This window comes from Eucalyptus grandis, chromosome 3, assembly GCF_016545825.1.
Source record: "Eucalyptus grandis isolate ANBG69807.140 chromosome 3, ASM1654582v1, whole genome shotgun sequence".
NCBI classification, from domain to species: Eukaryota; Viridiplantae; Streptophyta; class Magnoliopsida; order Myrtales; family Myrtaceae; genus Eucalyptus; species Eucalyptus grandis.
The window spans coordinates 53,764,626-53,835,058 of NC_052614.1; the positions used below are offsets into that span (position 1 = coordinate 53,764,626).

The following is a 70,433-nucleotide window of genomic DNA, read 5'->3' on the forward strand; positions in this document are numbered from 1 at the left end:
AAGGGTTCTCCTACACCCTCTTCAACCCCTCTTTACCATTTAAAGCTAGGGCTTTTGCGGTCCACCAACCCCGACTCGCCTCGGGACGCCGGGAGCGGCACGCGCCAATCGCGTCCCGCCTTCATGCGAAGGCATCTTCGGACCGGCCCTCCGAGGCCCCGCCGCGGCGCGTGGGGGCGACGCGCGCGGACAGGGAAACATGGGGAGAGAGAGACAGAAACAGAACCGAGGGGACTCTCTCGACGCACCAGCGCTGTCGCTCCCTCCGCCTAGGGTTTTTTTTTTCCGTCCTCCCCCTTAGGCAAGGGAGGGGTAATGGAAAGTGATAAGATCCGCACAAACCCGCCACGTGTCGCCACCCCAGTGGCCCTCCCGCCTCGAATCAGTCCCTCCCCACTTCGCAAAACCCTCGCACACCAACACTAAAGGAATTTCTTCTTCTTTCCTCTTTTTTTCTTTCAGTTTTTCCGCATTTTTTTTATCCTACCGATGTGAGTGGGTTTGTGTGTTTGTGTAGGTAGAGAGAGAAAGGTGTCAAAGAAGTAGAGAGAGAGAGAGAGGTGTCATGTGGCAAGAAACAAGAAACGTCTCATGACTTTAGGACGAAAAAAAAAGAACTCATTTCTCTCTCTCTCTCTCTCTTTCTCAGAGTAAAGAATCGAAAGCCCCGCGCGCACACGCCCGACATCGAAGGCGCTAGGGTTTCTCTCGATCCGCGCGCCCAAATTCCGCGCGGCCTGAGCTCGATCCCTTCTTGAATCCGCCACCGTCCGCTCCGACGCGGGCCACTCCACTCGGGGGAGGTCTTCATCCGAAGAGGCCGGGGGCGGGGGATTCCAAGTCGAGTGCGGATAGGGCACAGTTTGACTCGGGCCTCTGAGAGATCGAGGTTCGTTCTTTGAGCTCGAATCGGTGCCTTCTCTTCTGGGTCGGGCGGTTCTTGAGTTGGGTCTTTCCTTGATGGGGGATCTGTTTCTATAAATAAAGCTGGCCGCGAGCTGGGTTTTGAATCTTGATTTGCGGGGGGTGCTTGAAATTCGTCTTTTGCTCGTGGAGTGGGGTTTCAACAGTTTTTCTCGATCTGAATCTTTCTCGACTTCAGGAATATTAACTCTTGGTGGTTTTCTTGATTCAGTTTGATGATTTTTCTTGCTCTTCTAGAGTGGGGGTTCGATTATTGCTGTCACAGTAGCGATTTAGTGAGTAAAATAAACCCTAGGAATCATTTTATTTTTCCGGGTTAATGGGTATAATATAATGGCGTGAATGGTGTCTTTGAGGTGATATCTTAGTGGGTTTATGCTCATAATCAATAACCCAAGGCTTGAATACAACCTTTTCCTTCTTGGTGGGGCCTATGTCCAGTTCATGGGCAAAACCCTAATCTGGCCTTTGTCTTGTAGCTGATATTTCATCGTCACTTCCTCACATCTTAACTTGGTTGGTTCTTTCTGCCTGAGAGATTTTGTTCGTTCATGGGGTAGAATGTTGCAAGATACAACTTCCTGCGCATTTGCTAGGGTTTCTACTATCATTTCATGAGTATACCCGAGAAAAAAGTTGTTATTTTATGTGCACTTTCCATGTAAGTCGATTTCTTATGGTTTATACAATGGCATGTTAGCAATAAACTTATAGCATTTTTCTTCTGTTTTGTAATCGCCTGATGTTGCATATGAGGTTACTGTGTTAATCTGTTCTCTTGAATACTATAATTTACATTGATCCTCTAAAAATTTTTCTAGGATTAGTTGTTTAGTGAGTTTTTGTACGATCATCTGGTTCCTATTGCAATTTAGTTCTATGTATGACATTCAAAATTCTTAAGAATGCACATGGCTTGTCCTAGGCAGCTTGCTTTGAAGTGAAATGATCGCATGACTGCACAAACAGCCAACGTGGCCGCGTTGTCAATCGCATCTCAACATCAATGGAATCATTCACCCAAATCGACTCAATATCAATAGATCTTCTCGGGGTTGCTGGAAAAAGTAATACCAAGTGTGAGCACTTCTCAATCCGGTAAGGTTTAAATTTTCTACATATATTTAACATTGCTGTTCCTCATGTATGCTGCAATTGCTGTGTATATATATATATATATATATATATATAAATATAAATATAAATATAAGTATGTATGTATGTATGTATGTATGTATGTATTCCTGCATTATAATCTCTGGTACCAGAATAATTAGTTGCTGGAGGCCTGTGTGTGATGCTCCTCGAGCTTCTTCTTTGCTGGATCTAGTCCGTATCTACTAGGCTTCACTCTTTTTGCATCATTCATCCATATTTTATTTGTTCAAATGTTTGAACCAAATGAAAAATTCAGCTTTGTCCTCATGTTAATGAGTAGCAAAAATACTGCTGGAAGAATTTGCTTTGTTGGAAATGGTGATCCATTTTCTAGAATTTCCTAGAGTTGCTAAACTACAATCTAGAATTCTCTAGATGAAGTTCTGAATGGTTAAAAAATTGTGGTTGAAAATTTCCAGCATGTAAGAGAAGTCTAGAGAAGTCTAGCATTCAAGAGAAATCTAGAATCTTATAAGGCGGTGACTTACGCCTTCATCATTTGAGGTGTGAGGTTTAGACCTCCACCGTGTGTGGAGGAGTAGAGTTAAGATGGTTTCTATGTTATGAAATACTCCTCCATTATATCAAAATATCTTGTACTATCCATTTTCATCAATTAGATAAATTATATCCCATGTTCTTTGTCCTTCAATTATCCTATCTTGTCCCTTTTCCATCCTCTACAAACTATATCATACACTTGCACAGATCACTAACCAAAAACTATAACTAATACCAAAACCATGCTTCCGCACGCACACATCCAAAATTTTTTAACATGCTTATATATATTCGATACATTTGGTGTGGAGACCAATTGTTCTCTCTCCAATCTTTCAAAGAATTAGTTTCATTAATTCTTATTATGACTCTTTACTGGTATTGCTGGAAATGAAGTGGCCAATGGTAATAAAGATGAACTGTGTTGGACTTTACACATGTCTAGTGTAGTTTCCTTGCTACTTCTTGTAATACCTCGCACTAGTGTTCCTTAAACATAATCTGACTCATCCTTCCATCAGTAAATATGTTTCTGGGATGCGGCAAAAAGAAAGCAAGCTATGTTGGCCGTTCAAATTGGAGAAAGACACCTCAGAAGTGCCAAAAGACATGCTTCCACCACTAGATGTTCCAAAGTTCAGATGGTGGAGATGCCAAACTTGCGTTCCAGATTTGTGCATTGAATCTACCCCTGCTGAAAAAGTCATTGATAATTCTGTTTTTAAATGCAAATGTGAGAGCACCAGTATCAATCTGTTGAACCAAAGTCAAACTGCAACTGTTGCCTCTGATCTTCGGCAGATAAGGAGTGTAGGCATTGCTAGCACAGGAAAGTCTGATGCTACTATATTACCTCAAGTTAATGGCAGTGATGTTCGAGCTTCATTATATTCTAATGAGAAAAAAGACAAAGAGGATCAAACTTGCATTCTGATCTCCAAAGGTGAATTTTCATGTATTTGCGATTCATTTATATCTGAAAGCTTTGATATTTCTTGATGATAAGTATGGGACCATAATCCAAGTTAGGAACTCTCAATACTTTTGTTTTTCTTTCTACAGAAGTTGGCGTCAGCCAGGGAAAGGGAAAGGATGCTGATGACACAGGTATGCTCATTTCCAATATGGCTACTAACTACAAGTTTAATTACCTACATAAAGTTGACGTTAGATTGGTGCAACATGACACTCTTTTTACATACGGATGCTGAATCAGTACTTAACCAGCCAAATGGCTATGGGTCTCTTCATTTGTCTATGCTAGACTGTGGAGTTCAAGAAGTTTTTGGCCGTGGAAGTTCTTCCGAAATCATTCAATTGGGGAAACAACCATCTAATCCCGATTCTGTGAAGGCAGGCAATGGCTCTGAGTGCGTTGGGGTTGTTTTGATTGATGGGGTGGATGATGCAATGACGGTTCAAGAGAAGAAACATCCTTCAGAAGAACTGGATAAACATGACTGCCCATCGTCTGACAGTGGCGACCTCTCTGAGGATAATTTACATGCTAAAAACGTTAATTTACGCCGTAGAAGAAATCGGAAGGTACGTCTGCTAACTGACTTGTTGGGTAAGGATGAAAGTACGCATCCAGATCAAACCCAGAAAGCAAATGCTCCTTGTCTTGCTACATGCGATGAGTCTGCGAAGATAGGCATAGCATCTGTGACAGATCGCCCTATTGTGGTCCCTGACAATGTTAAAAAGGTTTTAAAGAAAAGGAAGAGAAGTTCGCCTTTTGATCAGGACAGCAAGCAGAAGGATTCTATGACTCCTAGACAGGAAAGCGGGAAAGAAATTGTTTTCAAAGATGGTGCTGGGAATTCCAGTGCTGTTATTGAGTCTCAAATTGAAGACGATGAACTTGCTAGAATGGATTCACAAACTGTCAGAAAGAATCATTGGGCTAAACACGAGGATGCAGTAATATGTGCAACCGTTAAGAAGAAAAAGAAGAACCATGTTAATGAAGATATTTTCCACTATAAATCTGGACAGATTGGTACCAAACCAGCTGATCTCATGTTTTCATTTAGACATGAGATATCTGCAAGTGCAGCCAGAGAAACGAATTCTTTTCTTATCCCTGCATCGAAGAATGACAGAAGTTTGCTTTGCAATGACAAGACAGCAATGCCTCAAGAAAATTGTGGCCAGGTTTCAGTTACTCATCCAATCAGTAACCCCAATCCTTCAGGAGGGATGTTTATGAGGACAGACTCCAGAGTCATGCACTCCAGTCCTCCACCTTTCTGGTTCATACCCACCAGTGATGCTTCTGTAGAAAATAGATCCCATGTTTCTTCCAAAAGCTGTTTGCTTCCTCCCAAAGTCGACAAAGCATATGCCACTCCCACTCAATTCGGTTTGGCTTCTTCTTTCAATTGGCCGGAAGGTGCTCGAGAAGATTCACTTATTCTCAGAAAGCGGGAAGCCAGACCCGTAGAGCCAAAGCGTCCTTCTAGTTGTGGATCTGATGCTTTTCCGGGTAAAGGGGATCGTGATGTCATTAGCAAGGGATCCACCCGTAAGATTGCTAAAGTTCAGACTGAGAAGCAAAGTCACGCCTTGAATTTAGAGAATGCATTTTCTTATATGAAGCCACAAATGGTATGCAATCTTGTCATTAGTTCATAGAGTTACTTGATTTGGATTTTCTAAATGTGCGCAGTCGTGTGCTTGGTCAATTGTAGTACTATGCTACCCTCCTCGCCCCTTTGCTGAGATGACTAATTAGAATACTACATCATACCCATCATAAGTTGTGGTGTAGTAGAAAATCTAGGGTTGGGAGTATGATGTCATACCCAAGCTATTACCTTGGATGGCACTCTGTATTCTCTCTATGCTGGTGTATGTAGCAAGATTCACATCAATTTCAGAGAAATGCAATGCTTTTCTCATGTATCCTAGCGTGAAGATTTGATTTTTCTTTAATGAATTTGATATGAATGTTAGGCTTGGTCTTACAGTGTTGCATTTCCTCATGTTGGTTGTTCATATATTATGTTTGGATTCTTCTCTTCATCTTGTTACAACTATAGGCTTTTGCAAAGTCATTAGATGTTATGAAACACTCTCGGTATAATTTACATTTGAGCTCTTGTAATATTAGGTGATTTCCTCAGTGATTTTCAGAATTCAACAATTGCTTTTTTGCTTTTACAGCAAGATATTTCTGGGATAAGTAGCAGAGAGAAAGCCACTAAATCTCAGGAGTCCTCTGCAATTATGAAGCAATATCATGACGAAAAATCTGGTAAAGCTTCTGAGCAGACAACTGTAGATGACATACCAATGGAAATTGTTGAACTCATGGCAAAAAATCAATATGAAAGATCTTTAGATGGTGCAGGAAGAACTAAACTCCTGCCAAGAACAAGTAAGTCAATGGATTCTGGCAGTTCAAGGATTGTCAAAGAATGCAGAAACAGGGAGCTGAACTTATCGCAAAAGGAAAGCATTCCAAAGAGGCAAATTCACTCTGGAAATCCTCGAAGTGTTGTGGTTGGAAAAGATTTCAGATCGCCCATGCAAAAGATTGTTCAGAACTCTTCTTGCCCAATCACAAATTATACTAGTGTTGGCCAAGTAGAAGGTACTCCTAATACTGCAAGGCATGTTATGTTTTCCCAGGACCAAGAAAAGTCAGTTAAGGTCCGAGTATGTGTTACGGATCCTTCGAGGCAGGGTACTATTTTGAATGGCACAATGAATGAAGATATGTGTAGAAACAAGCCCTCTGATACTAATTCCGAGCGTTTACAAGCACGTAGCAGAATCCATATTCCCCGACAAGGTGACGAACCGGTTCGTTTGTCGTCATCCATGATACCAACCCACATGCCCTTTGTGTACAGTCTCCCTCCTAACGGGGGACTTCACTCTAACCATATGGATGTTCAATCATATCGCCCCAAAACACCACCCAAGGTGGATATGAACTGGAGTCGGGATCCCAGATTATTTAGCTTCAGTGCTACAAACCTTGAGAAGCCAAGTAAGGATTTCCATTTTGATACTTTCAGCAGAACATGTGTGGAGAACCCATATGCATCGAGGCATAAGGGAATCGAGGTTGAAAATGGATATGACACTTTTGATTTTCGTTCTAACGAAACTATACCTGCTATGCATTTACTCAGTCTCATGCATGCGGGACCTAGTTCTGGTCAAAACATTGATGTAGGTGGAGATGATAGGTTCTCGAAATATCCTTCCTTTCCATGTGGGTATCATTCAAAGGAAATTCCTGGCCGAGCATTGAGTCTACACAAGCCATCTGATCCATTGAAATGCACATCTTCAGGTTACTGTCCTACAAATTTCCTTCCAGGAAGATACCATGAACATTCTACTGTCCCAATCGTGAGTGCATCTGCTTCCTTTGTTCAACCTGATAAATTTTTTGGGGGGGATAATGAAGGTAATTTGCGTCTCCCTCTCAAGGTCCGTGATAAAGGGAAGAGAAAATGTTCTGATCTAGCTGGACCAACTGGAGGCTCTACATTCTCTAACCCTCTAGCAAGAAGTGCCTATTCAGGAATGAGTAATGGAGGCAATCTCTATCATAAATCAGGGAATTTCTTTGGCATGCCAAATCCTAGGAATTTCTCACTGCACGAGGAAACCTCTGGAAAGGCTGAAATGGACATCCATAATAGAAGTGAAAGCATTTGGCCTCTGAGATGCAGTTCTGAGCCCGGAATTTGCACAACTAATCGGAACCCTGCGGACTTTAGCGTGCCAGAAGCAGGAAATATCTACACAATTGGACGTAATGACCTAAAATTTGAAAAGAAAGTCCGATTTCCGAAGAAGTCTGGCCTAGCTAATCTGGATGGTTTGAAAGAAAAGAGTAGCATGAAGCTCACTGCTGGATTTAGAATTCCCCAGCACCAACTTGGTTGAATCCCTCCCAATATTCACAAGGTAGTTCTTCCAAAGTTCAGTATGTTCTTTAGGTTCAGGCATCCTTATGTTCTCTTCAACCAGCTAGATTTTAAGGCTGCCTTGCCTGCAGTTTCTTGCCATGTTCATGATACTTTTATTAAGTCAAGGTTTTATTTTTCTAGTTCCGACAGGTGAGCATCTTGGTTTTCTTGCTTAGTTGCCGCAAAAAAGAGCATCTTGGACAGGGGTTTTTGGGGCTCTAGTGTACAGAATGTGCAAGCTGATTTGTGGTCCAGAAATTTGCTGTTAGTCCTGACTCCGGATCCATCTCTAAGCTGACTTCATGAAAATACAACCAGGTAAGGCCTGTAAATTTGTGGGAAGTTTGACCCTCTCAGAGTTCTCAAGCACAAGACTTCAGAGGTTATGCAGTTATAGATGCTTGACTCTATGAGAGTACCTCCATGTTTTGTTTTGTGATTTACCCTGGTAATGAATTTGTTTAGGAACAATAGCAGGGCATCGACACAACTATTTGGCCGAGTGGGACACATTACAAGTTTGTGCTTTTCTTTTGTTTTTTTTCTTGTTTATCTTTCATTTCAGCAGTTGTAATAAGGGTGTTTGGCTACGGTGAAAGTGAGGACCTGGAAATGTGGTTCGGTTGAAATAAAGCAAAAGGAAAAAAGCAAAAGGAAAAGCAAACTGAAAACATTATATTTTGGATATGGAATTCCTCAGAATTGCTTGATGTACAAGAAAAACTTAATCGACATGCTTACCATCTTAAGATCAACTTTAGACAGTCAATCAGCTATTTGAGTAGGGATACTATATTTCCAGCTCTATACTCCATTCCACCCGGATACGTGATACTTGTACATTCTCTATAGTGTCCTATTTCCAGTTTAAGCATTGTTCTGATGCAACGAGCTTGTCTAGATTTGGTTGGCTTGCTTTTTCCATGTAGAGCGGTGTTGGTTGAAGCTTAAAGCATAAATGATATTTAGCTTTCAAGACAATAAGTCTTAGCTATCTTCTCGGTTGAAGATATTGGCTAACAGGATCCATAACCTGTTTGTTGCTTTGCTTGTAGGACAATAGGAATAAACACGTCTCGAGTGCGGAACCTATTGAGATTTGCCCATTGTGCTAATGTTGTCCTCTGTCTGAATGACAAAAGGATTGCATAAGCTTGATAATTTGCGTGCAAGAACTCAAATGTAGCAATGGAAACCTCAATAAAGATTATGAGAGTTACATGATTCGAACAAATATGGCCAATCTACAGGTTTTGAACGAGACAAACAAAGCGATATGACGTCTTATGCCATTGAAGACTGTGTATACCTACAAACTCTAGCTTCCTGATAAACAAGCCCTGCTTTGCAAAGATAACCTTTTGCTGGACTACAATGCCTGTCTTCTGTGCATATGCACTGTCCTTCTAGGGCACACCCATCACCTTTTGCTGCTTCATTCCGGAACAATATGTCATCTGACCATTCACTTGAGAACAGGTTTTGTGGGTCCAATAGCTTCTTAGCTGCCATGAATTTGCCAAAGTTGGGATACTTGTTTCGGACATTCAAGAATGCCAAGTTCCTGTTTTTAGCCCAATGCGGCTTGGCCCCATGCTTGAAGAACGCCATTTGCTCCACTTCCTCCCACACGTCTTGATTCAGTCTCGGGGTCGAGGGGTCGTCGGCTCGGTAATAGTTGAAATCTACCACGACCGAGTCCTCGGATTGGCCCAAGTACGCCTTGGAGGCCTTGATGAAACGTACCAGGAACCCATTATAGATATCCACTCCACAGAAGTTTTTCGGATTCATGTCCCTGAGCTTCTTCACATCTCGAACGAAATCTGCAAATCTTTGGGCAGGGAATATCGCGGTCGACTCGTAAAAAAAGAGCCCGTCGATTCTTGGATCCCAAGCACAAGTAAGGTCAGTTCTCGAGGGAGCTGAGTATAAACACGAACCCGAAGTCTGCATTTTCCCCTGGCGACCGATGACCGGATAGCCGGTGAAGATCAGGCCATTCCTCAAACCGTTGGCGATCAGCTTCTTGTATTCCACCGTGGTAGACGCCAATGCACACTTCCCATCCACGTTCCTCGCATTCTCCAGTAACTTCTCTGCAGACATCAGTTTTCTTCAGTCATTCTGTTTTTGACGAGGATGATATGCCAATGACATGATTTGAAAAACAGCATAAAAGTTAGAGAGAAGAAGGGATGCATTACCGGTCGCTCGTACGGATTTAGAGACGACGACCGAGTTGGATTGAAATCCTAGGAAGTCATAAAGACCGTCGCCCGATGTGTTCAGAGGAACTCGATTATCGTTTCGGTAGACGGCAGTGTGTTTAGATGGGTACCAAGTGATGTCGGCGAATTCGTACTTCATGGCGTGATCTGTGTATATCTCTTCGATCCGAGCATCGTCCGTGAAATCATAAGTTATGCTTCTCTTGAACTCTTTCTCGAGAGAAAACTTCACCTGAGATAGATTTTATTCTACAACGATTCAATAACAAGCTAATGATATCCTCAGCCACCTTTCACTTCTCCTTCATTGTTTCCTTCATAAAGACATTTTTTCTAGGGACAAAGGTGAAGAAATTTATGAGGGGACGGAAGTTCAATGTAGTCATTTTGGTCTAAAGCGCGATAAAGGCAATGTTACAGATCGAAAAATTCAAATTTCAAAAACTCAAGATGTATCGAGTGTAACCATTAAATCGACATACCTTGGAGATCACACCCAACATGCCCAAAGAGACTCCAGCAGCATTAAGAAGCTGATCCTGTGCCTCAATCCTGATGACTTTGGCGAAACCTTCTGATTCCTTGGCCGGGACCACGAGACTAATCCCGACCACGTGGTCGTGCACCGCCCCGCCCTTCCCCCACCACGAGCTACCGTGTGCCCCCGTGCTTATCAACCCGGCCACGCTCACGCCCTCCCAGTACGGCACGGCCACCAGGCTCAGCCCTTGTCCCTCGACTCTGTCGATCAGCTCCCGCAGTGGAACCCCCGCATCCGCCGTGACCACCAGACTGGTCACGTCAATGTCGATACCAGAGGCACAGTTCGCCGTGCTTATCAAGAAGGAGCCGGCGGATCCAGCCCTCCCGGGGCAGGCCAGCTTCGGGATGGTGTGGGAGAACTTGCTCACGACCTTGACGTTCAGCCTGTGGCGGGCCGCGTAGGCCACGGCCGAGCGGAGCTCTTCCTCGGTCGAAGGGTACGTGACATTCTGGACACGGCAGTCCAACCTGTCGTTCCACGTGCCGTACGAGTTGCGGAGGATGCAGCCATCGCCGCCATCAGGACCGCTGCACACGACAGGGGAAGGCGGCGGCATGGAAGCAGTTTTGAGTAACATGGAGTCCATGTGAAGGATGAGAACGAGGAGGAGGGCATGGAGGAGCCATCGAGAGCTGGCCATTGGAGAAAGATGTGAGAGCGTCCTGTTCTCGGAACGCTAGTGATGAGAGGGTCGATCTCGTCTGAATTGAGAAGGCAATGCTTCGAAGACAGACCAAGACAAAAGGGACAGGTTTTCTTGCATTGCATCCGAAGAGACCATGTTTTTTTAATACGTGGGACACCTTTTGAAGGGCTTTCCAGCAGAAAGGAAACGAACAGAAGAGAAACAACGACAACAACCAAAAAACACTAAAAAAATCGAAACTAAATCATGAAATTACATAAACAAAAGGAAGATGGTAATTTTTTTCCTGCTTTCAGACCGTCAACTTGATTTTTCTTATGAAGGTAGGGGACAAAATCATCTTCTAAACAACGCCACGTCTAGGGATGACTCCAAATGCATCATTAGTCGGCCGTGGAAATTCGTCGGCTGGACAAAATCCAAAACGACATGAGAAAGCTGCCGCCCCCACGACGCAAGGACAACGGCATTCCTTTCTCAAATATTCTCGCCTAATGGGGGGATCTCGGGTGACCGATTCTTGGATGATTTCTTAGGCTTAAAATAAATAAAAGTATGAGAACAATATCTTCAAGAACCGTTGATTATAATGCCTGATAATCATCGAACCTATGCTCTCTGGTCAACGGAAGCTCTAAAACGACGAGCTTTCCTAAATGCGGCTGATAATTCTCAAGGTACAGCGGTAAGTTATGGAATATATTAGTTACATTGATGCTGCTCTCTTATTGTCGTAATTCAGTTTCTTAAGGTCGCACACGTGAAACAAACTACAATAGAGCCTGACTTTGATGTGATGTAAGAATGTCCGATTAATGATGAGAGTTTAAATTGATAAGTGAAGGGAGATCACATGTATATAAAAAGTATATAAATTTGAAAACAAACGATGCGGCATACTCTTAACACTTTGTGTTAATAACTTTCTAAGTGTGGTAATGAATCATGCATTTCGTAGAGTCATCCACTTGGTGAAGTCAAATTGACAAAAATGCAAGATCGTGAAAGAATCAATATTTATGGAGAAAATTGTCTAAAAGTTTTAAATCTATTGGATCAATGCCATTTTAATCCTAAACTTTTTAAATTCACCAATAAAGTATATAATTCAAATGTAATTCTTCTACCAAATTGTTATCAGAAATAGCTGATGTGACTTTAGCCGTCTTACATGGCATGTTGACATGGATGACATGTGGATTGTTACGTCAACAATTTCCGATAGTAATTAATCAAAAGAATTGCATTAGAATTTTGTGCAAAGATATAATATCATATTTGAAAAATTAGAAAGTTTAGGCCAAAAATTGAGTAGTGATCACAAGAATTTTTTTTTTGGTAAAAATCACAAGAAAAATTGTTGGTTTGAAATTCGAAAATTCCCTTATTTAAATGTTGGACGGGTATCTTAAAGGCATTGTTAATGAAATCCTATCAAAATAGAAGGATGTAATTCGTTTTCCGGTAAATTCAGCTGTAAATCTTTGGATGTGAGTTTTTCCTTAATTTAATCAGCTTGAATGGCTTGAATGTCCGAGACATATTTCATCAGTTCGTGGTTAGCATGCCTGAGCGACGCAAATGTTTAAGAATATTGGATTTATTATTAGTAGTAGTTTTAACAATTATGTTGATCTAATTCTGAATTGATGATTCTAGAAGATATGAAGATTTTGTTAGCAAGTGTCCCATGCACGAGCACTTGTAAAAGCAACTAATTGAGAAAATTCTGTAAATTTCCAAAATACCAACCATTCTCGTGACGTGTAATTACTGTTTTGGTTAAGGACTAACTTGAGATGCCCGTTACGAGGACACGCGTAATATTATATATTGTGCTAAAAGTCACTTTGCATGTTGCATGTATTAAATTTTAATGAAGGGGGTCCTTTATACTTCAAATGAAAGCTTTAAATGTTTTCTAAGAAATTGTAAGAGTTTAGAGAAAGATATATTGAGAATGAGCAGTGAATTTGACCTTTGAGAATTAAAAAAAAATAAAATTAGGATGTTTCTTTTTTTAAAGTATTCTCATAGCTATGATAATAAGTAGTAAAATTAACTTTACGAGAATGAAAAAGTAATTGCGTTAATAGTTTTATGTAAAATTGACTATATTATGCATGATATGTAATATGATGTATTTACAGAAAAAATCTGCTTACATGTCTATATAATAATATGAAGAGGTAAAATCGATTTTCACACTTGCAATTTAGTGCACCATAAATGAAATGTTAGAATTAAAATTAATTAACAATTAATGATTACTGTTAAAGAAATGATAAAACGATTGAGTTGAGTTAAATAGAAATAATTCTTCATAAATTTAATATTTATGAAATATGACGTAGAAGATGTTTGGGAAATTTAATGTGAATTTATGTGTGAGGCAAATGAGCCTATAATATTAAATTATCTTCCAAATAAAATATATATTTTCAAGTGATTTTCTTTTCAGTGATTTCTGGTCAAAATTAATCAAAGAGACTATTCAAGCAAATTGTAAAAATATTTATGATTAAATTGACATAATTTAAATGTTTAAAATTAAATTAGTCATGACACAATAAGCTCAAGACATTTTCTACAATTTCCCCGTAATAAGTGTGGGGATTAGGTTTTATACAAGAAATCTTGCTCTTTCTGGAGCCATGACAGCTGAGGTTTTGACTTTTCTTTAGTTGACATATATTTTGGGCTCACATGTTACCCGAAGATCACTAAGCTAACCTAATATATAATGGGCGTGGACCCAGAGAGCTTATTTATGTAAGAAAGATGGCCTACTTCAATAGGAAAATAATGAATGGCAATACCTTTAATGCTCCACCTTATCCACCAGCAGGAATTCATTGTCTTCTGTCCTCTCTACTTAGTCACAACATCCACCCATCTAACTCCCAGCTCTTGGTTTTTGAGCAAATCCCAAAGATAATTTAATGCCCAAATAATTGTGTAAGTTGGAGATTTTTGGTGAAATAGACGAAAATGTAATAATACCTACACCCATATGAAGCGTACAAGCCCCTTATATATGGGGTGAGAAGACAATTAGAATTAATTAGAATTAATTTAATTATATATATGTGTAGATTCTCATGTAAAATCACAATGTCACCCACTGAGAATTGCCATGAGGTCATGTTTGTCACCGCGTCGGTCTACTTGATACATGTGGAGAGGTTAATTTGTGTACATTTTCAGTCATTAATCGAATTAAATAATTGGAGTACCTAGTATCATTAAAAAGTATAATACACTTTGCAAATTCTTTACAATTCACCAGCTCTGCTCATCTTTCACAAATTCTAGGAAACTAGTTAATGAAGAAAGAAGGTGCCGTTTGAGTCTTTTCGGAAACTGGTTTGACTGATTGGAGCGTGGGAAAAATGCACCCTTATTTTAGAATTTAGAGTTTAGGAGATAAGATGTGAGTTGTTCTGATACTTTTGAGTCACCAATTTGTCTATTGTTTGTCAATATACATTATTAATTTATCTTGCACCAAACATGGGTTTCCTGGGAACTTTGGGTTCACTAAAGAAATTAACAAAGTGGAAGAAAAAGAATTTGTTGCTTTAACCTGAAAGTCTGAAAGTCCAACAAGCCCAATTTGTTTTAATCTTTTCCTTGCTTCCCAATCGAATATAGCAATATTTAAATGTCAATTTTATGACAAAAAAATTGTCAATTTTGCCACCCAATGCTGATTCCTTTGTTTTTTCACTCCATATACCATCCAAATTTCGAATCAACTGCATAGTTGGGGTTCAAATCAAACATGCCACAACACCAGTCCAAAAGTGAGAATGTAAAATCTCACCATGACTTTCAATAGCCGAGCACCTGAAAACGCACGACATTTCATTTATAGAGACCGCCATGATGTGTTTCTTCTTTCGAAGTCTTACCATTGAGTAATTATAAGCAGGGGGATTATCAGATTCAAGTAACAGAAGGCGGGTATCATGCGATTCTCGTCAACTATTCTACTCCATAAGTTTTTATCTTTTTTATGTATATCAAAAGTCGATTTGCAGTTAGTGTTGAACCAACAAAAAAATATTCAAAATACATAGCTCTCGAAATGCAAATTTTATCCATCATAATATATAAAACCTCGATGGCAAAAATGCTGGGAATCAAAAGTAAAAATTTCTTTGACCAAAAGACATGACATGACTCTTGGACCCCCACCACTCCATGTGAATCTGACACCCAAACTCGCAGGGCAAGGCTCGTTCCTTCCCATCGATTGACTGGTCTGCCGCAACATGGCCCTCCCCGTACAGCATATCCAGCGGTCGGTACAGAAACCACGTGTGCACGCGACAATCTTCGATGTCGTAACGTCACGCTACCTGTCGTCAATTCACGTATCGTGGCGGACTCAATTTCAAACTCGAAAAAATTTGAGGTATAAAGTGGGAAATGGGTAATGTTGGATGCATTTCCCTCCTTATTTATATTTTCATTTTAACCATCATACGTTAGAAATAACCACCCTTTCTTAGTATACGAATCATTATACGAAATGACAAATTTCTACGCAAGACGGCTGTAATTCGAACCGTTTCTATTGATAAAAAGAGGGAAAAAAGGCTTTTGCTACATTTCCTACGCTACGCTACATTACCACTTTAGCACTTAGCAATAGCAGCTCGCATTATATTTCCTCCCCGCCTAGACTCCCACGGCGGCCAGATCGCAGCCGTTCATCCTCCCGCCCGAGTCGTATCCGACGGTCTCCTGGAGCGCCTTCAGCAGCTGGGCCCCCTTCCTCCTCCCCCGGGCGCTGCAGTCCCCCTGCAGCGCCAGCATCACCGCGCGCGCCACCTCCTCCGGCGGCGCCACCCCCGCCGCCTCCCCTTCTCCCCCGCCTGCGCCTGCGCCGACGCCGGCGCCGGCGCAGAATATCACGGCGAGCACGCCGATCGCGTGCTCCCGCCCGCGGCCCTCCATCCTCCCCATCATCTCCACCATCACGGGGACCGCCAGGGCGTGGGCCCGCACCTCCGCCGCCCCCTCGGCGACCGTGCACATCAGCTCCAGCGCCGCCAGCGCCCTCTCCGCGGCGGTCACCTCCATCTCCATCAGGGACTCCACGACCGCCGCGGCGGCCCGGCCTCCACCGCCACGCGGCGGTTGCCCTCCGCCAGGCAGAGGGCGAAGAGGATCTTGGTGGCCGACTTGGGCCCACGTGGGCCTGCATGCAGCTCACGACGGCGCGCATGAGCCCGGGCGGGCAGGCGGGCTCGAGCGGCGGGTTCGGCACCAGGGAGCGCTCCAGGAGCTGGAGGGCGGAGAGCTGGTCCGGGCCAGAGCCGGTGGTCAGCCGGAGCTCGGCCGAGTGGAAGAGGTCCTGGAGGACGGCGGGCGAAACGGGGGCGGAGGCGGCGGCGGCGGCGGAGAGGGGGCGGAGGGGGCGGGGTGGTGGTGGTGGTGGATGGGTGAATTCAGTGGGAACTTCCAGAGGGTGAAGCTCTGGGAAGTGGAGGAGGAGGAGGAAGAGGAGGAGGTCTCGGCTTTCTTGGGAGGGTGGGTGGTGGGGGTGGCGGAGGAGGAGGCGGAGGAGGAGGGGGAGGAGGGGAAGGAGGAGGGGGCGGAGGAGGGGGAGGGGGAGGAGGGGGAGGAGGAGGGGGTCGGAAGGGGAGAGAGGGAGGGGGAGGGGTGGGGGCGGTGGGGCTGAGGGAGGTTTGGGTGCAGTGGCGGAAGAAGGAGCAAGAGAAGATGGGGCGGGGGGAGGGTTGGGTTTTGAGCTTCTGGGGTGAGTCTTCATGCTCTTGCTCTGTTCTTTAGTGGCTGAACATGAAATTCCGACAGAATGAAGAAGTTGGAGAGAGAGATAGAGAGAGAGAGAGAGAGTTGATGTCGGTAGAGGGGGAGAGTGAGGAAGGAAGTGAGAGTTCTCCAATTAGAGGGAGAGGGAGCATTGGCTAGCAAGACTTCATAGAGAGAGAGACCGTTGCCGTTCCAAGAAATAGAAACCGTAAACGACGTAAATTATACTTGAATTTTGATTTGACTTGTGATATAATCTTTGGATATTAAATTTATTTAATATAATCTTTGAATTTATTTAACATAATTGGCCTGTTGGTATATATTTAATTTTAATTTAAAAATTATATGAAAATATTCAATATTATTCTTGAGTATAAATTAACATAAGAATAACATTCGGTAGTTTCATATAATTCATAGATTAAATTAAATATATATTACAAGTTCAAGTATCACATTGAATAGATTAAACGTTTATTAACATCTCAAAATAATATTAAACGTTTTTATATAGTTCATGATTAAATTGAACATACATAAAAAAAAATTCAGGTTTCAAAAATTAAATAGATTAAAAATTTAAAAATGAGTCACTATTCATAAATTATATTAAATAAAATAAAAATTCAGAGAGAGTGCATTATATTTTGGATCAAAATTTAGATATTATTTACGTGATTATCCCAAAAATATCTAAACGAAAGGACTGTAGAAGAAAAGAACATGAGCGGGAAGAGAGAGAGGGAGGAGCGTATACAGGGTCGAGTTAGGCTGAAGAGAGTCAAAGGGTCAGAAGAGGAGGTCCCCACTAGTCTACTCTCTGCACGCTGGTGGACTCTCTGCACGCTGGAACACCCGCGAAAAAGACGACCGTGCACGTACGTTTTTGGTGTTTTTGGCAGCAGCTCCAGCTACGTTAGCAGAGTTCATTCATTCGTACCAAAAAAAAAAAAAAAAAGAATTGTTGAAAAGGGCACAGAGGAAGAAACAGTAAGCCCAGCTCCACGGTCACATGACGAGGTATCGCGCTCCTGACCGGGTCGATGTTGCGTAAGAAAACATCATGTTCTTTCCTCGTTCAAAAAAAGAAAAAAAAGAAAACATAATGTTCTTTCAAGAAAAAGATGCAATTTGGAGACTTGCCTTTGATAAACTCGGCCAAGTTTTATATGCCATTAGCTCGCACCTCTCTCTCTCTCTCGGAAAACCAACCGATTACCCTTTCCCACCGTCACCAGTTTTCTTCAAATGAACCCCCCTCACCACAATTCAGTAACAAATAATGTGCACCGGAGAGTTCCGAATCGAAGGGACGCGTTAGCAAACATTTGGATACCGTTCCAATTACCAATCGCCTTACCGACTGATATCATCTGCAAATTCAGGATTCCATCTTTAGGTTTCGATTTCAACAGTGCTCTTTACTCCATCCACACGAGATGACTATGGTCTGAGATGAAATAGGATGGCGTGATCATTGCGGCTGCGCCCCAAAAGGAAAAAAGCTCTGGTACAACTGTCTAACGTAAATTTCGTGTCGGTGACACTAGTATGTCCGTCCAATCAGATGATTTTGGCAAGGGAAAAAAACTTACTGAATCAAGTAGCAAAGTACTCAAACTGATCGTAGTGGAAATTCACAATTTATATCTATTTTCGGCCAATAGGGAAAAATTCACTAAGACCATGCTACAAAACTGATAAATGTAAATTACAAATTAGCAGCAGAGTCTCCTAATGAGATCGGGGAAGAAATTGGAAAATCCCTAGTACAAGTGAAAGGAGAGAATAAATAAGATGGAGACTCCCCTCACCTCCATTTCTCTTGCAAATCTTTCCTCTCGGACCAGATCCATGTTACGAAGATCGCCACAATGAGTGCGGCTATTGTAATGAGAAGTAAAGCATAGCTGAAGTCCTCAGTGAGTGAATCATAGGTCCTTGATGGTGCAAGCCGGGTGAAAAAGAGATCAACGCCGTATGTAAAGACAAGGGTCGTTGACTCCAGCTTTGCAGGAACTGTTACTATGCCTCGAAGACCTTCAACTTTAAGGGCATGTGTCACATAAGACTGCAGAAAGAGTACTCAGTTAGTCCTCAGGCTCACAGAAATTGTGTAAGAGCGAGGGAAGATATATAAGGGTTCGAAGGACCACAACTTAGCATCAAGTATTTACTAAACAACAATGAGGATACTAATACTTCCAGTGCCTAGAATGCTGTCAATATCTAAGTTGTAACCCTCCCATTCCTCTCTGCCATGTTGACCTCTCTCGAGAATTATACCCTATGCGAAGAAGCTCAAAATTGACACCAAATAACATGCATGGAAATAAGCAAAGAAGAAAGCCAAAATGATTTAGATGTTAGTCTGTCAGTACATAAGAACATAGCTACACAAACTATTTGATGTTGTCTTCTGTTCATCAAACAAAAAATTGATTTAAACTTTCCCTGAGCTTCATCACTCAGCCCGGTTGCCCTGTGTGAAATTCAAGATCATCACTTTGAGTAGCATGTATCTAGTACCGTACTTTACCACAAGCTGAAGATCGCTGTACACTATATGACTATTTAATATTTGCTGTTAATTATGTGAAAGTGCATTCTTCTCAACAAATAAGATGAGATATTCAACCTCCAGACGTATTATTCTCTACTTATGCTAATGGTTATGCTCATAATTAATGCTATACATACACAAGAAGAAAGTTTGCTCATTCACGCATCAGAAATAATCAGCTATAGTTCAAGACAATAACAGCTAACACACAGCACCTGAGGAATAATTGGCAGAGAATCCGTGAGGGGTATCATTCCTTCTTCTTTCTCAGCTTGTGTAGGATTAACAGTACGGCGAGGATCTAGATATCGCTTATCCAAAGCCAATACCTGAACAGGTACAACAAGCATTTGATACAAAGCCATATTAGCATATTCACCTTCAGATGTGTACATGTGTGAAGACCTTTTAGTGTGTGAAAAGAAAAAAAGAAAGAAAGAAAAAAAGTTTTTCAGGAACTCTTTTAGCCCACCTGATCGCCAATTGTACCGATTAGAAGCTGCTTCGAAGTAATGCCTTTGGCAGTTGATGTCACAGTTATAGCTTTCACTGAGTGAGTAAAAAAGTACGACTGTGATTTTGCTGTAACCTCTGGCCGAGAATACAAAGATACAGGTGAAGTAAGATTATGTTTCCCCACAACTAGCTTCAAAACATCTTTGTTATCCTGTAGCATATATCAGTAAAATATAAAGTTAAGTTCGCATTAGGAACATTAAAATATTTGCACAGAACATGTTCAAGAAATTACCGCCCGAGACTGATCATAAATCTCAACAACTGACATTTCATATCTGTGTGCTCTAAGATTGAAATAGTGGTAGACAACCCAGTTCTCACTAAAAACCTGGAACAAAAAACATACGTAAGGAGCCATATTTTTTAATGATGGAACCGACTTAAAAAAATGACAGAAAGCTTACAGCATGGACTGGAGCTTGTGAGCCTTGATGAGTCATGCGGTGCAATATACGACCAGTAATGGTATCAATAAGATATACTACCAGCCATGACTCCTCGGGGGTAGCTGAGCCAATTTCACCACTACCTTTTGGTGCAGTTGTTGCCAGAAACAGTAGATTTTTTGATATATACTTGTACATCACATCTTGGTCAGCTATCGCCTTTGCCTGAGTGTGAACCACCTAGATAACCCATGTAAAGAAGTCAAATGATAAACAGGCAGCAGCAGAGAACCACCCTCAACAAGAGACAGAGAAATTAAAAAGAAAATGAGCAATAAGGAAGGCTACGGAAAAAGATGGTTAGGAAATGACCAGGTCCAACAGTGGGATATACAATGTGTATGTTTGCATTTCTGTTTCTGCAAACATGTATGCATGACAGCCCCCCTTCCTGGAATAACGCCTAGTTTTTGTTTATGTTTTTGATCAAAGATTACTTGTAAATCAAGTATTGGCAGGGATACAAGGCATAGAAAAACACAGAGTGCCAATGCCTCCACGAATGATATTAACACCAGAGTCATCTTAACAGAATGTGAAAAATAATTCAACCAGCTAAGCTTAAACACATTTTCTTGAGCCAGCCACATATATCAGTTCCCACAACTCCAATAAATGGGGTAAGATATCCACACCAATATTCTTGCTAATTCTCAATTATGAGTAATTAAAGCTGTCATACCTCGTTTATTTTATGCGTCTCACTTGCGACAATCTTTTCTGATTCTGCAGGGAGTACAACTGACCATAAGTCTTTGGGATCAAAACAGTATTCATCCTCATCATGACTACAAGAACCCTTAGATACGTGCCCCCTGATGATGCCATTATCAGCTTCAACTGAATACCAGTATATATTCGAGATTTCAGAACGGAAGATAGTTAAAGCCTTTGGAGATCTAGGGTACAGGTGGGCTCGCTGGTTAGCATCTACAAGTAAATGAAGACGCTGTTCTGTTGAATCTGTAAATGGCAGAGGAATAACTTGCACTATAGAATGTATAGGAACCAAAGAATCGAGCTCCTCGCCCTTGTAGGCATCAATGAAAGAGAGAAGGCCTGGTGCATCATCACTTGGTCCACACCGACCAACAACGAGAACGGATGGATTCTCATCCATCGCATGATGATGAGGAACCTGCCATGGATAAATACGGAGCCCAGTTGGATAATCACACTTTTCAGATTTACGTAGTGATTGTACCAAGAGAGACCAAACAATTCTTCCATCTCCTGTGTGCAATGCGAAGACTTTGCCAGACCCAGTAAGCACTATGAGCAACTTGCGGAAACCATTGTGGTCTCTGGTCATTTTGCTCTTCTCAGAGCTTTTCAACCTCATGTTTTGTATTGCTGCTACATCCTCAGGGCTTGCAAGCATCAAAGTCCCCTTGAGCTTCAGAATGTGCCCCTTTGGGTTTTGGGAGAAACGAAGACCATTAGAGAGAGAATTCACAAAAAGTATGTTCTCAAGATAATTTGAAAGCCAGCTACCTTTTCTTTCTTTTGAGATAATGCATCAAATGGTCTCTTAACTTTGACCCAATGTGTAATATGGTCCCTGAATGTTTAATTTGTTTAATTTGGTCCCTGAACTTTAGCCGAATGTGCAATGTAGCCTCTGAACTCTTAATTGGCTCAATGTGGTCTACATATTTGATACATGTTTAACTTAGTCCCCAAACTAAGTGAAGATGTTCAATGTTGTCCTTCCATTAATTCAAGCTCAAGGGCACTATTGAACGTTTTCACATAATTCAGGGACTAAGTTGCATATATACCAAAACTACAGGAATCGCATTAAACGAATTTAAAGTTCGAGAACCATATTGCGCATTAGGCCAAAGTTCAAGGATTATTTGTGTCTTTTTCCCCTTTCCATTTTTTCGCCTTTTTGATAAACAAGCAAGCGAAGGAGGAATGCCATAAGGTAGGAATAGAACCCACGATGGTTTAGGTAAGGAAGGATGACCATTGGGCCGATCCTTGGTTCCTCCATCAAAACCCCCTTTCTATAAAGAGAATCTACAATTAGGGTGATATTGGGATTCGATTTTTCCGACACAAATTTGCAAATGAGTTTGATGCATCTAACAATGGGGCAAACATTTCATCTTTGGCATAATATACATACCTTAAGCCATTCGAAGAGACTCTGTTCCACTTTTGATACTGAGACGCCATCTTTCTCCACAGGTAGCTCAGAGGTTGTTACATCTATCACTGATGCAAGGCCATCCTCCCTACACCAAACTATCTCACCCTGTTGGATCAATAATAATGAATGATCTTCCATGACAATTAAGGCCCTAAACCCATAAGACCTGTCTGTCCTAACATAGTTGTTTATGAAGACCTTATGGACCAGACCTCTCTGGTTGTCGATCTTAATGGTCTCCTTCAGCAAATCTATATTCCAGTCATGAACAGGTTTTATGATAATGTGGAGCTTCTGATTTTCATGTCGAGCGAGTGCAATAGCCTGTTGGCTCTCTGATAATGAAACAGCATCACTGAGAGCTGCTGCTTCCTTAATTTTTTCAACCAACTCCACTACACCTCCATCCATCACTTTGGCAAGGACTAGGAACTTATTTGTTTTCAGAGCAAACATATCAGCAAGCTTACAAGGTAATATCTCTACCACCCCATGAGAATCATCAACTAAACTCAAGATCTGTGTCTTTCGGAAGTTGATTTCTCCATCTTGGAAGAGTATCGTTAGTAAAACTGATCTAGTGGCATCCAACGCCACAAGAACATCATCTGAAACTAGCACGGTATCCGCAGAAAGGCCACCAGGAAAATCAACATTTACATGCTTGATCTCGTCTCCCTTTCTGGGATTGATTTCATATGCATGAAACTGGGAAGATTCGACATATCCCAGAACACGTACAGTCTCCTCTGCAGGAGCCTGGATAACCTGCTGAACCTCTAAGCTGTAAAGAGGAACAGAGAAAGAAAAAAAGATCATCCATTTGTTCAATTCAGTGAAAAGAACATACAGAAAAGTCCAATAACCTGAACCTTTTAGCAGCAAAATCCTTTCTCCAAATAATTTCACCATCAATGCTAGAAACAGCATGGAGACACCCTCCGGCAAAAGCAAAAATTAAATTTTCCCTATCAACTCTGAAACTCGTCTGCATAAAAGGGCTCTATATCAGTAATGAACAAAAAAGCATCGGAACAGCATAAGATGAAAGCAGTGATGCTGGATATATTAACATTAATATTATTATTATAAATTTATTGTTACTAGTATGGCACTCTCTATTTCAGCCAAGTGTAAAGGCATTCACATTACAATGTTATCAATATGACTATTTGGAAGATAGATAGACAGCAACAGGGTTAATATGTGGCACCATAACCTTCTTTGAAAGGGTATGCTAGATAACAGACACATAGACTTTCTGTTTTTTTTTAGCATCTTCTTTCATAATGATAATGGCTGAAAAGCCCATAGTACCGTATTGAACATAGCATACCGATAACTAAATTGTAAGTATGAACAGCTTAACTGCAAAGGCAGGTACATCTTTGATTCAAACAGAAAATGAAATAGCAATTGAAGAAGTTAATGGAAATTCTGAAGTGTTAAGATGATAGTCACATACCGGCACGATTAACATTATCTTTGAGGGGTTTGAGCCCTTCAAAATGGACTCCCAAACTAATTGTCCATCAGGAAGATTCCAAGCTCTCAGAATACTTCCACCTGACGATAGGGTAATGACATCTGCCATAGAGAAAAAGAGAGAACTATTGTAAGTACACACTACCATAAAGTGAAGCCAGCAGGCATTACCCTGTAATGGCAAATGGTTGAACACGAGCTATGGACAACAAGAACGAAAAACTGAAATGAAGAGATACATTTGTATCAATAGCAATACAGCTGTCAAAATGATTAGATAAGTAACTTTTGCATGCCATTATCATATTTGAAGAAGGCTACTCTGTCAAACAAGAAACAGGATTCCGCCCTTGAAGTCCAGAATTTTTTTTTCAAGTTCTAGCCACACTACGGTAGAACTATTTCTATCTAGCAATGGAATCAATGACCCTGCTAACCAGAGTATCCTATGACACGGTGGACTTACCATGGAAAACTACAAGCAGCAAAGAATTATAAACTTCTATGGCATCAGTCAACTTAAGTGATTAGAAAAATAGCTGTTGTTGTTGGCTCCTGAAAATAAGCTCCACAGCAGAAACAGGCTTATTCAACCGCCAAGATCTTTCAAATCACCAGATGTACAGCTCTTCTGCTGCAACGGCTTGGATAAATAACTAATTTCTTCACTCATGAATTTGATAGAGAAGGACATACTCTTAATTTTAAATAATTTCATGGACAGTTATATGTTTCTACTAGACCAGAATAACATAATTGATAATTGACAAAAAGCTAGTACCCTGAAAAGGAGGAGGAAAACAATTATACCCACTCCACATAACGCGAATGTTAAAGTATACAAATTAAGTTGTTGATACTTCATGGTGCAAGATTTCTGATTGAAATGGGTCCTCCTGCTCTTGTTCTCTTTGAATAAATTGCTTTCTTCATTAAAAAGAAATGAAACAATGACAAAGACAAATCTTAACTTACAGAACAACGAATTCATATTACCAGATGTGCATGCTAAACTGCGACACATGACAAAAAAAGCATACGAGCTACATGTAGAAAAATCAGAAAACCCGAAACAAGGAGAAAGTCAGCTAGCTCAAATAAAAATACCACAAGCAGATATAGGAATTGACTTGTCTAGAATGAAGGTTAGAGAACATGATGAAAAAACGACATAAAGGGTAAAAGACATAGCCATTTGTACATTTTCCAAGAGCAATATCAATTCCATCAATGGCATCATCAGCACCGAGAACATGTCTCCAATCTGCAAGCAAACATGTGCAAGAGACATGAGTTGCACAAAATAAAATCTAAGTAGTAGACCAGAGTAAGAGTGTCAGAACTAGAATTCTTATTGAACATCAGTTGCTCTTCTTTTGTCAATAGAAATTACAAACCGTGTCAAATTACAGATAGCCCCTCCCCATGAATAAATGATTTTGGATTTTGTCCATGATGAGGAGTACTCACATATATCACCATGGCGGAGATCAAGCGATGCTATGACATTCTGCTCCGTGGACACCACCACGCGCTTTCGACCAGCCTTCTGAGTGTGAAAAACCGCGTGCTTCACTTTCCCAATGTACTTTTGATGCCTAAGGTTATCAATTCGCAAGTAAATTAAATCAAACCAATAAGCCAGGCGCTAATCATGTATGGCAAACTGCATAGTTAGACCGCAAACCACTAACAAAGGTAAGATAAAACTACGAACTTGCATCCGCTTTCGCATCACCTACTCCACGCTGAAAACATCACCAACCACCACTCTCAACTTCACACATCGCGTTATCAATCAAAAGCCACATCTTCAGCTAGTTTTAACTAAAAAAATAGTGTCTTGCACATAAAATTCATCAAACAAAGAGCTCAACTCAAAGCATACCTCCCTCTAAACCTTAAATACGCTAAAACTTTGATCAAAACTGCCCGTAAAAGTTAGCATCGCAACGTTTCCACGGGTAGACAATGCGAAAACGGCCTGCGATAGGCAAATTGCAAATTCCAGCCAAACGCATGTTCGGTGTGGACTTCACATGTTAGGCAAACCGATCAGAACCGACCTCGACACCATCCCAAACCCGACCTAATTCACAGAACCGATTCTAAGCACCCCCCTACGCCGCGGAAATTCGAGCAGCGGAGTCTAAGAACCGCGACGGCACGGGGCGGAAGAATCGCCGGCGATTTCAAGCAGGCGCGGAAGTCAACGAGCTAGCGCGAGACGAGACGAGGCGGCGGCGGCGATTCGGAGGAATCGAAATCCGCAGATTCCTTACCAATCCATGAGGCCGACCTGATCTTCGTAGAGCGAGGAGGCGAGATTCGATAACGACAGGAAGAGCAGGACGGAGAGGACGCGGGTCCCGATCGCCGCCATGGCTGCGCTGAGGCGACCTCGCTCGAGCTCTCTCCCTCTCTCTCTCTCTCTCTTTCTCTCTCTTTTTCTGTGACGAAGGGACGGATCTGAGAAGCCGAAGCGAAGCGCACTGAGGTTTCAGTTAAGAGAGTTGGACGGAAAAGTACAGCTGACACGGTGAAAATTGAAATTATAAACGGGGCCTTGGATTTTGACTGAATATCACTTTTTCTTTTTTTTTTTTTTGAACAAAGCCCTGTGTACTTTAAACGACGTGGGATGCCGTCAAGAAAACGCAACTCCACGAAAGCCGGGCGGGGACGAAAACTTAAACGAAATAAATTATATGGTGATTGATGTATGTTTCGATATTTTGGAAAACAATGTGAGTTTAAAATTGTGTTGAAAAGTCCATCCCTCACTCGAGTGCGGCCGGCATCCCGAATCTAACCTCAAAAGAGGGAGAGGATGAAGAGAGAATGGGACTCGTTGCCCATAATCTTTTATAGATCCAAGTTTGAGTGTCGAGAAATCCAAGCTTGAACATTAAGAATGGATATTAAAATCGTACTTAAGTGTAAAACATCCAAACATTAAGAATATTTTAGCTAATCTAAATATTAATATTTAGTCATTTTAAAAAAATTAATTTGAAAATTGGTTTTTTCTAAATTAAAGTATATGTTTTTTTGAATTTTTTCAAAATTCAAATCAAATTGTTTATTATAGATTTTTTATTTGAAAATTCAAAGGATATTTAATTAGGCAGATGGCATCGCCTTGATTTCACCGAACTAGTATTATCGAATCATAGGTAACATGGTAGGGGGGGACCAATTTGGAAAAATATATTTATATAAAATAAATTGGAGCTTGTCTCATCAAAGCGTCGATATGTCCGAGTGGTTAAGGAGACAGACTCGAAATCTGTTGGGCTTTGCCTGCGCAGGTTCGAATCCTGCTGTCGACGATTCCTTTTTCACTTTTGTCTTTTCTCCATTTCTTGCTCGAATTTAAGTTTCGAAAATCTTTTTAATTCCCTTTTATTTTTTTGGGTATCAATGCTTATCTTGAGAGCGACAACTACAACTCTCGAGATTGACCGAACTATTTCTTATTTTTCTTTTATTTTTACTATTTTTAATCTTTTGATTTCTATTTCTTGCGAGAATTTAAGAAAATCTTTTAACTCCCTTTTAATTTTGGGAAAATTAAAAGATTGACCGACCTCCATGGCTTCGGCACAAGACTTTTGCTTCATTCTTGCAGACGAACCCAGTAAAGAATGAGTGCAGCTCACTCCATTCTCTTCCCCCTTTTCTTGGCTTCCGAGTCTTCGCAAATCTCCATTCTTTCCGGCTCTCTACACCAGTCTCGCCAACATGGTACCCAACTTAGACCTCATCCTCGTCGCGCTCCTCTACGGCACGCTCGTCGCCGGCATCCTGATCGCGGTGGTCGTCGTCGTCCTCGCCGGCCTCGTCCTAGGATTCGCCGCAGGGCTGTTCTCGATCATCGCCATGGATTCGTGCATTGTTTTCCAGCTGTTGTCCTGGCGTTTCGACTTGGTGAAGGCTGACGTCGAGCTGGGCCTGCTCTTCCTTCTCTGCACGGTCCTGCGATGCGGCGTTTCTGCTTCTTCGGCGTCGAAGCCGTGGGTGGAGCGCGGGGTTCGGGCATCGGTCGAAGCCGCGCGGCGGGCTCGAATCCTTTTATCGTGAATTCTGGGGACGTATTTCCTCTTCGGAAGTGCATGCATATTGCTGCGTTCGCGTCAAGATAATTTTGCGATCCATTCGTGCTAGTTATTCATACTGACTCGTGCCCCTGTTGGGAGGCTCCAGGTTTTTATAGCGGACTGTTTCTTCCAGGCGTGAAAATATAATTATGGCGTCATCATATATTTTATGTTGATCGTAAATGATGTCTGTATATGTGTGTAAAATCCAATTAAAACACATCTTTGTCGAAGACGTTGAAATTAATCCTGCATGTTGTTCAGAAAATAAATCCTAATTGTTGCTGCAAGTGGAGCAAGAAATGTCGCTTTTTTTTTTAATTATTTTTTTGGGCTGTGATTAGATTGGATATGATGATGTAACTAGATTGAACCAAGAAAATATTGCATGAGATAGACTTTTCATGTTATTATTGAGACAGTCCACTTAACTCATGACAACGGTCTCACCTATGACATTCTTTGAAACTCCCTCCCTTCTCTCTCGCCATTTATTATCCATAAGCATTTTATTATCTGTCTCTCTCTCGCATTGTCCTTTTTTGCGACCACTCTACTCCCTCCCTCCCTCCCTCCCTCCCTCCTTCAATTTACGATTTAATGTTAAACATAAAGTATGGGGTGGAACCGTGAAAAGATTGGGATATGTGTTAGTGTGCAAATGACTAAAGGATGATTTAAAGGTAATGCTTGAACACAATTAATTAGTGGATCCAGTTGCACTTTACTAGCAAATTTAGTTACAACAAATTTCGTACGCAGATCGTCACATAAATATAGAGAGACAACGAGGAAGTCAGTGAGAATTAGGGCACCATGGATCTCATTCAACGTGTGCAGAGTGATGAGCTAGGTCCGACTCATAGGTCCAGCACATCTTTAATAAGAATAAAATCAGAAAAGAAAAGAAAAAGAGGGCTGAACGTTTCAAAGCAGTGGAGAAGCGAGAGTAGCCGCGTTTTCTTCCTGAAAAAGAAAAGAGAGAGCTCTTGTGGCTTTTCCCGAATTGGCTATTTCTCATAAAATTTTGGGTCTTGTTTTTCTACTTCGTATTTAATTTTTGGCACTATATTTACTTGTTTGGGGTTGATAGTACTGGAATATTGTAACTAGTTGCTGTTGAGATTGATTTGATATTAGTTCATTGAGTTTGGGGAAGGTGTTGATCCTTGACAAGTTTAAGTCCTCAACAATTGATGCTGTCTTTCCCCAACAAAGTGGAATCAAAGCTAGCATTGATGGAGGAAACCATTGGCACCATGTTTAAGTTAAATGCCGCAACTTATTTTGTTTGGACATCTCGGACTAAAGACAAATTGTCTTGTCAAAATTTATATGAACCCATCACTGGGGATAAAAGTAAAGAAGACAAAGAAGATAAAGAACATGAGTGAATCAATTAGAAAACAATTGGCTATATTCACAATAGATTGATCATAATTTTTTATATCATGCTCCTCAAGAAACAAATGTTAACACATTGCGGAAGAAATTGTAAGATGTGTGTAAGAGGGGGATCTCACAAAATAAAGCATTTTTAAATAAGAGATTTGTAAATTTGAGATACAAGGAATAGAGTAGCATGTCTGAGCAATCGACTCAACGTTATGATGTTGTAAATTAGTTTAAAATCTAGAAATTGATCTTGGTGATGAGTCGTTGACATGGCATTTTTAAATTAATTTTTTTCTCCTACATAGCTTTTATTATTATTATTTTCTTCTTCAAAATCTTGTTTAAATTAGATTAAAAAAAATAAAAGGCAAAAATTTTATTTTAAAAAAATTGAAAAAAATAATGGCAAGGTGCGAGAGGCACTGTTGTTGGCCTTAGGGGAGGGCCCATGTTGCCTAAAATTGGGCGCCTCACCCTTGTTAGGCTTAGGCGCCCTCTTCTAGAGTTGGACTGACCACCCTTGCCCATAGTCGACGACCTCTGTTGGCTCCTTTGGCAATGGGTGGCAATGCCCCACTAGTGAGCCCTACTCTTTTCCCTTTTCTGAATTTCTTTTTTTTTTTTTTTTTTTTTTAAATATAATTTTTTAGCATTTTTATTTTTAATCTAATCTAAATAAGATTTGAAGAAGAAATAACAAAAAAAGCCATATGAGAGAGAGAAATTAATTTAAAAATGCTACATATGCATTTTTGTTGGATAAATTGACAATCTCAATGAAGAATTTGATTGTACTAATTTAATAAGTTTTAGTATTTAATTACACTTTTTGGAAGTTTTAGGATTTAATTGCACTTTCGTGACAAGTTTATGACTTTTAGTGCACTTTAGCAACAAGTTTTATGTGAATTAAATTTAATAGCCATTGGAAATGGAATATATGGAACTAAATTGAGTCAAATTGATCTAACAAAATTGTCGTGAAATGAATTGATTGAATGTTTATGATCTTGTGATTTATATCATGCATAACATTACTGGAGCCTGACCATTCTCACTTCTTGTTTGATGCCTCTTTTAAGGGAAACTTGTTGCGACCCCCCGAATGAATAACCTCTAAGATGGTTAATGAATTAACAAGCAAGCGCAGGCGATCCCTCTTGTGAGGTGGTGCTAGTAATTGACCCAAGTTCTCCAAAAGCCTAATTGCAGGGGTGATTTCCTTGGTTAATTATGTAATGCTATTTTTAATTTAAGAACGACCACCAATCTATCAAAGGTTGGTTAGAGGCCAAGTAAAACGTGAGAGGTCGTTTTACTTTTGCAAATTAGAGACTCGAGCCTAGGGCCTTGATAGTGCTAGATGTCTATCTAATGCCTAATTTGGTATCTTTTCCACTTTCTTGAAAACATTTAATCATGCGATCTTTCCAACTTTTAAAATCCAAAGCACACACATCTACATGACCACACATAATCAAAGTTGTATAACACAAGAACATTAACCATCAAAATAATATCATACCAAGTAAAATACTATGATATCAAAAGCAATTGAGGTGCAATAGGAACCCAATATGAGTTGGGCAAAAAATATACATTCTCTTGTTGTTGAACCTTAGAATAGGACTCCCAAGGCTGCTAATAATTAAATTTGCAAATGGCCTAAATTAAGGAGTGCATGTCTCCTAAAGCTAAATGATGATAATAATGATAACGTGATTAGATATCTAAACTATACCAAAAACGTGTTCGATAAATTTAAATTAATAACCATAATGAAAATTCTATAAATATGAGGCGAAAAAGCGAATGTGACTCGGGAATGATGCAATAGCAATAATGCAATGGGTTGTCCAAAATCGACTATCCAGCCCATTAGGTTTGCTGAACAGTTAGCTAAATGTGCTCATTTGCCCACTAAACAGTTCCAAATAGACATGGAATCTTGGTGACGGGTGAATGATGATGTGTGATTCCACTAAAATATGAGATTAAACAACGTAAGTGGCAAAAGAAATAGGGTTAATCACATCCAAGGACCAATCCTTGGAACCGGTTGACACTAGGTCTCAAACTTCACAAACATGACATTCAACATAGGAATCGACATTACATCTCAATCTATCAAAAAATATGACATCGACATGAGTAAATGACAAAGAAAAATGAGCTTGACACCCTAAGGCCCTCGGCCAAAGCATGGGGCTAGACACATTTGCAAGATTTTTCAACAAAAAATCAAGGGAAACGGCTAGACAAAGCTAGTAGGGGTCACAGCCAAGCGAGGTGGAAATGGATCAGTTTAACAACAAACTTAAGTCTAACATAACCCAAAAAGGTCAAATCATATGTACTAGATGCCATAATTGTGTCAATTAATCGGTAGACCAAGGTAGCAGATTTGTAATGCATGCAACGATTATGTGAGCCGCCATACCTCGGCTTTTAATTGTAATCTGAAACTTGTTTATCTTTGGAGAACCAGCTACAACTTAAAATGATAGAGGGACGGAAGTGTTTTACCTTGAATTCGTGAAGCAAGGGGTCCTCGGCTCTCACTCAACTCACAATATTTAGCAAAACTGACACAGTTTGCTCTATTAGTTCCTTCAACCTTCACTTGTTACTTAATGATTTTGGTTCCTCAAATCATAGTTTTTATGGTTTTTCAAGCCTAGAGAGAGTTGAAGGAAATGAAGACTAGAGAATGAGCTAGAGAAATGAAGGTGGAAATGAGAGAGAGAGAGAGAGAGAGAGAGAGAGAGAAGTATCTTGAATCCCTTGGGATAATTATTCAAAAAGTCCTAAACCTATTGTACGATAGCTAATTTAGTCATAAACTTTTCAATCGTGTTAATTCAATCTTAAACTTATTGTAAGGCAAATAGTTTAGTCATAAATCTTAACCATACTAATTTTGTCCTCAACTTTTGGATATCTTGTCAATTTATTTATAAATCTTTTAGCAATTTGTCAATATAATTCTTTTGGATAAGTTTGGTTGGAAATTGCCTAAGGACTACACTTGCAAATCATTAAAAGGTTTAGGATTAAATTGATAAATCGTCAACATGTTTAAGACTAAATTTGCATAAGTAAATGGTTTAGGATTGAATTGGTCATTTTATAATAAGTTTAAGAATTTTTGGACAATTTTTTATGAATCCATTTATATGGTTGCTTGCCAAGCCCATCTTTACCTAATTTAGTCATAAACTTTTCAATTGTGTTAATTTAGTCCTAAACTTATTGTAAGGCAACCGGTTTAGTCATAAATCTTTTAATTGTACTAATTTTGTCCTAAACTTTTGGATAGCTTGTCAATTTATTTTTAAATCTTTTAGCAATTTGCCAATATAATTCTTTTGGATAAGTTTGGTTGGAACTTGCCTAAGGACTACACTGGCAAATCATTAAAAGGTTTAGGATTAAATTGATAAATCGTCAACATGTTTAAGACTGAATTTGCATAAGTAAATGGTTTAGGATTGAATTGGTCGTTTTATAATAAGTTCAAGAATTTTTGGACAATTTTTTATGAATCCATTTATATGGTCGCTGGCCAAGCCCATCCTTACCCAATGATTTCTAACCAATATCCACTGGTTCAAAGCTCTAAAGTGCCTTGGTTTTTGTCCAACATTTCAAGCTTGATCCATCAAGTCTTTGTCACAAAAACCAGTCAACCAAGTCATGGGTTAGGCTTGGGCACACTATGCAGTCACATAAAAACGACGAGTATATAGTCATCGCTTGTCCATTTTGACTGAAATTTGTAGTGGAGTGAGCTAATACGTAGATTACAGTTATGTAAAATTTTCAGGCCAAACGGACATAAGAAACTCCCACTTTGATGCCTTCATATCATTGTTTATGGACTGCTTGCCTCGTGTAAGGATCGATCGATAACTTCCATTAATGCGAATTTGGGAAACGGTAACTTTTTGGATTAAGCCATGGGTCACATACCATTAGAAGAAGGGCTCATGCCACAAAAAGCAACATATTGGTACACCGATGCCACATTTACCCCAAATTAATTTTTATATAATAAAAACTTTCAAACTGGTAAATTTGTGTCACATTTATTATAAACTGATTTCTTATATAAAAAAATCCAAACTAATATACTCATGCCATATTTACCTTAAATTGATGCACTCATGCCCCATTTACTAAAAAAAAAAAAGAAAAGAAGAAGAAGCAAATCCATATTTACCACTATTTGGAGTAAATATGGGTAAATGTGGTGCATGTACACCGGTTTGGGACGTGACTATACTAATTTAGAGTTCTTTTTTATGATACAAAATTAGTTTGGGGGTGAATATGGCACTTATATTAGTTTGGGAGTTTTTTGTGAAACAAAAAATTAGTTTAGGGTAAATGTGTTATGGGTATACCGGTTTAGAGTTTTTGATTGTATTAGCCAATAAAAAGTTAGAGTCAAAGATGTTCATCGCAATACTTAGGCTTGCAAATTTCCAAGTTTGTTTGAGCCTTGAACCAAGCAGGAGAAGCTGCAACAAAATTAAAAAAGAAAAAGGTTTAGTCCTGGTGTTCGATCTACCCGTGAGCTCTAGCACCTTTGTTGATCAAAGTTTTTGCCGCTGAGTCTAATATGATAACTTAGAATGCTCTATTACTGTGTGCAAAAGAAATGCAATGAGAAATGTAAATGCATGATGACGCTATGTCAGTATTTTTAGTTAGGGGTCGAATTTTGCCATTATTAACATATTTGTTACTTAATCTTTATGAAATGCATATGTGATACCTATCTCTTGACATAGGTCCAAGATACTAAGATTACAATGTCCATAGTTTCTAATTGTAGAGATGTGCTGATAAAAATGTCAATGCAAAATGGCGTGCAATCGCAATTTTTGCTGGGGGTCAAATTTTGTCGTTTGACAAAGAATTTGATCCTTGAAAATTTGAAATGCATGAATAATCTTTTGGAAGAAAATTTAACTTTCAAATCCTCTTTAAAAAGAAGCTCTAACACCTTGCTTCTGCTTACAAATGTTCTGAACGTTTGTGCGTCCTTGCCCACCTAACGCTGTTCTACCAGAGAGCTAGCAACTCAGATTCCCTCACAATCTCTATGTTTACATCATATATCCACGTAAAAGTGCAACAAATTATCGCATATCCATGCTGCTTAATTTGGTGAACACTGAACCCCTGGAAAGATGAATTGATAGTGAAAATGCATTTGAGAATTTTATCTTCCTTCAACTGTAGTAATGGTGATGGTATTAATCGACCGGATGCTTTCTTGTTGTGATGGGGATTCGTGCGAGCGTGAAAATGTATATGTCGGTTGCTTTGGCTGTGAAAGATTGGACTCCCCATTCAGCATTAGAACCACGGCAAACATGTTGGGTCTATCTTTGGCATGGTCTTGCGTACAGAGAAGCCCTAACTGAATGCATCTCATCACTTCTGACACCAAAAATGCATCGGCAATGCCTTCATCCATTAGATCTAATCCTTTGTCTTCACACCACAAGTGCCAAGCCTGTAACAACTAGTTGATTGTCAGAGTGTTTCAAGGACTACCAATGGTTGGAAACTGAATGGAGGTGTAGTAGTTCGAAGTTAGATCTTGCTCTTACATAAGAGAGGAGATTGAGATGTTGCCCTGGGTAATCTAAACTTGTGTTCTTCTTGCCGCTGATTATCTCCAATAGCAGTACTCCAAAGCTATAAACATCAGATTTCTCAGAAAATATCCCACCCATGGCATACTCTGGAGACATGTAACCACTGTAGACAAAATAATATAGGTGAAGCATTCTTGAAGTACAGTTCAAACAAAAAAAATCATAGGCTAGAGGATGATGACATGAGAGATGAGAAAATCGGAGGGTCATAAACATCCAACTTGACGAGCATTGTATTTCTCATATCTTTTAGCATTTGCATTGCGGCGCTGGTCTATAATTACCTCGGAGTGAACTAACATATTGGAACCATTGGATGTACATGGAAGAGTTTTCTCGGTAATAGTAAAGCAACAGTTGGGACATGTATGAAGGGAAAGCTGAGCAAATTATATTGCTAATCTACTTTTTAAGGTGATATATTGCCTCATGAGTAAGTACTCCTAATAGTGATGATAGAAAGCTTACCGTGTCCCCACAATTTTGTGAGTATTTACCAAAACTTGAGTGCCTTCAAACATCCGTGACAGCCCAAAATCTGAAATCTTGGGATTCATCTTTTCATCCAAGAGAATGTTGCTCACTTTCAAATCCCGATGTATGACTCTAAGGCAAGAATCGCGGTGGAGGTAAAGCAGCCCTCTGGCGACCCCCTGGATAATGTGGAAGCGTACACTCCAACTAAGTTTTGCCTTCTCTTTTGAATCTGAACAAGGTCACAAACAGAAGAAATATCTAGTTTTAATACCGGATTTTGTTGAAAGTAGGAATAAGTTCTTCAAAGAGTGAGACTAACCAAAGAGGAAGGTGTCCAAGCTCTTGTTGGGCAAGTACTCATACACTAGAATCTTTTCCTCTCCCTCAATGCAGCAACCAAGGAGTCTCACTAGATTTCGGTGTTGAAGTTTGGAAATTAGAAGAATCTCATTCTTGAACTCCGCTATGCCTTGGCCTGAGCTGCTTGAAAGTCTCTTTGCTGCTATCTCCTTACCATCGTTCAGTTTTCCCTGTTTAAAAAATGAACAGCACTATCAGATTTTGGATAATTTCCTTATTTCCCTCAGAGAAGGATTTTCTTTTACCTTATAAACCGGGCCAAACCCTCCCTGCCCGAGTTTGTTTTTCACGTTGAAGTTGTCTGTTGCGAGGCGTATGCTATCAAAGTCATAAACGACCAATTTTGATGTATCATCTTCCTTCATTTGGTCTTTCCAAGCAGTGTCCCTTAGCAAATCTTCTGATGTAACGAGCCTTGGGATTGTCATTTTCCTAAACTTCCCTGCATTTTACAGATAGAACGAAATCAACTCAAGATAAGCATGAGAACATCAGTAGCAGAGCAGGCTTTTGAAGCTGTGGTTCTACCAATAATTTAAGATTCTTATATTGCAGTTAGCGCAAAATCACCCTTAAAAAGAACAAACTGTACATCTTTTATTACCTCTCCACTTTGAAAGACCACATACTGAAATACCAGCTCCAAATAAAATGATGCCAGAAATAGTACTTAGGATGATGATAAGTTTTGTCCGCGTAGGTACACCTGAACCATAGAAAATATATTATAAGAAGCACAGGAAGTGCAAAACCAAACTTGTATTGATTCAACCATTTCAACCTGTATCCACACCTGCACTCGCATCCACAAGTCGAATAAATAGATCTTCGCCACCCATGGAGAATTGCTGAGTATCTAGGAGGTCTTTACTCCAAGCCATACATCCTATAGCATTCACATAAGAAAAGGCCAAGCACGAGCAGTTTTCTAGGCACCAACTTTGACATCCTTCCGCATTATCTATCAACAAATGATTGGCGGAATCTGGCAATTTTATTTGTCTCATTTGCACGAACTTATCTTTTTCCATAGTTGTTGAAGCTGTTGCACTTGCAGATTTCTGACAATTCAATTCCATTTTCCTAAGGCACCCTCTGGTCCAGTTTCCTCTGTTCCATTCTTCATCTGATCTAGGTTTAAAACCTTCTAAGCATCTGCACATGGGTGAACTAGACGGATTGCAAACTCCAAAGGGGCCACATATTCCATAAATTTCACAAGGTGTAGTTGGTGTTGGTGCCTCCCAGTATTTCGTCCAGACATCGGACCAATAAACTGACTTTAGAGATCCTTCAGAAGTGATGAAAAAATAGTGAAAGAAGGGGCTGTTATTCTTGAGGTAATAATATGTGGTTCCCTGGACATTATCTTGTTGCAGATCGTAGTTTATGTTGGTTATGTTTGGTATTCCATTGAACTTGGTTTTTTCCCACTGTCCACTTCTCCAGTAAGGACTTGATCCATTCCAAGTGAAAAGCTGAGGTGCTTTCTCCGATGTCACTCCCACGACAAAGCTTCCGAGTGAGGGATCATCTTCGCCTTTCCAGGAAGTCAAGTTTAGTTTCTTTCCTTTTTTCACATTTACTCCAATCTTCATGCTTGGCAAGAGAGTATCTGTTGGCTCATCAAAGCTTTCCCACATTATATTCTTTTCCCTGTCTTGAAGAACAAAGTTTCCAAAGTCTGAAAGCAGTGCTTCAGAATAATTCGACTTTGCCATGACATTAGTAGACCACACAGTGTTTTGTCGCCCATCAAAAAGCTTCAGATTTCCATCTTCGCCAATTATTAAACTTGCAGATTGATCTGTAGGTCCAAGTGGCTTGTCCCTGTTGGCCACCCAGACAACTTTAGAGGGAGTCATTTTCTTGTACTGTATTCCTACGTACTGCTTTGTTGATCCTTTAGGCGTGAAGAACCTGAGCTCAAAGATTTGACTGCTAGAGACAAGGGTTTGGTGCTGAAACAGTGGACTTGATGCAGTTATGCTGTAAATTGTGTTGCTTTGAAGTGCTTGAAGCAGGGAGAAGACAAGCAAAGAACACAAGTGCAGAGTCATTGGAATTATTTGGAATAGATTCAACAAGTATATGCGAAAAAATGCCTTGGGAAATTTCACCTCTTATAAGCAAATCAAAATGGATAGACACAGAATTGTGAAAATGACATGATCAGTGCCATAACTTTTGTACCATGAGCAGTGCCATTGGGAAATCGTCTGACGTTGCGCACTTGGGAAATAATGTCATCTAGAGTGTTCATAATCAATATCATTTAGCCATTCCTTGACCCAAATTGACAAATTAAGGCTAAATTCAACTCAAACCCTAAACCCAAATTAGGTCCAATGGTGGTGAGTCTTTATCCTGCGGGTGCCGCCAAAGGATACCCTTGGAGCGAAGGCGCTAGAGGTGGCATTGTTGCTGATTCTGAAGGGCCACCTCAATGGCAATCCTTCCAAATTGTGGTAATGTAGCTTTCTTCCCGTGGGCATTAAACTGAAATTTCGGATGTGATATTGGAGATTTTCCCTTTGAGGGCCATGGGTAATACCATGTGGAATTTGGTGTTCTCTTGAATTGGTTCATCCATATTCAAGATGCTTAGATTTGGGATGGGGTTGATAATTCACAAATTTTGCCGATGGGGTTGATATAATTCACAAATTTTGCCGATTGTTTTTTAATCAAAGTAAGGTTACCGCGGAATTATATTTTCATTTTAGGGTGTGTTTGTTTCACGGAAAACGTAACGTTTTTGGAAAATGTTTTCCGGGAAATCATTTTCCAGGAAAATGATTAATTTTCCTTTGTTTGGTAATATGTGATTGAAAGTATTTTCTGGTGTTTGGATCACATTTGAAAAAAAATTGAATGACATTTGACCTAACAATTGACAATAGTGTGCCTCTTACTTCCAAATTAATTTGTTGAGTCCATGACCTTTTTTAACTTTATAAATTTTTTTTTATAAAAATCGAAATTATAATTATTTTTTCTTTTTTCTTTCTTTTTATTCCTTCCTTAGCTGGTGGTCGGTAGGGTGACGGCCGGCTGCCGGTCGGTGACGGGCCAGGTGAGATCGAGCCTCGCCCGACGTTGGCGAGCTCGAGGCTCGGCCTCGTCAACGATTGGCGAGGCTCGAGCTCACCGGCGTCGAGTGAGGCCTCGGCCTCGCCGGATCGGCAAGATTGAGCCTCGCCCGACGCCGGCGAGATCGAGTCTCACATGATGCCGATGACCTCAAGCCTCACCGGATCCGGTGAGGCTCGGCCTCGCCAACGGCCCAGGGAGGCTCGAGCTTGCCAGCATCGGGCGGGGCCTCGGCCTGGCTGGATCGACGAGATCGAGCCCCGCCCAACATCGACGAGCTCAATCTCGCTTGTGGCCGGTCGCCGGCCGTCATCGTGGCCGGCTGGCCGAAGAAGAAGAAAAAAAAAAAGAAAAGAGAAAAATAATGATTAAAAATTAAAAAATATATTTTTAAAAATAAATAAAAAATATATTAAAAAGTTAAAAATTCGATTTTTTAAAAATATTTTAAAAAGAATTATAAAAATTTAAAAATATATTTTTATAAGAATAATTGTTTGTAAACCAAGCATCAAATCTAGACTTTGGTAGATTCGGAAAACATTTTCCGGTCCTTTCAAAGGGAAATCATTTTCCTGAATTTAAGCTTTGTTAGAAAAACGTTTTCTGTTGATTAGGAAAACGTTTTCCGTTTACTCATTTTCTTGAGTGAATCAAATGCCGGAAAATGAGGAAAATATTTTCCCTGAAAATGTATTCCGTGAAACAAACACACCCTTAGTTACTTTGACAGCTACCCTTCTCTCTCTTTTTTTTTTTTTTTTTTTCCTTTTTATCATTTAACTTGAAAATGACTTGTAGATTGTCATACGCTCATCTCAGCAAAAGGGATCATTTGAAAGAGGGAAAATGATACTATACATATCATAACTTTTCAATCAATCGTTTGAGTATCATAATATTTTAAAAGATATTCATTTAAGTGACTAGTAATTTCTTTTGTTGAAAAATTTGAGGTATCATTAATTTGACATAAAATCATGTGACGTGGCTTGTTGGATAAGTAATATCATCAAAAGTGTGCAGAAAGGACTTCACTTAACCCTTTCCTTGCACCAAATTGACAAGCAACTTATTGCTCAAGAAATTGAGATGAAAGACATCGCCATGAGCCCACTGCATACCCTATCCTACAGGGCCCTGAGTGCTGCTGCTTGAGCTCGCAGCCTCAAAGGGAAAATCTCCAATGTCAATACACATAAGACCGGTCCATCTCACGAAGAGAAAGCTACGTTACCACAAATCAAAGGAATTTCCATTGCGGCGACCCTTGAAGACTAGTAGTGGCGCCTTCTCCCCAAGGATGTTCTTTGGCGGCACTTGGGGGACAAAGACTGGCCGCTGTTGGACCTAACTTGGGGATAGGGTTAGGATTTGAGTTTGATAAGCCCCCTTCATGAATTTGGGGGAAATGTACCAAAATAGTTCTAAACATTTTGTATTGGTACAGGTATCAATTTAGTTCTAAATTTTTCAATTGTACCAATTTAGTCCTAAACATTTTCACATTGGTACCAATTTAGTCTATCCAGTTAATTTAAGCCGGAAAATGCCGACGTGGCCACCGGCGGTTTTATGTGGCGTCATGTGGACAAATTTTATAATTTTTATAATTTTTTTCAGATTTTTAAAATTATTTATTTCTTTTTTTCTCTTTTTTTTTTTTTTTTTTTCCTTTTCTCCTTACCCTTGGTTGGTGAGGTCGCCTATTGGCCGGCGAGGGCCTTTGTGCCCTCACCTGGCCAAAGACAAGGGCGCGGCAGCCCTTGCTCGTGGCGGGCGAGGGTGTGGCGGCTCTCGCCCAGATCTAGGCGAGGTCGCGGCAGCGAGCATCTCGTCTCCTCTAGTTGCGAAGCGTCTCTCCCTTCTTCTCTCAATCAAGCTCAACGGTACTCTCTCTCTCTCTCTCTCTCTCTCTCCCGCACACCCACATGCACGCTTCCTTCCGCCCCTTGCTTGGATTTGGGCGGGGGCTGATGCCTTGACCAACTCGTGGCCAGCGATGGTCGGCTGGCCGACGACCTCGCCAGCCAAGAGGTAAGGAGAAAATAAAAGAAAAGAAAAAGGACAAAAGAAAAAAGGAAATAAAAAAATAATTTAAAAAATCTGAAAAAATATAAAAAATTATAAAATTTGTCCACGTGGCGCCACATAAGACCGTTAGTGGCCACGTCAGCAATTTCCAACTTAAATTAGCCGGATGGACTGAATTGGTACCAATGTAAAAATGTTTAAATTAAAAAATTTAGGATTGAATTGGTACCAATGCAAAAGGTCTAGGGTGATTTTGGTACTTTTCCCTCAATTTGGGGTAAGAAAGGACTAATGACTCATTCTACACGCTTTTGATATCATTTCCTTGGTGAGCCATATCTGATAATTTTATATTAAATTATTGACATGTTAGAATTTTGACTAGTGATGTCACTTAAGTAAATTTCTTTCAAATTTATGATACTTAAGTAATCAATTAAACATTTATGGCACCGTGTATAAGGATTATGACACTTATGATATTTTCTTCCCTCTTTATTAAAAGGTTCACTCCACTTATTCAAAGTATAAAGTAGGATAAGTAGTTCGCTAGAAAAAAAAAAGAACAGATCTTTCCGTTATGACAGAAGACAAAATACAAAAACAAACATGTACCTTTACGTCTGGTCACGGGAGCATGAGGAGAACGAAGGTAGGGCGGCGGAGGCACCAGCGCCACCATGGCCGAGGTATTGTAAAATGGGTACAGCTCGAACCTCATGCTGCAGCTTGGAGCGAACAACCTCCCACCTTGCTTCCCTTGTGGGAGACCCGCGATTCTTGCCTGGAGGCACGTGTTGCACTCCAACACCGTCAAGTCCGGTGTGCACTGTGCGAGCGTGTACAGCTTCTGCAAACTCGTAAAGTTTGCCTCCGCAACGGCAAGTTTCTTCCCCGACTTGCCGACTGAAGCCCTCGCAGCGATGTCGTCCATGGTCTCTCCCAGGACTAGCATGAACTGGGATGGATTGGTGATGTTCCTGGTGCGGTACGTCTTGAAAGAAGGCACTTGTTCCATGACCGAGTAGATGGACCCATCGGAGTACCTCAACATACACTCATCGTACCAGATCATGGAGACTCGCTGGTTGGGGCATCTTTGGAGTATATCCTGTTTTCCAGTGGCCACGCAGTCGCTGCACGTGGAGATGTCGATGTCGCCGCGGCAGAGGAAGAGCCCATAGACCTGGTCGGGATGGTTTTGGCCAACAGTAGCATTGGCGAAGCCATCAGCGCCATCGGCGGCAGCAGAGGCGAGGGAAGAGAGGAGGGTGTTGAGGTTGGATTGGTAGGCGGAGTTGGGAGTGAAGAGGGTGGTGTTTGGGCAGTAATGCCGTAGAAACGTGGGTGCTGATTCAGTACCTACAAAATTGATGAAGAAGAAGAGAAGAGAGAGGGAGATGGTGAAGCAAGAACTCATTTTTCTGTTGATGAATACCTTGGTCTTGCTGCACAGGAACGGAATTATGGGAAGAAGAAGAGCCACGGTCTGCTCTCCTATATATCTTTGTCGTGGGAACTATTTGGAAAATTTAGTACGTGTATTAAACGGAACCTAACCCAGACTGCCAAGTCTGTTAAATAATTATGGGGTTAGACATTCAAGCCCTGAATATTTACACCCGTTGGATTGTCAATCTATCTTTGTGACTGATGTAGAAATGGTTGTAATCCAATGGCTACAAATGCAAGCAAAGTCGAGCCTAGTGGTGTCCCAGTGGTAAAGCTAATTAATGGGAAATTGACATGTAACAAATTCTATATATCATAGTACATTCTTAATAATATCGTAGAGAAGTATCAGAATATAGACTCATTCTACTAATGGCATTTGGTAAGATGTTCTTTTTCTAAGCGGGACTTGTTGTTCTTGCTGTTTTTTAATATATATTTGATACAATTAATTAGATTAAGTCTACACAATAAAATTTTAACAATCTTCTTGTTAACTCTAATGTGTGCTCTATCTATACATGATATTTATGTCCAAAACAAGAAACTCATTTTATGAAACCTACTCAAACTAGGAAATCACTAAACTAAAAAACCGATTTGTAGTAGGAAACTTAAATTGGGTTCCTTGAGACACTCAAAATATTCTAATAAATCTCCACCTTGGATCAATATTTGTAGCTCATTGCACCATCTATTAGGGCATATATGTACCCCACTAAAGACCTTCGCTCATCCAAGTCACTGGCGTTATATGAATCCATGTAACCTCTAGCCATACTATTATTGTCGTCCCTTCAACATGCTATACCAACATTTGTTGTCCCCTCTAAAGTAAGTAATACTCAATAGATGTATGTCTTACCACATAAGAGAACACCTTGTTGTAGTGAATGCCTTGTCACTAAGTATATCTCTTTGCAACAGATCTTGCCTTATACCTCACTACCTCGACACCAAGAATGCTCTCCTTTCGTTGATAGATCTATTTGCGCTTGACAATCTTCTAGCTATTGGTTACTTTGATTAGCTCCTATGTTTGATTGCGATGGAATGATTCCTTCTTGTAGATCATAGTTGCTAGCCACTAAGAATGAGATGAGAGAGAAGAGAGGAGGGCGTTGAGGTTGGATTGGTAGGTGGAGTTGGGAGTGAAGAGGGTGGTGTTTGGGCAGTAGTGCCGTAGAAACGTAGGTGCTAATTCGGTAGCTGCAAAATATATAAAGAAGAAGAGAGAGAGAGAGAGAGAGAGAGAGAGAGAGAGAGAGAGAGAGAGAGAGAGAGAGAGAGAGAGAGAGAGAGAGAGATGGTGAAGCAAGAACTCATTTCTACATTGATGAATCCCTTGGTCTTGCTGCACAGGCACGGAATTAGTGGAAGAAGAAGAAGAAGAGCCATAGTTTGCTCTCCTATATATTTTTTTCGTGGGAACTACCCAGAAGATAAATCTGGTACATAAAAAAAAAAAATTGCCGAAATATCTTTGTTACTGATGTTCAGGTGGTTGTAATCCAATGGCTACAAATGCAAGTAAGGTCTTGCTTAGTGAAATATTCTATTTGTACACTAGAAGTGCTAAAACATGTATACGACGTTGATTTTGGTGCCAAAAATTTCCACCGGCTCACTTAAGTGTTGAATTAGAAAAAGAAAAGATCACTTTGTGCCATCAAAGAGAGATTCCGGCCAAATTGATTACGTGGCTTTTATATTAATAAAAAATAAGTTGACATGACAAAAATTTTAAAATGCAATCTATGTGGAATGGCATAAATGATGTTGTTTTTTGTACTCCTTAAGAAACAACATTTCGCCATCATATATGGACTACCTTTCAAAAATGATGCTTCATAGCTCTGGCCAAAACGACATTGTTGGAGGGGGACTAAAATTAGGGCATCGATATGTTCTTCCCACATACGAAGCATGTTGCTTGCTCGACGCCCACGGTAGCTTGCTCAATCACCCAATGTTGCCTGCCCAATGTCCCTTGGCCGCTGTCATAGTTGTGCTGTCATTTGCTGGCCATTACCAAAGCTTCTTATCAGACTCAGTAATTCACAATAACATAGCACTCATCATCTAATTCGCTTTTTGTGGAACAAATGTGAGTGTTGCTAAAGCTTCTGCCCTCCATTTGCAAGATCGAGCTAATAATTTTGAGGGAAAATCAAGTAGGTGCTCAAATTGCTAGTTAGGTTTTTCAACTTCCAATTCTCAATCAATTTAGGGATTTAAACAGTGTCGTTTTATTTTTTGCATGCTGATTGTACTATTCAACAAGCCATGTGGCTTCAAAAAAAAAAAAAAGTGACACGTTAGATTTTGGCCAATTAGATCGGAGTTGACATTGAAAAGATCATTTTTCAAATTTTAAAATTTAAGTGATTCAAAATAAACTTTTGGCATTAAAGTGAATGCCATACATAAGTTTTGGCACTTTTACTATACTTATGTCTCTATTTGTCATAGTGCATTTTTAATCATATCGTAGAGAAGTATCAGAATATAGACTCGTTCTACTAATGGCAAGTAGGAAGAATTTCTGATTTTTACATGGGACTCGATTTTCTTACTCTTTTTTAATATATGATGGATGTAATGAATTAGAGTAAGTCTATACAATAACTTCTTGTGTATCATGTGGTCTATAGAACCATATGTAAATGATGGATGAGATTTCATACAGATGAATATTAGACGAGGGACACCAAAGCGAAAGCTGAGCAATTTATGGTCAAATATATTTTATAGGAAACGTGGAATTGAAATTAGCTTCAACAGCACAACTGAAAACTTCAAAGCTGAAATATCGCCTTTTTAGGAAATTTATTAAAAACACATTATTGCGAATCGAAATTCAAGGGTCGAGTTTTGAACTGTGCGGAAGTTCACGAATCTTGTGATTCAAGTCAAAAGCGATAGAGCAAAATTATTAAAAAGATTAATGACGAACAGTAATGACACAAAATATTCATGTGATTTAGTCTGAGTTTCAATATCTATTCTACTGGGAAAGCATGCCACTTCCATTATGAATTCGCATACCACTAAGTATACAAGCTCAATAGCTCAAGTATGGGCTCGTTTGGTTCGGCTTTTGGGGAATGCATTTGCCAAAATGCAAATACTTTTGGGTAAATGGGGTTTTCCGAAATACAAATATCGTTTGGTAAAATTTGCATTGAGATACAACTTTGGCCAAAATACCGTTTGGTAAAATTTGTATTTGTAAATGACTTTTATTAAATTAAAAAAACAAAAAAACTTTTGTATTAATTTTTTTGAAGTCCGGCCACCGGACCGCTAGATCCAGCGGTCGGACCGCCAGATCCGGCGGCTGGATGGCGGGCGCGACCCCGGCAACGATCGCTGGGGTCGCACGACCTCGGCGGCGTCGCTGGCGTCGGGGTCGCGTGACGCCGGTGACCGTCACCTGGGTCGCTCGCCGGGGTCGCGCGACACGGGCGAACGTCGCCGGGTCGCGCGACCCAAGTGTTGCCGAGGTCGGCGACCGCCGAGGTCGGGCGACCCTCAGGCGGCGGTTGCCGGCGCCTCGCCGCGCGCGCGACCCTTGGCCGGTGGTCATCGGCCTTCGGTCAGCTTCTTCGCAGTGGTGTGAGGTGATTTTTGGAGAAGATGAATAGTACCGAACTTGCATTCCGGAGACGCAACTTCCCAAAGTACCTCCGGAGATGCAACTCCCAAAGTACCTCCGGAACTGCATTGGGCTAAAGGCCCTTAGAGCCACTTGGAGATGCAATTGCATATCGCTAAAGTCGTCCAAAAAACCGAACCAAACACGTTTGCATTTGGCCAAGGGACTTTAGAGCCCAAATGGGCTTTCCAAATGCCCAACCAAACAGGGCCTATGTCTCCCAAAGCAAATGTACGAGTGTTATATCATAGTCTCTTAAAGGCAATTCATTTGGAAAACTAACAAACTTAAAATTTTAACAAACTTCTTGTTTACTCTTATGTGTGTCTCCACCAAATAGAATTCCATATTTTATATATACATGATATTTATATCCAAAAGAAGGAACTCCTTTTAAGAAACCTACACAAAGTAGGAAATCACTCAAACTAAAAAACCTATTTACAGTAGGAAGCTTACTTAAATCGGGTTCCTTGAGAAAATAAAAAAATATTGCAATAAATCTCCACCTTGGATCGATATTTGTAGCTAAGTCGTAATGCTCATCATCTATGTCAGCTCTCCCAATGCCCCAATGAGTGATCATTCTCTATAGACCCTAATTGAGCTCCAACAAGGCTTAAGCTTTGCTAGAGGAATGAGCTTTGTCACCATGTTGTCAAGTTCTCCACTGTCACAATCCTTTGCACAACCGCCTTGCCAATTGCCATGAAATCTTGGATAAAATAGTACTTGATGTCAATATGTTTTGTCTGTTCGAGATAAATCAAATTCAAAGTGAGATATATCTTATCTTGGCTATCACAATGTATGGCAACACTTTTCCGCTTCAACCCAAAGTTCAAGAGCAAATTCTTCAGTCATATCACCTCCTTTGCTATGAAGGTCTATGCATGCACTTTGCATCAGCCGAAGAAAAGCCCATATTATCCTATAAGGGCTTTTTCCAACTTACTACACCACCTACCAGCGCATATACATATTCTACTTAAGACCTTCACTCATTCAAGTCACCGGCGTGATCCAAATACATGTAACCCCTAGCCACACTATTGTTGCCGTCCCTCCAATACACTATATCAGTGTTTGTTGTCCCCTTTAAACATCTTAGGATCCACTTCATAGCTTCTCAATGAGTCTTACCATAATGCTTCATATAATAGTTAACAACATTCCCAACTTGTAAAATATTGGGCCTAGTATATAAGATGGAATGCATAATACTACCCACTACACTAGAGTAACGAATGTGGGACATATGCTCCTCTTAATCCTTAGTTTATGGTGATAACTTATTAGATAGTTTAGAGTGCACTATTAAAGTCATACTGATGAATTTTGCCCACTACATGTTAAACCCTCCACAATCTTTTCAATATATTGCTTTTGAGAAAGACACAAAAACCATGTAGCCCTATCATGCGAAATCTCCATGGCTGGTATTTTCTTTGCAGAACCTAAATCTTTCATTTCTACTTTTGCTTCAGAAATAATTACAACAACAAAAATTTCATAGTGGTTAGACAAGCAAAAGCCCCTAATAAATACTAAAAATCCTAGTCTTAACTTTGATACCAATTGTTGCAAAAATAACATGGAAGCAACATTTCTTGTAATATAAGTCAAACACAAAAGAGTGAAATTACTAGAGAAATCAATAAGAAACGACAAGGACATTAGAAAATCCTGTGGTTTGGTCCGATTGTAGGTACTTACCTTGTGGGAGAGCTTGCTATCAAGAAATCCCTTATAAATCAGAAAATACACAATTAACAATCACTTGATTGTTTATTTGTTCCGAGCCCCCAAGTACCCAAAAAAAAGAAGAAGAAAAAACAAGAAAAAAAACCAAAAAAAAAATGTTATCTCACAATTTCTTACGAATAACTTACATAAAAAATTCCCACACATGTAATTTTAACATTCTTCTTGTTTGCTCTAGTTTGAGTCAACTGAGTAGAATTCTATCTCCTGTATGCCATGATATTTGAATTCAATATAGAAAACTCCTTTAAAAAATATACTAAAACCAAAAAACCTACTGAAATTAGGAAACTTACTTGAATTGGGTTTCCTTTACAAACTAAAGACATATTCTGGCCTATTTAGTTCAACATTGGAAATGGGCTTTGGGACTCTAAAGTCCCTTGGGCAAAGGAATGGTGTTTTGTTCATTTTATTCTAACCTTGAGGAAATACAATTGCATTTCCAAATGCCTCTAAAGGCCTTTACCCCAAGGTAGTTTTGGAGGTACTTTGAAAAGTAACATTCTTGAAATGCACTAGTGTTTTTTTTTTCTTTCAACTTTGTTCTTGCTCAATTTCATAATTCTGGAAATGTCATCGAAAACCCTAACTTGTTGGTGAACGTCTTAAATACTAGCGAAGCTGGTTGGAGGCCGTTAAGTTTTGTCGGCAAATAGTTTGATTTTTTTTTTTTTTAATTAGCAAAAGTCATTTACAAAGTGTCATTTTTACTAAGTGGTATTTGGGTTAAAGTTGCTTCCCAATGTGTTTTCAAAATACAATTTATCAAATATTATTTATATTTCCGAAAATTCCTTTAGCCCGAATGCACTTACATTTCCCAAAATCGAACCAACGTGGCCTCTAAAGTGAGCACTTAAAATTTGGAAATTGATAGTTTAAATTAAAAAAAAAAAACTATTAGATAGCTTTTGTTTCTTCGAGAAGGTCAGAACAAATTATCACGAGTCAAGACAAATTGGTCAGAGATCATCCTTAAAGTCAAAAACATTGTAGCCCATTTATAAATATGAAAGCGACGGGAGTTGGGGTTAGTTAGGCCATCAATAATCGGGGGACTCTTGCTCAAAAAATAAAAATAAAAATCGGGGGACAGACGCATAAGATGGACGCAAGTTGCGTTCTTCTTTGGTTTCAACTCGGTGGCTTCTTCTTTGGTTTCAACTCGGTGGCCCAAGGACGATAAGTCAAGATATGTATGCCAATGATGTTGGTGTAGAGAGAGAGAGAGAGAGAGAGAGAGAGAGAGGAGATGCGGATGAAAGTGATTTCGGTAACACCAATAGCTTTGAATTTTCCACAATGGCAATAGAATAAGCCGATAGATTAAATGGATAGTGACGACACAGCCTAAGGTTCAGATAGGGAAAAGTGTTAAAAAAGTCATAAATCTTTTTAATTAGTGTCGATTCAGTCATTTCCGGTCAATTTTGGCTGAATTTTGTTGACTGGACGCCGGTCGGCCTAAAGTGGCATGGTCGGTGCGACGTTGACAACTTTTAATAATATTTTAATAGTTTTGAATTTTTTTTTTGTTTTCCTTTCCCTCCTCCAGCCGGTTGCCGGACCTTGGTTGTCGGCCAGAGGCAACGGCTAGTGAGGTCGGCCTTGCCGGACCTCACTGACCACCTCGCTAGCGAGGGTGAGCCTCGCCAGCGCCACCCAAGCCACGAGGGCGACCTAACATAGGGCTGGCGAGGTCGAGCCTCGTCGAATCGCTGCTTGGGCGACACCGGCGAAGCTCGCCCTCGCCAGATCTAGCGAGGTTGACCCTCGCCGCCCAGTGTGAGGTCGCCCTCGCGGCCACTAGTGAGGTGGCCGGCGAGGTCGACCCCGCTGGTCGTTGCCTCGGCCGGTTGTCGAGGTCCGGCGACCGGTTGGAGGAGGGGAAGGAAAAAGAAAAATAAAAAGAAAAAGAAAAAGAAAAAAATTCAAAAAAATTAAAATATTATTAAAAGTTGTCCACGTTAATCGCTTGACGTCCAATTAGCAAAATCTGACCAAAATTGGCTGGAAATGACTGAATTGACACTAAGTAAAAATGTTTAGGACTAAATTGGTACAAAAAATGTTTATGACTAAATTGGCACAAATACAAAAGGTTTATGACTTTTTTTTTTAACACTTTTCCCGGTTCATACCCCTCCGAAAGCGTGTTTTGCTCGAGCTACTCATTTTATATGGGAAAGAAAATGAAATTGATGTTTTTTTTATTTCCTAGGTCACCATGCGACTCTCTGGCCTAATTCTCAAAGATACTATCCACTTTAATCAATCATATAGCGACTCCATGATTTTGTCTCTAGGAGGCTACTCATCTTGATAGGGTTCTCAACTAGACATGTCTAACATTGGATTTCCGACACTAAACCGTATTGCTCTATCAAAATGCACCGCTTTTGAGTTTGTCCAAATTTAGGCGTGGTTTCATAATTCCAAAAATGCCATCAAAAACCCTAACTTGTTGGTGAAGACCTTAACTACAGGCAAGCCACCACGAGCCTCACTTACGGTAGCTGAGTTCCATTGGCATATAGTTTAATTTTTTTTTTAAATTACCAAAACTTCTTTACAAAGTGTAGTTTTTGTTAAGTGACAATTAGGTCAAAGTTGCTTCCTAATATGTTTTCAAAATATAATTTACCAAACACTATTTATATTTCAAAAAACCCCTTTTGGCCCATAAGTATATGCATTTCCATAAAGCCAAACCAAACAAAGCCTCTAACATAAGCATTTAAAATTAGAAATTTGACATATTTTAGAGTTATAAAACATATGAAAATTGATAGTTTAAAGGGTTAATACCTTGAAAAACCTCAAACTGGTACACTTGTGACAAATTTACCCCAAACTATTTTTTTGACCACCAAAAACCCCAAACTGATATACTTTTGACAAATTTACCCCAAACTGGTACACTTGTGACAAATTTACCCTCTATTAGTTTTCATTAAATTTTATTATCAAATTATTAAGTTAAATGACACGTGACAGTTGACGGGTATACCAATTTAGGATTTTACGCTCCGTTTGTCACTGTTTACAATTTTTGTGATTTTTTTGTGGTATTAATCCAATTTAGCATAGGGTATATTTGTCACAAATTTACCATTTTGGGGTTTTTTGTAGTCAAATAAATTAGTTTGGGGTAAATTTGTCATAGATGTACCAGTTTAGGATTTTTTATAGTTAGTCGGGGTAAATTTATCACAGGTATACAAATTTGGGGTTTTTCATGGTCAAAAAAATAGTTTAGGGTAAATTTGTCACAAGTGTACTAGTTTGGGGGTTTTTCAGGGTATTAACCCTAGTTTAAATTATGAAAAGCTATTACATAGCTTCTGTTTATAGGGGAAGGTCATAACGGAGTATTACGAGTCAAGTCAAACCGGTCTGAGATGAGTTCGTCCCTCCAGTCAAAAGCATAAAAGTCCATTCCGAAATATTAAAGCGAGAGGCGTTGGGGTTGGTCAGGCCATCAATATTCAAGGGACAGACCATTTCAACGCGGAGGTTGGAAGAAGAAAATTCAAGATATGGATGCCAGTGATGTCGGCGTAGCGAGAGGGAGAGAGAGATGGGATGAAAATGATTTTGGTGACGCTCATAGCTTTGAATTTTCCATTACGGCAACAGAGTAATCTGATATATTAAATCTTATTCATACGATTTGATGCAACACGGCCCAAGGATCAGTCCCCTCCAAAAATGTTTCAGTCGAGTTACTCTCTTTTATTTAGGAAAGAAAATGAAATTGATGTTTTTTTCTAGGTCTTCATGCGACTCTGACTAATTTGCTGGAGGTATCACTCAGTTTAATCCATCATATACCGATTCCACGGTTTAGTGTATAGGACGCTACCCATCTTGATAGGTTTCTCAACTAGACACGTTTTGTCACACGCCAAATCCCGACAAAAGGAGGAATGACATGGCCATCCTTCCACCCGAAGGAAATAGACTGTAAACACCCAAATTCAACTTTCAAAAGTTTCCGTCAGTACTGCTGTCATTCTATTGCCCACTAATCGAGGAATGTAAAAAGATTTGGAAAGAGAGAGGTGAGTAACCACAGTTTAGTGAGTAGTGCGTATTGCTTCTAAGCAGACAAGAAACCACTACACACACACACACACACACACATGTACATATGAAGCAATACCATAAACTCATAATCCAACACTTTAATATACATATCAAATCACATATGAGTTGTTTCATTTCAATAAACTTTATATAAATAAGAAATACTCATTTACATCCATCGTCATAACATAAATATCAATGATCAAGTCCATTGATTAATCTCTATAAAAAATCATGTCGATGATCCATTTTATCGTCCAAACTCGTACCACATCATATCTCAACACCCTAGAGGTGGCTCCCACGAGGGTTACATCATCATATAGCACTTAGTCTTTGAGTAGTACAAGACCTTAGAGGTGGCTCCCACGAGGTTTGTATCACTGTTTAGCACTTAACCTTTGATAAGCACATATCAATGGTATAAGGCCCTAGAGGAGGCTCTCACAAAATTAAGTTATCATGTAGCACTTAGTTCTTGACCAACGTATATCAATAGTACAAGACCCTAAAAGTGGCCCTCACAAAATTATGTTATCGTTTGGCACTTAGTCCTTGACCAATCCATATCACAATTAGTTTCATAAATTAAAACATAACCTTTCACAAGTCAATTCTCTCCACAAAACCAATTCAAAATCCGTATCATAAATCGATTTCACATACCGAATCAAATCACATTTCATAACCATACTTAAGTTAACGCAATTCTTTCACAAAAAGGTTTTGCAAACCCAAAATATATCCCATTTGCCAACTTTGTTCATCAGACAATATAAATATATATTTCACAATACATTTCTCACACCATTTTAAAGCGTCTTTCTCATTAAACTTTTCCCAAATTGTTAAAGAACCATTGATCCGCAGTTTAATTCGTTCCATAAATTAATTCGCAACATAATTCACAATTTAAACTTTCACGACAACATCCATAACAAGTTTCTCAAACCATTGATCCGCAGTTATGCATCAAATATGCTATGAATATTACTTTTTTCTTTTAGCAAATTCATAATGTGCACATACCTCATACTTCTCATTTTCAAAATATGAATTTACAAATTCAAAGAAGAGATAGCACCACACGCCTCGAACCCCGGGCACGCGCACATCCCTCGGCGGTTGATTAAATGCGACGTTCCCAGGACGCATTGCCGACCCCTTTCTTTTTATCTTTCAATTAAGCACATGCGGAAGCGAATTAAACAAATACCCGAACAACCAACAAACATAGGGATAGTCAAACATGCAAATGACTTTTTCAAAAACCACACTTTATATACATACCAGGTTAACCTAAGGGTTAATATTTACAAGTCTATATCCAAAAAGAAAACCTTATGCCACCTACTCTCCGGACCCTTCAGCCTCGGGTTCCGGGTTCTTTACGACACCCTCGGGATGTTGATGTCCATAGGCTGAGCTACTTCCCCATTCTCGGTTTCGATAGTAGGCCTGTGAAAACCCTGCAAAGAACCCTTCCAGACCCCATTGGGCTCGTTAAGGAACCACGCTTTAAAGCAATGAGGCACCAGGTGAGGTAGGTCCTCATTGACCCAAACCGTGGTCACCACTAACTCACGGGTCCAGGTGGTTCCGAGAATAGGAAAGAAGGTAGACTTAGACTTCATCTCCCATAGACACCCAAAACGAACGTGACGCCAGCACTTCATACTAAGGACCTGAAAACATTTAACCACAATGGGGTGAGATAAATCTCAATGAATCAAAATCCTAAACCCCGATTAGGACGCAAATTCACCTAGAGGTAGCTTAAACAAGCATCACACACAAACTTATCTCGTCTCGACACGTCCCTACACATTAGTGCGTCACATATATCATATGAATACAACAAGCGTATTTAACAAACTGGAACACATCATATCCATTCACCAAATTTTCAAATGGATCCAAATTATAAGGTAAAATTGTAATGACACGTTCCATGCCGTGCCACACAATTTTGCCCTATAATTAGGTGCAACTATTGCAACCACTCAGGTGTGTTCCAGTTATTTACGACCCATTGGCCACGGCCAACTCAACAGTCGGTGGTCATTCGGCATAACCGAGTATCGTCCCGCTCTGTCGGGCACGGCAACGTCTACACCTAGACGACATTCCATAAAGGAGCATTGGCCCAGCCTCCACTGCGACTGGCATTCGTTGACATTGGGCATCCGAACTTAATTAGGCATCTTCTACCCGACTCTCATCGGGTGACGGTTTCCGATAGCTATCACACGCACATCCATACTTGGCCAAGAACACCGTACTTTGCACTCAAATACCTCAATTTCAAATAATGGACTTGGCCAATTTTCTTCGTATTAAAAATTACTGATAAAATAATTGTGTGGTCACATATTTAAATCAAACCATTAACCACAGTATGCTCCCAATTTAAATTCAATGATTTTATATAGTATATAAAAATTTGGCGTCAAAAACCGACACCTGGTATTTTTCTAATTAAATACCCAAAAAATCAATTTTTGCAATAATAATTACCAACTATCACCAAGCACTCAATTGCACATAATAGCAGTCAATTTCACATATAAATTCAACCATGAGAATCAGCGTAAAATTTCACTAAATGGCTATTCGTTACAATTTACGCTAATTATAATTGATTAAATAAATTACAATTAAATTAAATTAATCTAATTTAATTAAACTAACCATGGTTAATTAAACTAACCATGGTTAACTAAACTAATCCAAGTTAACTAACTAACCTAGGGTAGGCTAACTAAACTAACTACCTAACCAACCTAGTTATACTAACCAAACTAACCTAACTAGGCTAATTCATCTAACTAACTAATTAGCACTAATCCTAATTAACCCTAATTAACCGCTAAGTGCAATTAACATCCTAATATGAGATTAGGGCGTTAACTCACTAGATTAGCACGGCGGCAAGCTCATGGCGACGACGGCACAATGGTGACCAAGACTCGAGGCTACCATGTCTCCAACGGAGGACCGACTGGGGCTGAAAAGGCCAGGTGAAGCCCACGGCCAAGTTGGAAGTTCGGTTCTGGAGCTGATGGTCGGGGCTACAGCTCGTGAAGGTGGCGATTTCACTGGTGGTTGCTCAACTGAGCTGAGACGGATGGCCAAGGGATGGCAGCTGGCTGAGGCTGGACACGGCTGCAGCTAGCTTAGGCGCGAAGCTAGACTGTGGATGGACAGTCATGGGTAGTTAGTGGCTCGGATGGGGACTGGCAGGGCTGGCAACCGGCTCGGACGGCTGCTAGATGCTGGCACAAGTGGCATGGGGACGACAGCAAGGACGAGCGGACTGGGTAGTGGGTGTGACGTGAAGAAGAAGGAGAAATGATGAAGATGAAGAAGCGGAGGGGTTCAATTGGCTGAGCAGAAAGGAGATGCACGCACAAAAGGGGGGAGAGAGAGAAGAAGAAGAAGAAGCCATGAAGGTCAAGGCTTTGGCCAATCCAAGGCCAAGCAAAATATCCCAATAATCATTGTTATGCCCCAAAGTCTTTAGCCACAATGTCAAAGGACCCTCCAATGGTTAATTTCCTTCCAATTCTTCACAAAACAATTCATTTTGGTGGCCAAAAGTCCCATGGCAGCAGTCCATACGAATTTTGCTTAAATTTCCTTTTTGTCGAAATTGATTTTTTCACAAAATTCCGGGCTCGACGGAAGTTCTCTAAAAGATGAGACGATGTCCTAAAAATAAATCGTGACACGCTTGAACCTCCGATTCTTGAAATCAAATTCAATTTCATGGTTAAAATCGACTAAACGCGATTTTAGTACAACCTAACCTACCGGGGAGCTTTTAGGGATTTTAGCGCGTTTGACCTGTGGTCGATAATTTTCAATCTACGTTTGTGCATCTTCAACTCGTAGTCGACTCTTGGTTGTCGTAAAAATCTCAAGATTTCAATTATGTGTCCCAATTATAAAATCGATAGAAAATTGAGTTATTGCTGTTCGATGTGAATTTCGCAATCATGCATAATCACCCGCAATTCAATTACATGTTTCTGTCGAATCGACCTATATCTAATCACTAATCGATTATAATGATGTCGTATTGACTCTTGCCGATTATTATGGTCGAGCAATCGATTTCTGATCAAATTCTCAAGTTTGCCGCATTTATATCCCTTAACAGTTTCATCTAATAAATTAGTTAACTCGTGAATGGCCAACTCAGAGAAAAAGGACTATAAGCGCGTCGAGAAAATGGCCATTTTATATTATCGAGACGGGGTCGAAATTCAGGATATCACATTAAAACCAAGGAAAACACTACCTCAACTACAAGATGGCTTACATACACTTAAACGCTAACAAAACAATTGTTACATGCTAACAAATTGCTCACCTGAAGTGATTATTCAAGTCGTTCGCAACGTGGATCTTAAACATGAAATCCTAAAATTTTGCTTCAACCAAACCGTTGCTCGATAATGACTCTCAACAAATTCTACGGCTCTATGATGCCATAAATCATCATTTTAAAGAGATTCCATAACTCAACAAGTAAAAAATCGGACTTTGAAGCCCGAATCTCACAAAATTCCAAATGTAAGCCTGAGTCCTGAAATCTACCCCAATTAGACAAATGAAGAATGTGAGCGCTTACTGGAAGTGGCAAGATGAACTAAAAATGGCTTTGCGAGGTCCCTATGGCATTTACCCGTTTCTTTCCCTTTCTTTTTATCTTTTTCTTCTTTTCCCTTTTCTTGTTTCCCTCTTTTGCACTAGTCAACATTTATTTTCCTTTATTTTCCTTTATTTTCCTTTTTTTGACTTGGTCAAAGCCCAAATATTACATGTTTAACATTGGATTTCCGACGGTAAACTATATTGTTCTATCAAAATACACCTCTTATGAGTTTGTTCCAAATTTAGGCTCATTTTAGAAGTCGCTTTTACATGTTTAACGTTGGATTTCCTTCTTTCCTTTTTTTATCCGACCCCTAATCTAGAAGGCCTTGCTCATGAAGCTTTATGGCTTTGTTTAAAAATTCGGCATTCAACGAAAAGGAAAAGCAACCATGTCTTGATCTCCTTGATATTGGAGATGACATTATCAAAAAATCTCAAGGAGCTCCTCTCCTTGTTAAAGGACCATTAGGATGTAAGTGTCAGTTGTTGGGATGTACATATGAGTTGTCAAAACATATCCATAATGCACTCATCATCCCAAGTGATTGAGTCTTTGTCATTAAGGCATGTGTGGGTATCTTGTTCTGATGTTTGCCATGCAATCTCGCAAGTGGTGACTATTTGAAAATATGTCTCGAGTTTGAGCCAAAAAAACGAAAGTTTCCTAATTGAAGTATGTTCCTATTTTGAATAGGTTTCGTAATTGAATGGCTTCACTAGTTGGAGAAGGTTTCTTATGTTGGATTCGATTCTTGCTATACATAAGAAGTGGATGTTCTTTGTTAAGATTATCAAAGAGGAGCTTCTACTTGTGAATTACACCCTAAAGATATCCAAGAGTCTTGAAGTGCTGTTTTGTTCAGTGAGTGTCATGAGTGCACAATTTGTGCATGACGTCCATAGCTGCTAGATGCTTGGCAACAGATTCGTGCGACGAACCTTATTTGTGAATTACATCCAAGAAAGATCAGTGTTTATAGCCATGAAATCTTTTGGTAAGATTTGTGAATTTCTTTGGGAGATTGAGAGATTATTTTGTTTGTGAATTTTAGGGCTAAACATTGCGTGCATTATTGGGTGTAATTGGAGCTTGGGAAATACTAAGAGTGTTTGAGTGACTCGATTGTGTAATCTTTGTTGTATCACTTGATCTATAATAGAATTCATTGTTGTTTTCCCATGGACATCAATCACTATGACCAAACTATATAAATCTAGTGTCCGATTTATTTTTTTTGTTTTTTTCTATTTTATTATTTGATCATTCAATTTCCACAATAGTGACATTGACATCGCCCCAATAGAGGAATAGCCCGTTGGTGAGGTCAAGCGAGTTTTCTGGCGGTAATGGCAGCGGCAGAGGAGAGGGAAGAGAGGAGGGTGTTGAGATATGTTTCGTAGGTGGAGTTGGGAATGAAGAGGGCGGTGTTTGTGCACTAATGCCCCAAATAAGTTGGTGCAGCTTCAGTAGTGTGAGTGTAAATGCTAAGAAATTTGTAAGAAGAATAAGAAGATGACAGGAGAGGCAAATGGTGATGCAAGAATTCATGTTTTGATGATTGGATGGTTAAGAATAGACATTCAAAAGATGTTTATATAGGGTACTGTCAGATTAGAAGTTTGGCTATGTATGGACCACAAGTCTACACGCATATCAACTAGTGTCCATGATGCAGTTGTTACTGGAGGAACGGGGAAAATTTATTACTGGGAAAAATCAAATGATATATCAAGACATGGTAAGACTTTACAAGATGTTGATTATACAAGCCATTTAGGTTGCCTGTGGCTTGTTTGACCAAGAGATTACGTTGAGGAAAAAATAATTCTAATGTCTTAGAGCCCATTTGTCTCAACTTCTCAAAAAGTAACCCAAAAAAAATAAGGGTTCTTATAAGAATTTGAAATATTATTCATATGCCATCTTATTGTATGTGTTCATCTAGTTACGACCATCATTTGAAATCACAAAGAAAAATAGCAGTAACCCAAACAAGATGTTAAGGTCCATGTACAGAAAATTCACAAAGACTGGATTTGTCATTTATATGGTTGCTACAAAAACCTATGCATGCTTTACTTAGTAATTTATCTATTATCAGACAGCTAAGACAGATCATGAATTCTAATTTCTGCATGAATTAGCAGTACTTATTATACCTAGTTCCCATTGTACATGAGAGTCATTTCGATGTCAAATGTTTGGATGTTGATAGCCACCGTTGTTGACACCTAAATTTTGACAACCCATTTATTTATTTATTACATAAAAATTAGGGATTAATTTTAACCCCTAAAGAAAAGAAAAATAGAATTGCATAGCATATAATTTTAGTTACACTTATTTATTTGTTTATCACTTTTGCATTTGATCAGCGGTGGATGAGCTTCAATTTTACAAGTTGACAATTCAGTATTTTCATATAGGATTCATATTATTATTCTAATATTCGGTAAATATATCATATATTCACGTGATTTATACATTAAGCGATATATTTTATTGAAGATTGGAAGTTTAAGGATGAAATATTAAGAGGGACTATTGCACGTGGGGCATATCTTGAGCGTTATATTCAATGGTCAAGGTAGATTTCATATGTGAGCTAAAAAGAAAAGAAACAGGAAATAAAGGAAAGTTGGCTTACAAATGCATGATACGCGAGGGTGAGGAAGGAAAAGGAATTTCAATATATATCATAGATGCGCACAGACAGGATTTTGTGCGTCCATTGGAGCAAAAAAAAAAGGTAAGAAATAAATTATAGGCAGGGAAATTTCAGTTACGTTCTTGACCTATAAAAGATGGGCGCACTATAGAAAGGGGGGGGCAGCAAATCAAAATTTCAGAGCACATAGAGAGATACACGAGTGAAAGAGAGAGAAAAGGTGCTTGGCCAAGCTTCTTGACCCTCGATGAAGTAGCCTCGCCGGACACACCTACTTTGATCGCTGCTGCTATACGACGAGCTGGCACCTCCCCGAGTCGCCGCTCTCACTTGCCGTACAGTGGAGGTCCGCCGATAATGCCGGTGAACGGGGAACGTGAGAGTTGGGCTTGCACCACGGCCGACGAGAAGAAACAGAAGTCGGAAGAGAACGTGGCTGAAGAAGAAGAGGCCGGTGAGAAATTAATCCGCTGCTCCGGTCAAAAAAGAATCACAATTTGGTCAAATAAATCCAAGCGGTGGATCTGTCTTCTTTTGAATTTCGTCCAGATCCACGAACCCCTTACCTTCTGTCGCCGCCTACCCTCACGCTTTCAGGAGTCTCTGCCAGTCTGATTACATTGGATTCAAATTCGGAAAGCGAATTTTTACATTACATCTCAACGCCGTCCCCATCCAGACGTGAAGCCGCTGCTCACCTTAGCTCAATGCCAAACCCATATCCTCCCGGTGGCAGTAGACGTCTCGTCCATGCCGTTTGCCGCCTCGGCTTGCCCCAGCGTTGAAGTTCCAGCGAACGCTGGGACTAGCTCTTGCAGTTTTCAGACACGAAGCTTATAATCCCGACGTCACCCCCAGTCCCTGCTATCACCTGTTGCGAAGACGACTGAATTCCTGCTGTTTCGCACGCGTCGTCACTGTTGTGTCGTCCGAGCCGCAACGATAACGCCTGTACCAGTGGATCGACGACACTGCTGGTGTTGCGTCACACCAAACGCCCCTCAGCACTCTTCGCAGTGAATTGTTTTATGCCCCTGCAGGTTAAGTGGATAACTCCAAACGGCGGTCGAAGGAGCTTTAGTGAAGATTGTATTAAAATATAATAATTGGAGGCAATTCAAGGAGGGGACGTTACCGACCAAAAAAAAAAAAAGGAGGGGACGTTCAGCAAACAAGAAAAGCAAACAACAAAGTTCACTTGAAGACTCTCAGTTGTGCTCGACAACATCGACGTAGCCTTCACCGAGCCAAGATCCCTCTCCACCATCAAGTGCCGCAACCCTTTCCCGGTCATCTGTCGAGCCGATTCCGTTGAATTCAAATTTGTCAATATTATTTATGAAATTAGGTAATTATCTTATCTAAATTTGATTTGGATATTTTATTGCCTAATATATGTTTGTTAATATCTAACTCGCATATTTCAGCGATAAGCATATCCCCCAAATTAGGGTTTATTGCCTAATTCACAATCGCACACCGATTTTTTTATTCCGGCTTTAGAAGAAATAATTAATCAAGCAGGAATAAAATTGATATTTTGATATTTAAGGTTTAAGATCAATTTATCGATTTTATTAGCGAGAATATTATCCATTGATCTGAACGATGTGTGATATTTTTGATAATTTTGAATGGCATGTCTTGTCTTGATTACTTTATTTATTCTGAAATATGTTTGAGTTAGAATATTGCATGCTTTAGGGTTATTTGCATATTTAGATTAAACATTTTGTTTATCATGAATTTTCGAAATAAAAAAATAAATTTAGGATGTTAGATTTTTATTAGCTTAAATTTCATGTTTAATTATTTGACATTTTTTAATTTCGAAATTAATTAATTTAAAAAAAAATCATCATGCATGTGTCATATAGAATTATGGCATCCTTTGTACGTCATTGCACATTATGATAAAATTGCATATTTCATTTTAATTTTAGATTGATTTAGATATACTCATTTTAGGTTAGAGACTACTAAGTTAAGATAATATCTTGGTTAAAATTAAGGTTTAGCCTGACCTAATCTTAGTATAAGTGGGATAGAATCTTAATCTAGCTAGATAATTTTCACATTTTTCTAATTTCGAATTTCATTAAAAAAAATACAAAAAATATCTTAGGATAAGTTAATTCCATTTTCTAGGATAAATTGCACATTTATTAAGAAAACACAAAAAAGAATGTCATTGCATGTCATATAGAATTAGATTCATGAAATGCATGCCATTTAGTTATTGTGGTTAGGTCCATTTAATTAGAAATTGCATGTCATTAGAATTATGTCATTTAGTTAATATTGCATTACATATTACATGATTTTCATTAATTAAGTGAAAACAAATAAAAGAAATTGTGTGTTAGTTAGAAGTCATATTTAGGGTTGTTGATGTGGATTCTAATTAACATTGCAGATATTTCGTTGCTTTGAGGTAAGTTTTGCAATTTATTCATTATTTATCTAGGTGTTAAATTGATGGTTTGCGCACCCGCATGATTGCCTCATATGTTAGGAAAATAGATTTAAAATCAATTTAAAATGCATGCAAAAATATTTTTGAAAATAAAAAAATGGTACCGAGAGAGTATTAGAGAAATCTAGTGTAACCAAGTCCCCATACCCATAATCTCTGATTCATAGGAATAAAGTAAAACTCCGTTCTTTACTTGGGTTTCTAATCGACCCACAAAAAAAAAAAAAAAAAGATTAGTGATGACTCCCCTTTGCATGCTAGATATATAAACCTAAGCCGCGAATTGGTATGGGCTTAGGAAAGCTTGAGCTAAGTTAGACTCAGTAGTCCATTAGCCTAATTTTAGGTGGTATACCCGAAATTTAGGTCGCGACAACCGTTCACCATGTTGACATTGTAGAAGTAGTAATATCGTTGGTACAAGAACATTTTGGCATTGAAAGGCTATCCAAGGTGATGTCTCGCCTGACTGAAAAATGCAGGTTGTTCTGGCTGCAAGAGCACGGCAGGTCCACTTTCGAGAAGAACCACCACATTCGTCAAGAGAGGCTGGTCTACTGGATCTTCTTGCACAAATAAAAGCCCTATTTGAATGGTTCTACGCACATTAGCCAGTGCGAACAATTTTAGCAGGAATAGTTCCATGAATTTAAGATCTTTCCCTTCGTTACATAGTATATTTGTATCACCCTGATATGTCATCTATGTGATTTCAAACCTTTTGCTCAATTGAAACCTTGCGATTTTTACAACAACCGAGAGTTGCCTATGAGTCAAAGATGTATAAATGTGGATTGAAATTTATCGACCACAAGTCAAATGCGCTAAAATCCCTAAAAGCTACCCAATAGGTTAGGTTGTACTAAAATCGCGTTCGGTCGATTTTAACCACGAAATTGAATTCGGTTTCGGGATTTGGACATTCAAGCATGTCACAATTCATTTATAGGACGTCGTCTCATCTTTTGGAGAAATTTCGACGAGTCCGGAATTTTATGAAAAAAGAAATTTCGAACAAAAAGAAAAAGAAAAAGAAATTCGGATGGGTAGAGAAATTGGACTTTTTCTACCCTAGATAGGCTTATTTTGGGAAATTAAGCTTAGGAAAGTATTTTGGGAGAATGAAGATGAGCATGGAGACTTTTGGGGCTTAGGTAATGATGATTAGGATATTTTCCTTGACTTTCTCTCCCTCTCTTCCTCTCTTTCACGCACAAATCCTCCCTCCCTCAGCAGACCATCTTCTTCTTCTTTCTTCCTCATCTCCTCTTTTCTTGTTCAGCAGCTAGCCCGTTTTCTCTCAAATCTCCCACTCTCCTTCTCTCTTACGTGAATCAGCCCCACTTTCCTTCCCCCTAGTTTTGGTTCTGCGCCCCTTTCATTAAGCTACCGCATATCATTTGCAGCCATCACTCCTCACATTACAGCCACCATCACGTCCCACCGGCAGCTTCACCAACCCACAGTCCAATGTCTAGCCTCTGTCCCCATGCCATTCAGCCACCGAATGGCCAGCAACCACCGCCCCGCACCACCTCACGCCATCGAACAGCCCTTCCATAGAACCCAGCAGCTCCATAACCACTTGTCCAACCAAGGCCGACCAGCCCCCAGCAAGCTCGGCCCAAACCGAGCCTAGCTCTCTTTGGCTGAGAGCTTGCAAGGCTATTTCCTTCGCCGGTTGAGCTTCGTTGGAGATGCGGTATGTGACATTTTGAATTTTCGACCCATCTCGATAAAATGAAATGTGCATTTCGTTGACGCGCCTATGGTCTTTTTTCTCTGAGCCGATCACTCATGAGTTAACCAATCTATTGGGTGAAGCCGTTAATGGATATAACCGCCGTAAAATCCCTAAAAGCTACTCGGTAGGTTGGATTGGACTAAAATCGTGTTCGGTCAATTTTAACCACAAAATTGAATTTGGTTTCGGGAATCGGACGTTCGAGTATTTCATGATTCATTTATAGGACATCGTCTCATTTTTCGGAGAAATTTCGTCGAGTTCGGGATTTTTATAGAAAATCACTTCGGACGATTCAGAAACAAACATAAATTCGGGTTGGCCAAATTAAATGGGTTTTTGGCCTCCTAACCGAGCTACTTGGTGAAAGGGAATTTTAGAAATTATGTGGGCTTTTTCTTTAACAAAATTGGACGTCGAATTGAGGAAATTTGAGTAGAAATTGAAGCTTAAATTGAAGTAAATTCGGACCTAGGCTTGGGGGTGCAACATTTGCTATCAAATTGGAATATTTGTGGGAAATTATTGCAAGAAAGTAATTGGGACAAAAGGATATGCTTGTAGGCTTTTGGGGAACCAATTCATGATGAGATTTGAGATAACTATTGATTTTTCTTCCATTTTTTCCCATATTCTTCGACTGTCTTTTTCTTCACACTTGCACACCAGCTCCCTCCTTCGCCCAATTCTCTCTCTTTACCAGCGTCTCTCGCGATTTCCACCGCCCGCAACTTCTGCTCTCTCTCTCTCTCGCGGATCACCCCACGGCGCCAGCAGCTGCTTCTCCATTCTGCCGCCCCCATCATCCGCTGTCTCCTTCATCCCTTCAGTCAACCAACTCCCACCGAGAGCTCCATCGTTGACTGCACGCCTCAAAGTCAACGAAGCCACGTGTCCCCCTTCGACTCCAGCAACTTCGGCCACATGCCCGCGTGCTCCATCAGCGTGCATCTCCACCGGATTTCCCAGCTCCATGCGGCCACACCTCCTTTGGTCAAACAACGAGCTCTCTCCCCTTTGTTGACTTCGTAAACCGCACGTCGTCCCCACCGAAGTTGCCCTTCGTCCGTGCGTCTCCACCGAACAGCTGCAAGCCCAGCGGTCCATCTCCACTGAGTCGCAAGCTTCAACCCGTGCAAGTCAATTCCAGCAGCTCAGCCTCCGCACGGCCCAGACCGCTTGAAGCCGCATCTTCAGCTCATCCACAAGCCCAGCCCGCAAGTCTAGAAGTTGAGCCCCTGCAGTCCGCGAAATCAGCTCGGTCCGTGCATCTCAGCCCATCCTCAGCCAAGCCCAGTAGTTGCTGTGGGCTTTGCAAGGCTTGTTTGGCCCGGCCCAAGCTTCCCTTGGCGCCGCCAAAAGTTCGGGTTTCGGCCGCCGTCGTAGTGAACCAGTTTTCGCATTAAACCGGTGAGTTTATGTACTAAACTCTACTTAGTAGGCTAATGACATTTAAGGGGTGATTAGTTTAATTTAAGTGTGATTAGTTTAATTATTAGTTTGTTTAATTAATTTAGGTTAGTTAGATTAGTGATTTAGGTGGTTAGAAATTGTAATTAGTTAGTTTATCATATGGCCTAGTAGTTAGAATGGTTAGGATAATTTAATTAGTTCAATAGGTGGTTAGATTAGCAATTTTAAGCATAAGCTTACATTTATTGAATTAATGTGTATTTATTAAAATAATTCCGGTAATTAATTATTATTAAATTATTTTCCGGAAATTAGATCGGGATAGCTAGTGACCAGAATTTTGTTCTGATTGTAATGGTTTGGTTAATTTCTGCAATTGAGTGTGAATTGTGCAAATTGAGTGGAAACTATATTTTTGGGTATTTATTTTAAAATTAAGTAATTTCAATAATTAATTAGAAAATTACCGAGCGTTGGTTTACAACGCCAAAAATATTTTTATGGACTGCATAAATAATGGGATTTTCCAAAAGAAAGATATTATATTTTTTGCTCAAGTCGATCATGTGCTTGCACATGAGGATTTTTTTATCAGGTATTTTTAACATGAAGCAAATAGGCCAAGACATGATTTTAATTGGGGAATTTAAGTGTGAAGCACATATCCTTGGCCGGGAGTGGATAATCTTGTGATGGTTAAGAGAATTTGTCTCCCACTGTGTGTCGGGTGAACGATGCTTTCATATAGAAAGCTGTCTTGAGGTAGATGTGGTCGTGCTCGATGGAGCGAGACGACACCTAACTATGTGACGGATAAATCTGCTATGTGATAGATAGATCCACTGTGTGTCAGTTAAATCTGTTATGCGACGGATAAATCCGCCGTGTCACGGTTAGGTCTGCTGTGTGACGGATAAGTTCGCTATGTGACGGATTGATCCGTTGGGTGACAGTTAAATATGCTATGTGACGGATAGATCTACTGTATATTAGTTGGATCCGTCGTGTAACGATTAGATTGTGCCTATGCGACTGGGATCAATTAGAGTGAGTGATTGAATAAGTTAAATGCGGCTGATTATGAGACGAAATTGTGTGGCACGGTATGAGACGTGTCATAACGATTTGGTCTCATAATTGGGACCTCTGTGGTAAACTTGATGGATGGAATGATTGACTGTGAAATGCATGATCGACTGAGGTGTGGTGATTAGTGGAGATGTGATTTGAGACGTTTCAATTGGTGTGTGAAATTGGCTATATGCATATGGTTGTGATATGAACTGTGCTGACCTGCATGGAGGAGTTGAGATGAGGTAAGTCTCTATGATTGTGTGGTTGTGTGATTAAGACATTTTAAGCATATTACCATCTTAATTAGGGTTTAGAGCCTGAACTCGCTGAGATTTATATCTCACTCCATCGTGACCTTAATTTTTTAGGATCGTAGAGTAGAGGACCTGGAGTTGAGCTGAGGATATCTGAGGTGTAGGTCAGATAGGACAGTTTCTTTGAGAGCTGGTCTTTTGAAGTCTTCTGGTTTTAGATTTTTGTACTTGACTTAGTGTATTTAAAGGCATGTTTCATTTCTGAATCTGCTGTCCTGTTTTTCTATCCTGAGATGATTACTGTCAGGGGATTTATTAATTGCTTCTAAATGTGCAATAAAATGAAAGGGTTGGCGACTCATCTTGGAAAGTTGCAAATTTTTATCAACCACCAGAGGGATGGGTACGCGCTCAAGGATCGGGGCGTGACACGATAGGCTTGGGTCTTCATCATCTTCGCATCGCCGTCACCATGAACCCACCGCCGCCCTAATCCGGTGAGTTAACTTCTTAATCCTTGACTATGTTGTTAATTGCGCTCAGGGTGCGAGATTATTGCTAATTATTTTAGTTAAATTAGTATTAAGTGAGATTAGCCTTAAGATGAATTAGTGTTATTTGGTTAGATTAGTCTTAAGATGGATTAGTGTTGATCTAGTTGGTTAGATTAGTACTAATGAGGGTGATTTAGCTTGGTTTAGTGGATTTCTCCCGGATCAATTTGCTAGATACTCGCCGTTTTCCATTTTTGTGGAAAAAAACTTGCTACAATTTTGAGGTTGATTAATTCTTGAGAAATGTTCTATACATCTTCAGCTATGGCATATATTTTACTCAAGATTTTAGGGATTTAAAATAATGAGATTTCAAGTTTGTCATTTGCAAAACATTTTGGTGTTTACAAGATTTTTATCAACTCTTAGGGTTTGATTTTCGAAATAATTCTTTCACAAAAGTTGGTCATCACATCTTGTAATTTAACATAGTCAAATTTCAGATCAAACGGACAAGCTTTGGACTTCGGACACAATTTTTGTAACAGTTTGAGCGATTTACTTCTCTTAATATAAAAATATTTGGGTCAAGGTGTCTTCATGGAAAAATGTTCATTTAGGTGTCTTTTAGAACATATTTAAATTTGAGAATTTTCTGAGCTCGTTTAATTATGTTTCTGGAATTAAAATTGGAGGTGTGTGAGTGGCCCGATTTTTGCCGATTATGGCCGATTGTGGTTTCATAGTTGTTCTTGGTATCTTACTTGCTGCGAAATGAATATGTTGTAATTTGGTTGGTGTTTAGCATGCTGAGAACTCATGTGTTATGTCATGAGGTTGACTGCTCTATGTTGATTATTTATTACTATTGCAAAATGTGACATTTTGGGCTATTAAATAGAAAGTAAATGAGGTGTCGGGTTCGGACATCAAAACTTATTTGCTCAACAAAACAATGGGGTTTTAAACTAGGTGCGTGCCAAATTTGACGGATTAATTTTGAGTACGTGGGCACCTACGAATTTATTTCTAAAATTTTTGAACTAAAAAAAGGGGGTTACTAAAGATTGTCTTCAAAAAAAGGTGTTTAGAAAAGGAAATAGAAAATAAATGAGGTGTTGGGTTTGGACACCAAATTTTATGTGCTCAATAAAACGAGGAGGTTTTATAATAGATGCGTGCAAAGTTTGGCAGGTTAATCTCAAATACGTGACCCCGTATGAATTTATTTCAGAAAGCTTTGAACAAAAAAAAAGGGGTAGATTTGCAAGGTTTATTGTTTTAAAAGGAATTTTGGTATTTTGAGCTAATTGACAGAAGATAAGAAATGGGGTTTGATTGATGACGTGCGCGCATGGTCACTACATGGAACTTGTCACCCAACGGGAGTTTGGGGATGATAACTGATTTTTGTCGAATGCCCGATGGGGGTTCAGAAGCCGAGTCACGGTGGAGGCCGGGTCGATGCTCCTTTATGGAATGCCGTCTAAGCGGAGGTTCTAGACGATGCTGTGCCCGACGGAGCGGTACGATGTCCGGTTATGTTGAATGACCACCGACTTTCAAGTTAGCCGTGGCCAATGAGTCATAATAACTAGAACACACCTGAATGGTTGTGATAGCTGTGCTTGATTATGAGACAAAATTGTATGGCATGATATGGGACCTACGGGTGTCAAGAACCGAACCGAACCGAACCGAAAAATTCAATTTCTTCGGTTTGGTTTGTATTTGGTTCGGTTTTCATTAAAAATCAATATTTTTTTTTGTTGGTTAACCGAACTGAACCGAACCACAAACCGATAAAATCAAATCATTAAAATTTTGGTTTTATTCTCTCCTGTCTCCTCTGAGTCCTCTTGTGTCTCACTGTCTCGTCTTGGTCGGCTTTGGAGTTGGAGGTGCGACGGCGACGGCGACGGCGATGACAACGGCGACTGCGACGACGACGACGGTAGGGACGGCGATTGCGATGGTGACGGCGACCGATTAAGGGATGGAGCCCATTTCTTTTGCAACAAAGCTTGTCTCTCCCCTTAATCCCGTCTTCATTGGTCAAGAGGGGGAGAGAGACAGAGAACAAATCAAGGGAGCGAGGAGCCCAAAAAGGTGATCCACCGTCAACACCGCACCAAACAAAACCAGGTAGGTCTTCTTTGCTCATGTATGCTCCGTTTTTGCAGGGCGTCGAACCGGATCTTGTGACTGACCAATTCACACGAGCTCCAATCCTATTGATTCTCCATTGATGTTTCTGCGCATGCTAGTATGCTTAGTTTAAAGCCTAGGCTCAAGTTGAGCTTCGATTGAGGCAAAATATTCTCGTTTCATTAGTGCATGCCATATGTTCGTGATAATGCCTAAAGGGAGCTGCGTCCTCGTTTGAAGAGGGTCTTTTGAATCAAAACATCTAATTTAAAAAAAAAAAAAAATCATAACTTTCGACTTCAGTTCATTTAGTCCGCATTTGTTTACTTGAGATTTAAGTTTACGGCTATACATATTTGCTGTTTAAAGATAGAATGTGTCAGTTTGTAAATCCATGAGCATTATCCTTTTGCTAGGAAAAGAGTGTGTGCAGATATTGGTGAGAGGAGAAGTTGGCGTTGAAGTGGCCGTGAGTTGTGAACAATGGGCTTGGTAGGTTTAATGAGATTTGGGTTTTTGGTTGATTGAGAGAGTTTGGGTTGGTTCAGACTCAAACAGATTCTAGACCTTAGTTTTAGACGTAAGGGGAGATCGGCATTCTACTGGTTAACCGAGAGAAAGAGATCGAAGACAGAGGAAGCAACCAAGAGAGAGTGAGCTGTGAGTGAGAGGGAGGGAGATCCGAGAGTGAGCTCGAGGTAGAGAGGAATCTAAGGGAGGGGAATGTTGGCTCAACAACGCCTAGTGAAGTCCACTCTTCTCGGTGAGTAACTATAGCCGACGACGCCACACTAACAAAGTAAGCCCATGTCCCCCGTTTGCCTGCCTTGATCAAACCGTCAGAGCAAGGCTTGCTGACCCGGACTTGCTTATGCATGTAAATGAGAAATTCGCTGAGCTTCCTTTGGTTGCTACAAGTAGAGAGCATCAGGGAAAAGTGAGAAATTCTCTGTTCTTTTTAGTCTTTGGCTGCTAGTCCCTAAGGTCCTGTTTCTTGGAGTATTTTGACTTATTTATACATATTTTATTTCATTGCAGTGAGTTGGTGATGACTTTTCTCCCTCTCATCTCAACTTTTGTTTTTCACTTGGATTTTCATTGGTGACTTTTTGTTTTCTAGTTGGATTCACTCTGTGCATGGTTCTCTTGTCCCGCTCCCTGCCTCTGCTTAATTTTCCACAGCTCGATCTTTGTTGATATGATCTTCTGAATCTGACTTGAAGGATTTCGTATTAAAAAATTCTTTCTTTTTTTCAATTGAACAAGAGAATTGTCTAACATAAGCAATTGTTTAAATTGGATATTATTACTTGGCCAATGCTTAAAAAAGGGAATGAAGTATGCGATCTAAATTGCAAAATCCTCTAAACTTGAAGTGCAGCAACATATTGGATTTAGATTATTTTGAGTTGAACAGAAAAAAAAAAAAACCAAAAACCAAAAGTTAAAAATCAAAAACCGAAAAACCGAACCGATGGGCATTCAGTTCAATCTCTCATGTGAGAT

General features: G+C 39.9%; 6 protein-coding genes and 1 non-coding gene across 11 annotated transcripts; 2 read left to right on the forward strand and 5 right to left on the reverse strand.

Annotated features, from left to right (window-relative positions):
• Positions 1-438: 438 nt before the first annotated feature.
• Positions 439-8,707, forward strand: LOC104437763 (protein EMBRYONIC FLOWER 1). Of its 5 annotated transcripts, none has more exons than XM_039309075.1 (8): positions 439-889; positions 1,850-2,022; positions 3,105-3,526; positions 3,646-3,690; positions 3,848-5,193; positions 5,752-5,842; positions 5,930-7,515; positions 7,659-8,272. In XM_039309075.1, the coding sequence occupies exons 2-7, from the start codon at positions 1,931-1,933 to the stop codon at positions 7,492-7,494; spliced, it is 3,561 nt and encodes a 1,186-aa protein (XP_039165009.1). In that variant the 5' UTR covers positions 439-889; positions 1,850-1,930; the 3' UTR covers positions 7,495-7,515; positions 7,659-8,272. The 5 variants fall into 5 exon arrangements, 3 of the variants coding, with proteins under 3 accessions (XP_039165009.1, XP_010049089.2, XP_010049090.2); XR_005549641.1 differs by adding an exon at positions 8,573-8,707 and having other exon boundaries at positions 440-889; positions 5,752-7,515; positions 7,659-7,835; XR_724464.3 differs by having other exon boundaries at positions 440-889; positions 5,752-7,515; positions 7,659-7,835; positions 7,983-8,272.
• Positions 8,708-8,782: 75 nt separating this feature from the next.
• On the reverse strand, positions 8,783-11,011 carry LOC104437765 (L-gulonolactone oxidase 3). The gene is made up of 3 exons (XM_010050790.3): positions 10,231-11,011; positions 9,725-9,980; positions 8,783-9,616 (listed from the first exon to the last, which is right to left on the reverse strand). Exons 1-3 carry the CDS (start codon positions 10,930-10,932, stop codon positions 8,802-8,804), a joined length of 1,773 nt encoding a protein of 590 aa, XP_010049092.2. The 5' UTR covers positions 10,933-11,011; the 3' UTR covers positions 8,783-8,801.
• Positions 11,012-15,481: 4,470 nt separating this feature from the next.
• On the reverse strand, positions 15,482-17,655 carry LOC108958417. The gene is given in 6 exon segments (XM_039309787.1): positions 15,482-16,061; positions 16,064-16,141; positions 16,144-16,314; positions 16,317-16,493; positions 16,616-16,734; positions 17,543-17,655. Coding segments are annotated over 6 exon segments (1,095 nt in total). The 3' UTR covers positions 15,482-15,624.
• A 661-nt stretch (positions 17,656-18,316) lies between these two features.
• Positions 18,317-26,385, reverse strand: LOC104437766 (ER membrane protein complex subunit 1). Its single transcript, XM_010050792.3, has 12 exons — positions 26,179-26,385; positions 25,367-25,494; positions 25,098-25,160; positions 23,877-23,998; positions 23,284-23,399; positions 22,388-23,195; positions 20,936-21,664; positions 20,212-20,433; positions 20,040-20,135; positions 19,761-19,955; positions 19,504-19,617; positions 18,317-18,796 (listed from the first exon to the last, which is right to left on the reverse strand). Exons 1-12 carry the CDS (start codon positions 26,277-26,279, stop codon positions 18,536-18,538), a joined length of 2,955 nt encoding a protein of 984 aa, XP_010049094.2. The 5' UTR covers positions 26,280-26,385; the 3' UTR covers positions 18,317-18,535.
• Positions 26,386-27,146: 761 nt separating this feature from the next.
• Positions 27,147-27,228, forward strand: TRNAS-CGA. Its single transcript has one exon. It is a non-coding gene; the product is annotated as a tRNA-Ser (tRNA).
• Positions 27,229-34,400: 7,172 nt separating this feature from the next.
• LOC104439918 (G-type lectin S-receptor-like serine/threonine-protein kinase At1g61550) lies at positions 34,401-38,008 on the reverse strand. Its single transcript, XM_018870246.2, has 7 exons — positions 36,682-38,008; positions 36,505-36,606; positions 36,146-36,342; positions 35,860-36,070; positions 35,532-35,769; positions 35,016-35,166; positions 34,401-34,918 (listed from the first exon to the last, which is right to left on the reverse strand). Exons 1-7 carry the CDS (start codon positions 37,958-37,960, stop codon positions 34,622-34,624), a joined length of 2,475 nt encoding a protein of 824 aa, XP_018725791.2. The 5' UTR covers positions 37,961-38,008; the 3' UTR covers positions 34,401-34,621.
• Positions 38,009-41,534: 3,526 nt separating this feature from the next.
• On the reverse strand, positions 41,535-42,447 carry LOC120291968 (cysteine-rich receptor-like protein kinase 25). The gene is made up of 2 exons (XM_039309788.1): positions 41,643-42,447; positions 41,535-41,542 (listed from the first exon to the last, which is right to left on the reverse strand). Exons 1-2 carry the CDS (start codon positions 42,445-42,447, stop codon positions 41,535-41,537), a joined length of 813 nt encoding a protein of 270 aa, XP_039165722.1.
• Positions 42,448-70,433: the final 27,986 nt, after the last annotated feature.

What these genes read in the sequence shown, in the direction of transcription:
- LOC104437763 (XM_010050787.3), top strand. Translation starts at nt 1,931, where the DNA reads ATGGAATCATTCACCCAAATCGACTCAATATCAATAGATCTTCTCGGG. An exon ending in TTGCATTCTGATCTCCAAAG is followed by an intron (nt 3,527 to 3,645) that starts GTGAATTTTCAT and finishes TTCTTTCTACAG; the next exon opens with AAGTTGGCGTCAGCCAGGGA. An exon ending in CTTATATGAAGCCACAAATG is followed by an intron (nt 5,194 to 5,751) that starts GTATGCAATCTT and finishes TTGCTTTTACAG; the next exon opens with CAAGATATTTCTGGGATAAG.
- LOC104437765 (XM_010050790.3), bottom strand. Translation starts at nt 10,932, where the DNA reads ATGGCCAGCTCTCGATGGCTCCTCCATGCCCTCCTCCTCGTTCTCATC. An exon ending in TGTTGGGTGTGATCTCCAAG is followed by an intron (nt 9,981 to 10,230) that starts GTATGTCGATTT and finishes AATCTATCTCAG; the next exon opens with GTGAAGTTTTCTCTCGAGAA. An exon ending in TAAATCCGTACGAGCGACCG is followed by an intron (nt 9,617 to 9,724) that starts GTAATGCATCCC and finishes TGATGTCTGCAG; the next exon opens with AGAAGTTACTGGAGAATGCG.
- LOC104437766 (XM_010050792.3), bottom strand. Translation starts at nt 26,279, where the DNA reads ATGGCGGCGATCGGGACCCGCGTCCTCTCCGTCCTGCTCTTCCTGTCG. An exon ending in CACAAGCTCCAGTCCATGCT is followed by an intron (nt 20,136 to 20,211) that starts GTAAGCTTTCTG and finishes TTTTTGTTCCAG; the next exon opens with GTTTTTAGTGAGAACTGGGT. An exon ending in TCGGTACAATTGGCGATCAG is followed by an intron (nt 19,618 to 19,760) that starts GTGGGCTAAAAG and finishes GTACCTGTTCAG; the next exon opens with GTATTGGCTTTGGATAAGCG.
- LOC104439918 (XM_018870246.2), bottom strand. Translation starts at nt 37,960, where the DNA reads ATGACTCTGCACTTGTGTTCTTTGCTTGTCTTCTCCCTGCTTCAAGCA. An exon ending in GAGTGCAGGTGTGGATACAG is followed by an intron (nt 36,607 to 36,681) that starts GTTGAAATGGTT and finishes TCTATGGTTCAG; the next exon opens with GTGTACCTACGCGGACAAAA. An exon ending in CTTGGACACCTTCCTCTTTG is followed by an intron (nt 35,770 to 35,859) that starts GTTAGTCTCACT and finishes GACCTTGTTCAG; the next exon opens with ATTCAAAAGAGAAGGCAAAA.
- LOC120291968 (XM_039309788.1), bottom strand. Translation starts at nt 42,447, where the DNA reads ATGAGTTCTTGCTTCACCATCTCCCTCTCTCTTCTCTTCTTCTTCATC.